This window comes from Nicotiana tomentosiformis, chromosome 3 (genome assembly GCF_000390325.3).
Source record: "Nicotiana tomentosiformis chromosome 3, ASM39032v3, whole genome shotgun sequence".
Classification (NCBI taxonomy): Eukaryota; Viridiplantae; Streptophyta; class Magnoliopsida; order Solanales; family Solanaceae; genus Nicotiana; species Nicotiana tomentosiformis.
Window position 1 is genome coordinate 22,714,042 of NC_090814.1, and position 72,089 is coordinate 22,786,130.

At 40.4% G+C, this 72,089-nt stretch overlaps 2 protein-coding genes and 2 long non-coding RNA genes across 4 annotated transcripts; 2 read left to right on the plus strand and 2 right to left on the minus strand.

Moving 5' to 3' along the window:
- Positions 1-10,403: 10,403 nt before the first annotated feature.
- On the minus strand, positions 10,404-11,753 carry LOC138907489 (uncharacterized). The gene is made up of 2 exons (XM_070198088.1): positions 11,414-11,753; positions 10,404-10,723 (listed from the first exon to the last, which is right to left on the minus strand). The coding sequence occupies exons 1-2, from the start codon at positions 11,751-11,753 to the stop codon at positions 10,404-10,406; spliced, it is 660 nt and encodes a 219-aa protein (XP_070054189.1).
- Positions 11,754-18,308: 6,555 nt separating this feature from the next.
- LOC138907490 (uncharacterized) lies at positions 18,309-19,097 on the minus strand. The gene has a single exon (XM_070198089.1). It carries the CDS (start codon positions 19,095-19,097, stop codon positions 18,309-18,311), a length of 789 nt encoding a protein of 262 aa, XP_070054190.1.
- A 10,034-nt stretch (positions 19,098-29,131) lies between these two features.
- On the plus strand, positions 29,132-31,610 carry LOC104086968 (uncharacterized). Its single transcript, XR_684203.4, has 3 exons — positions 29,132-29,387; positions 31,107-31,178; positions 31,414-31,610. It is a non-coding gene; the product is annotated as an uncharacterized lncRNA (long non-coding RNA).
- Positions 31,611-39,528: 7,918 nt separating this feature from the next.
- On the plus strand, positions 39,529-50,730 carry LOC138906986 (uncharacterized). Its single transcript, XR_011414627.1, has 2 exons — positions 39,529-39,608; positions 50,487-50,730. It is a non-coding gene; the product is annotated as an uncharacterized lncRNA (long non-coding RNA).
- The last annotated feature ends 21,359 nt before the right edge of the window (positions 50,731-72,089 follow it).

The window sequence follows — 72,089 nt, forward strand, 5'->3', positions numbered from 1 at the left end:
CATTGCCACGTATTGATGACCTATTTGATCAACTTCAGGGTGCTAGAGTGTTCTCAAAGATCGACTTGCGTTCAGGCTATCATCAGTTAAATATTCGGGAGCCAGATATGCTGAATACTGCTTTCAGGACTTGGTATGGTCATTACGAGTTCCTTGTGATGTCTTTTGGGTTGACCAATGCCCCAACAACATTCATGCACTTGATGAACAGTGTATTTCAGCCCTATCTTGATTCTTTCATCATTATGTTTATTGATGACATTCTGGTGTACTCCCGGAGTCGGGAGGATCAAGAGAAGCACCTGAGGACTGTGCTTCAGACTTTGAAGGAAAAAATGTTATATGCAAAAATTTCGAAGTGTGAATTCTATCTAGATTCAGTGGCATTTTTCGGTCATGTAGTATCGAGTGAGGGGATAAAGGTAGATCCGAAGAAGATTGAAGTAGTGCAGAGTTGGCCCAGACCGTCCTCAGCTACGGAGATCCGGAGTTTTCTTGGCTTAGAGGGGTATTACCGTCGATTTGTAGAGGGTTTCTCTCTATTGCTGCACCTATGACTACATTGACCCAGAAGGGTGCTCCGTTCAGGTGGACCGAGGAGTGTGAGGGGAGCTTTTAAAAGCTCAAGACTTCTTTGACTACAGCCCAAATGTTGGTGTTGCCTACTGGTTCAGGGTCCTATACATTGTATTGTAATGTGTCGCGCATTGGTCTCGGTGCAGTATTGATGCAGGATGCTAGGGTGATTGCCTACGCGTCTAGACAGCTGAAGGTACATGAGAAGAACTATCCTGTCCACGACCTCGAGTTAGCAACTATTGCTCATGCCTTGAAGATCTAGCGGCACTATTTGTATGGTGTCCCTTGTGAGGTATTCACTGATCACCGGAGTCTACAACATCTGTTTAAACATAAGGATCTTAACTTGTGGCAGCAGAGATGGTTGGAGTTGCTTAAGTATTATAACATCACCATTCTCTATCATCCCGAGAAGGCCAATATAGTGGTCGATGCCTTGAGTCACAAGGCAGAGAGTTTGGGCAATTTAGCATATCTACCAGTAGGAGAGAGGCCTGTAGCCTTGGATATTCAGACCTTGGCCAACCAGTTTGTCAGATTGGATATTTCTGAGCCGAGCAGAGTTTTGGCTTGTGTGGTTTCTCATTCTTCTCTTTATGATCGTATCAGGGAGCGTCAGTATGATGACCCCTATCTGCTTGTCCTTAAGGACACGGTTCATCACAGTGATGCCAAGGAAGTCATTATTGGAGATGATGGTGTATTACGGATGCATGGCAGGCTATGTGTGCCTAAGGTAGATGGTTCGCGGTACTTTATTCATCCAGGTGCCACGAAGATGTATCAGGACCTGAGGCAACACTATTGGTGGAGGCGAATGAAGAAGGACATAGTGGAATATGCAGCTCGGTGTCAAAATTGTCAGCAGGTGAAGCATGATCATCAGCGACCGGGGAAATTACTTCAAAAGCTAGAGATTCTGGAGTGGAAATGGGAGTAGATCACTATGGATTTCGTTTTTGGGCTCCCACGGACTCAGAGGAAGTTCGATGCAGTTTGGGTGATTGTGGATAGATTGACCAAGTCAGCTCATTTCATTCCTGTGGTTACTACTTACTCTTCGGAGCAGCTGGCTCAGGTTTACATTCGCGAGATTCTCAAACTTCATGGCGTGCCGGTATCTATCATCTCTGATCGAGGTAAGAAGTTTATATCGCAGTTCTGGAGGGCCGTACAACGTAAGTTAGGTATTCAATTGGATTTGAGTACATCATTTCACCCTCAAACGGACGGACAGTCCGAGTGCACTATTCAGATATTGGACGATATGCTCCGTGCGTGTGTGATGGATTTTGGGGGTGCTTGGGATCTGTTCTTGCCACTTGCGGAGTTTGACTACAACAACAGCTATCAGGAGAGCATTCAGATGGCCCCGTATGAGGCTTTGTATGGTAGACGGTGCCGGTCTCCAGTGGGTTGGTTCGAGTCGGGCGAGGCTAGGCTATTGGGTACATACTTGGTTCAGGATACTTTGGAAAAGGTTAAATTGATTTAGGATCTACTTCGTATAGCCAAGTCCAGGAAAAAGAGTTATGTGGATCGGAAGGTTCGCGACGTTGCATTCATGGTTGGAGAGTGGGTCTTGCTCCGGGTTTCACCCATGAAGGGTGCTATGAGGTTCGTAAAGAAGGGCATGTTGAGCCCTAGGTATATTGGTCCTTTTGAGATTCTTGAGAGGGTTGGAGAGGTGGCTTACAGACTTGCACTGCCACCTAGTCTCTCAATAGTTCATCCAGTGTTCCATGTTTCCATGCTACGAAGGTATCACGACAATCCATCTCATGTGTTAGACTTCAGCTCAGTCCAGTTAGATGAGGATCTATCTTATGTTGAGGAGCCGGTGGCCATCTAGGATAGGTAGGTCCAAAAGTTGAGGTTAAAAAACATCGAGTCAGTGAAGGTGCAGTGGAGAGGTCTTCCGGTCGAGGAGGCGACCTGGGAGACCGAGCATGATATGCGCAGCCGTTATCCTCATCTATTTACCACTTCAGGTATGTATCTATACTCGCTCGAGGATGAACGTTTATTTTAAGAGGTGGAGGATGTAACAACCCAGTCGGTCATTTTGAGAGTATTATCCCCGAATCGGGAGTGGACTTTTTGATATCGGAGTCAGATTTCGATTCCAGAAGTTGGAGTAAGTCCGTAATGTCAATTATGACATATGCGCAAAATTTGAGGTCAATCGGACTTGGTTTGTTAGGTTTCGGCAACGGATGTAGAAGTTTAAAGTTTTAAAGTTCATTAGACTTAAATCGATGCAAAATTCATGTTTTAGCGTTGTTGATGTGATTTAGGGGCTCGACTAAGTTCCTATGATGTTTTAGGACTTGTAGGTATATATGGTTGAGGTCCCGGGGGCCTCGGTTGAGTTTTGGATGGTTAACGGATCAAAATTGGACTTAGGAAAAAATCTGGAAAATTTTGCCTTCTAGTGCAATCACACCTGCAAAAATTTGCTCGTAGGTGTGAGCTTGCAGAAGCGAGATGGGCATCACAGAAGCGGCCTGGAGAGGGGCTGGGTAGTACACGCAGGTGCAGAGCTTTTGCCGTATCTGCGAAGCCGCAAAAGCGGCTTGTTTATTGCAGAAGCGGAATGCGGAGGGGCGAGCTGCTTCACAGAAGCGGACAACTTCTTCGCATAAGCGAGTCCGCAGAAGTGGACATTTGTTCGTAGAAGCATGAGATGTCGCAGAAACGGAGACAATCCTTGCATCTATGCGACCGTAGATGTGGCCAAGTGAGCCGCAGATGCGAAAACCCTGGGTAGAATAAAATCGGAGGGGTTGCAGGATTTTGGCATTTTTGGACATTTCCAACAGGGTTGAGGCGAATTTTCAGAGGGATTTCACAGGAAAACTTGAGGTAAGTCACTTACGATCATTTCTAGTCAATAATATTGAATTATCATTGAGTATTTTGAATAGATTATGTATTTTTGAGGTGAAATTCGAGGATTTGGGCATACGGATTTGAAAATAAGATTTGAGGATTTGAAGGTCGTGTTGATGTCGGAATTTGGTAATTTTGGTATAGGTGAACTCGATATCGAATGGGTGTTCATATTTTGTGAATTTTACCCGATTCCGAGACGTGGGCCCAAGTCAACGGTTTGGGGTGATTTTTTGATTCTTTTCTATAGTCATAGATTTATTATTTAAATTAGTTTATTGTAGTTGTATTTATAGTATGTAACTGGTTCTGGCTAGATTTGGGCCGTTTCGGAGTCAGAAAGTCGAGGGAAAGGCATTCTTATTGACTGATTGAGCGAGATTTGAGGTAAGTGACTTGTCTAACCTTGGGTAGGGTAACCGCCCCTTAGGTTTTGCTACTATTATGATATTTGCAATACGTGAATGCCGTGTACGCGAGGTCATGAGTGCGTACTTGGGTTAAATGTTGAAAGAAATTTGGTTCTTGCTGAGTAGTTTTCTTTTAATTCCTTAACTGAGTTGCTCTAGGTTGTGTGGCCATCATGTTTAGCGTAATGTCGCATGCCTACGTGTCTTAATTCTTACTTGCAACTTGTGCAACATGCTTAGTTGAATTACCTGCATCCTTGATCTTGAATTCAGTCTTTAACTATATGATTCCTTGCAATAAATTTGTTGTTCCATAGGTCATGAGTTGTGTACTTACTTTTGGGACTACGAGGCGGTACCTCGGGAGCGCCCCTGTTGCATATTTACTTTTGGGACTACGAGGCGGTACCTTGGGAGCGCCCCTATTGCATATTTACTTTTGTTACTACGAGGCGGTACCTCGGGAGTGTCCCTGTTGCATATTTACTTCTTGGAATACGAGGCAGTACCACATGAGCTCCCCTGTTGTGTATTTACTTTTGGGACTACGAGGCGGTACCTCGGGAACGCCCCATGTTATCTACCTCTATTTGCTGTGTTGTACCTTTCTGTAATTTTCATTGTGCAAATTCTCAGTTATTTCATTTTATTAGTATATCTTCTGCCTTGTTTCCTTTTTATTCCAGTAGGTCCCTGACTTGACCTCGTCACTACTCTATCGAGGTTAGGCTTGGCACTTACTGGGTACCATTATGGTGTACTCACGCTACTCTTCTGCACATCCTTTTGTGCAGATCTAGGATCTTCTTACCGGGCCAGATACCAATGAGATAGCCTGTACGTGGAGACTTCAAGGTACATCTGCCAGCATCCGCAGACCTTGGAGTCCCCCTCTATCCTTATTATGCTATTTTTCCTTATTCTCTTTAGACTCTGATGTATAGAGACACTTAGTATTTCTTTTAGAAGCTTGTGACTTATTTCTATTGGGTTTTGGGAATAGTAATTAATTGAATCACAGTTCTTGTTTATATTTCGTGTGTTGAGATTTGAGTTCAATTTATATTCAGTTATTCCGCAAATTATTAGGCTTACCTAGTCATAGAGACTAGGTGTCATCACGACATCTTACAGAGGGAAATTTTTGTCGTGAAAATAGGTGCATTTGGTCGATTGGAACTTGTGTGCAAGCATGTGGTTGCGATCTGAGTTGGTTAGGCGTGGATCACACGCTTGGTTGGAAGCTTAAAAGCTTATGAACATAAGAGAAGTTTAATTTGTGATTTGAACGCCGATTCGTGGATGTGATTATTTCATATGTGTTTGGAGGCTTTGGATAGATCCGAATAGTGTTTACAAACTTGTTGGTATGATTTGATGGGGTCCCAGGTGGCTCGGGTGAGTCTCGGAGCATTCAGAGCTTGTTTGATGTTGCAGATTACAACTGGTGTCTTGTATGCTTCACGATCACAGAGGGTTATTTTGAGGAAGCTAAGATTTGTTCTTCGCATTTGCATTCTTAGGATCGAGTTTTCGATGGTTGTGGCAATTGGTCTTAGTGTTTGCAAAGGCCTGGGGCATTTGTGCATCGCGTTCGCGAGGGGACTACCGTGTACGCATAGGGTCTTTTTGAGGCTGTGACTATTTGTGCTCATGAACATAAGGCAGTGAATGTGTTCACGAAGGGTATTGCTGGGCAGAACACTTAAATGTTATATTTCGGTATTTTAGCCCATTCTCTCATATTTTGAACCCTAAACTTGGATAAGGACGATATTTGAAGCGGATGTTTACACAAGGCAAGAGGGTAAGTGATTTTCACTTGATTTTGATAATATATCTTGTTTTCCCACGAATTATTACACATAGATTGTGGGATTTGAAAGAGAAATTTGAGGGTTTTAACCACAATTTTGGAGAGTGTAAATTGGGAATTTGAGAGTCGATTTGGACTTGGTTTTAGAATCTAATCACATATTTGGACTCGTGGGATTATAGGTAGTTGGGATCTACCCCTTAACTCAGGTTTTGGCCATATGGGCCCGGGTTAACTTTTAGAAAATTAAATTAAGAACAAGGTTTTATTGTTTGGAGTTGATTCCTATAGCCCTGTTTGACGTTATTGAGTTGTTTTTGGCTAGATTTGACGCGTTTGGAGGCTGATTTGAGAGGCAAAAGATTTTTAGATTATTGATTCTCGCTCGTTCGAGGTAAGTATCTTGCCTAAACTTGGCTTGAGGGTATTTCCCCGTAGACTATGGTGTTTTCTATATATTGGGGGTGACGCATATGTAGGGTAACAAGAACATATGCGTGTACCTTTGTTATTCATGATCCAGGTAGACTATTGGCTATTATATGCCTTGTTTTGGTATCATGCTCCGGGTCCAAGGGTAGATTTCGACTACCCATAACCCCCACGAGTTCATATATGTGATTAGTGTTAAAATCCGAGTCCAAATCGACTCTCAAAACTCAAATTCTTATTTTTCAAAAACTTGACAAAGTTTCACAAATTTTCACCTTGATTCACATGATTTTTGATGTTAAATCTAAGAGATATTGATGAAATATAAATATAAATGGATTAGAATCACTTACCCACTATTTGTAGTTGAACACCCCCTCTCCAAATCGCCTCCTACCGAGTCTAGGGGTCTAAAATGAGAGAATATGTTGAAAATTCCCGTCTCCCAGCCCTATTGTCCAGCTGCAGATGTCGCATTTGCGACACATGGTTCGTATTTGCAAAACCTTGCAATTGTGGACCAGAGATTGCATTTATGAATACTAACAACCTTAATAGTTATCGCAATTGCGACAAGGGCTTCGCAATTGCGAAGGTGGACTCCTTCGCAAAAGCGAACAATTGTTCGCAAAAGCGACCCAAACCTCATGCCTGCTGACTTGGGAATTGCGAAGGGGTCAGTCACAATTGCGACATCAGAGCCCCCACAGTCACCTTCATAATTGCAAGGCTGGTGCTTGCAATTGCGATAATAGAGCACCAGCAACACCAACGATTCAGTTTTAGTTCAATTCATTCTGAAACATGTCTGAAACTCATCCGAGCCCCCGAGGCTCTAAACTAAACATTCACACAAGTCTAAAACCACCATACAAACTCGCTCGCGCGATAAAAACACAAAATATAACATCAAGAACTACGAATTGAGCACTAAAATGCATGAATTTCATCGTAAATTTCAAGAATCTCTAGAATCGTAACTAAACATCTGAATCCTATCAAATCCAAACGGTACCAAATTTTGCAGACAAGTTCTAAATAGCATAACAGACCTATTCTAAGTCCCAAAATCAAATTTCGAACTCGATAGGTAAAAGTCAACCTACGGTAAAACTTATCAACTTCAAATTGCCAAATTTCGGCAAAGCAATACAAATCAACCTACGGACTTCTGAATTCGATTCAGGGCGTACGCGCAAGTCCAAAATCACGATACAAAGCTATTAGAACCATCAAAATACCATTTTGGGGTCATTTTCACAAAAGTCAAAGTTTGGTCAACATTTCTAACTTAACCTTCTAAGTCATGAATCAAAGGGTCCAAATCAACCCGAAATCTTTCTGGAACGAAACTAATCAACCACGTAAGTCATAAAACCATAAACACACATGTGTGAAGTATCAAAAGGGGAAACAAGGTGCAATTACACAAAACATACCGGCCGGGTCGTTACATTCTCCCCTCTTAAAACAAACGTTCATCCTCGAACTTGAATAAGGACATACCCGAAGAGATGAATAAAAGAGGATAATGACTACGCATGTCGTGCTCGGTCTCCCATGTCGCCTCCTCGACCAGATGACCGCTCTACTGAACCTTCACTGAATCAATGTTCTTTGATCTCAACTTTTGGACCTGTCTGTTCAAGATAGCCACCGGCTCCTCAATATAAGTCAAATCCTTATTCAATTGGATTGTGCTGAAGTCTAACACATGAGACAGATCACCATAATGCTTCTGTAGCATAGAAACATGGAACACCGGATGGACCACAGATAAGCTAGGTAGCAATGAAAGCTTGTAGGCCACCTCACCAATCCTCTAAAAGATCTCAAAATGTCCGATATACCTAGGGCTCAACTTGCCCTTCTTCCCGAACCTCATCACACCCTTCATGGGTGAAACCCAGAGCAAAACCTTCTCTCCAACCATGAATGCAATATCACAAACTCTCAGATCGGCATAACTATTCTATCTAGACTAGGCTGTACGAAGCCGATCCTGAATCAACTTGAATTTCTCCAATGCATCCCGAACCAAATCCGTGCCCAAACACTTAGTCTCTCCCGGCTCAAACCAACTAACTGGAGAACGACACCATATCTGATATAGGGCTTCGTAAGGAGCCATATAAATACTCGATTGGTAGCTGTTGTTGTAGGCAAACTCTACAAGTGGCAAAACTGATCCCAAAACCCCCGAAATCCATAATACATGCACAAAGCATATCCTTTAATATCTGAATGGTGCACTCGGACTGTCTGTCTGTATGGGGGTGAAATGATGTACTCAACACAACCTGTGTGCCTAACTTACGCTGCATAGCTCTCCAAAAATGTGATGTACACACTGTGCCCCAGTCAAGATGATGGATACCGGCATGCCATGAAGCTAGACAATCTCGCGGATATAGATCTAAGCCAGCTACTCTCAAGAATAGGTAGTCACTACCAAAATGAAATGGGCCGACTTGGTTAACCTATCCACAATCACCCAAACAACGTTAAATTTCTTCCGAGTCCATGGGAGCCCAATAACGAAATCCATGGTGACAGATCCCACTTCTACTCGGGAATCTCAAGTCTCTATAGCAAACCACATGGCCTTTGATGCTCATACTTCAGTTGCTGACAATTTAGGAAGCGAGCTACATACTCCACTATGTCTTTCTTCATTCTCCTTCACCAATAGTGATGTCTCAGATCCTCATATATCTTAGCGGCACCCGGATGAATTGAATACCGCAAACTGTGGGCCTTCTCAAGGATCATCTCACGCAACCCGTCCATATTGGGCACATATAATCGGCCCTGCATCCGCAACCCCCCGTCATCTACAATAAAAACCTCCTTGGCATCGACGTGCTGTACCGTGTCCTTGACGATAAGCAAATGGGCGTCATCATACTAACACTCTCTGATGCGATCATATAAAGAAGACAAAGAAACCATGCAAGCAAGAACTCTATTGGGCTCCAAAACATCCAATCTAACAAACTGGTTGGCCAAGGCCCGAACATCCATGGCTAGTGGCATCTCTACTGTCGGTAGATATGCTAAACTGCCCAAGCTCTCCGCCTTTTGACTCAAGGCATCAACCACCACATTGGCCTTCCCAGGATGATATAGAATAGTGATATCATAGTCTTCAAGCAACTCTAACCATCTCCGCTGCCGCAAGTTAAGATATTTCTGTTTGAACAGATGTTGTAGACTCCGATGGTCGGTATAGACCTCACACGGGACACCGTACAGATAATGCCGCTAGATCTTCAATGGATGGACAATAGATGCCAATTCATAGTCGTAGACTGGATAATTCTTCTCATAGGTCTTCAACTGCCGAGACGCGTAGGCAATCACCCTACCATCTTGCATTAATACCGCACCAAGCCCAACACGTGAGCATCACAATACACAGTATAAGACCCCGAACCCGTAGGCAACACCAACACTGGGGTTGTAATAGAAGCAGTCTTGAGCTTTTGAAAGCTCGCCTCACATTCTTCGGACCATCTGAAAGGAGTACTCTTCTAGGTTAACTTGGTCATAGGTACGACAATGGATGAGAAACCCTCTATGAAACAACGATAATACCCGGCCAAACCAAGGAAACTCCGGATCTGAGTAGTTGAAGATGGTCTGGGCCAACTTTGAACTGCTTTAATCTTCTTCAGATCTACCTTGATCCCCTTACACGACACCAAATGACCCAAAAACGCCACCGAATCAAGCCAGAAATCACACTTTGAGAATATTGCATATAACTTCTTCTCTCTCAAGGTCTGAGGCACGATCCTCAGGTGCTGCTCATGATCTTCCCGGCTGCGAGAGTACAACAAGATGTCATCAATAAACATACTGATGAATGAATCGAGATATGGTCGGAATACACTGTTCATTAGGTGCATAAATATTGCTGGGGCATTGGTCAGCCCAAATGACATTAAAAGGAACTTGTAGTGACCATACCGAGTGTTAAAGGCAGTTTTAGGAATAATTGGATCCTGAATCTTCATATGATGCTACCCTTATCGTAAATCAATCTTTGAGAACACTCTAGCACCTTGTAGCTGATCAAATAAGTCATCAATGCACGACAATGAATACTTGTTCTTCACTGTAACCTTGTTCAACTGCCGATAATCAATACACATGCGCACAAAACCATCCTTCTTCTTCACAAACAAATCTGGAGCACTCCAAGGCGACACACTAGGCCGAATGAAACCCTTATCAAGCAACTCTTGTAATTGCTCTTTTAACTCCTTCAACTACGCTGGGGCTATACGATATAGTGGAATAGAAATGGGCTGAGTGCCTGGCAACAAGTCAATACCAAAATCGATATCTCTATCAGGTGGCATGCCCGATAGATCTGCTGAAAATACATCTGGAAAGTCTCTCACTACCGAAACTGACTCAATGGTAGGAGTATCAGCATTGACATCTAGATATGCATCACACCCCTTCTTAACCATCCACTGAGACTTTAGAAATGACACAACCCTGCTCGGAATATAATCCAATACACCCCTCCACTCTAACCATGGAAAACCTGGCATAGCCAATGCCACAGTCTTGGCGTGATAATCTAGAATAGCATGATAGGATGAAAACCAGTCCATACCCAAGATCACATCAAATTCTACCATACTGAGTAATAATAGATCAACTCTGGTCTCAAAACCACCAATAACAACTAAACATGACCGACACACATGATCCACAATAATAAAATCTCCCATATACGTGGACACATAAATAGGAGGACTCAAAGAGTCACAAGATATAACCAAATACAGAGCAAAGTAAGATGAAACACATGAATAAGTGGATTGTGAATCAAATAAGACCTTTGCATCTTTATGGCAAACCGGAACCATATCTTTAATGACTGCCTCTGTCCTACCCAAAAAAGCATAGAATCTATCCCGGCCTCCCCTTCTAGGGCGACCTCTACCCGCTCGTTCCCCACCCCTAGCAGGCTATGCGGGTGGAGTGGCAACTCGAGCAATAACCATGGCCTGTGAAGTTTGTGGACCTGACTGAATTCGGGGAGCCTGAGGAGTCTGTGGAGGTGCACCCTTCCTGAGTTTGGGGCAGTCTCTAACCATATAGCGGGTATCACCTCACTCAAAATAAGCTCTCAGTGGGTGTGGCTGCTGGTACTACCTCAGGCTTGGTCGGTTGGACTGACCGTTGAAGGTACCACGTGCAGGAGGCGCACTAGAAAATGGCTAAGCAAAATGCGCAACTTGAGACCCCGGGATAGCCGGAGTACCACTAGAAGCTGGAAGTGCTGAATGAACTGGACGACTCACATAGCATCTGCCATGACGGGCTGTAACTATAGCGTGGCCACCACTAAATCCTCCCGTACCTCGAGGCCTTTTGGCCTCCCTGTCCTCTCTCTCACGGCCCTGTATACCCTCCAACCTTTGTGCCATCTCTACCACCTGCTGATATGGGGTATCTATCTCAAACTCTCTAGCCATGTTGAACCTAATACCATCGTTGAGCCCCTCGATGAATCGGCAGATTCGCTCCCTAACTGTAGAAACTAAAGTAGGTGCATGTCTGGACAAATCATTGAAGGTGACAGCATACTCTGACACAGACATAGTAACCTAGCGTAGCTGATCAAACTCCACGCGCCATGCATCTCGAAGGGTTTGGGGAACTCTCCCTCTCAAGAACTTCTCTGAAAATCGAGTCCATGTAAGTGAAGTTGCATCGGCTGGGCTACCTTCCTTATAAACCTGCCACCACTGATATGCTGCTCCCGACAATTGGAATGTAGTGAAAGTAACTCCGCTCGTTTCCACAATACCCATGGTGCAGAGAATACGATGGAACATCTCTAGAAAATCTTGAGCATGCTCTGAAGCTAAGACACTGAAGGCAGGAAGGTGATACTTCTTGAACCTCTCAAGTCTAAGCTCCTCCTCCTTAGGTACCCCTGCCCTTACCTCGGGCTTAACCGGAACAACAAGTTGCATTGGCATAACCATGGGGACCTGATCAGCATGGACCCGCTGCACTGGAGTACTAGCCATGAGAATCTGAGCTCGTCCCTGATCCTGAGATTTGGCTGGTGCAAGTTGAATCAACCTCGCATGAGCTAGCGTACCGAACATGCTCAAGAAATGTGCGAGGGTCTCCTGAAGTGTAGGGGTGGCAATAGGAGCCTCGAGTGCCTGTTCCGCAACTGGAGCTACTGGTGGCTCCTCTGTCACAACTCAGGCAGGTGCTCTAATTGCACCACGTGCCCTTCATCGGCCTCTGTCCCGGCCCTATCCTCTTATGGATCTAGCAAGGGGCGTGGGTGTCTGATCGTCGGATCCAACAGTGCGTGTCCTCACCATCTGTGAGAGCATAAGGAGTCAAAGATTTAAATTTTGAAGTCAACCAATTTGCATGACAAGGAATCAAAGAAGTGGAGTTTTCCTAATAGTTCTGTAGCCTCTCGAAGATAAGTACAGACGTCTCCGAACCGATTCGTAAGACTCTTCTAAACCTGCTTATGAATTGTAACACCTATAAACCTAGAGCTCTGATACTAACTTGTCACGATCCCAATTTTCCTCCTTAGGGTGTCGTGATGTCACCTTGTCTCTAAGACTATATAAGCCTAACAAATGAGATATTATGACAAAAATAAAAGCTAAGACATGATATAAACTAACATTTCTCATAAATATCTCTATAACTGAAACAAAACTACAATGCTCTCAAAACTCGGTGAGATTGAGTCATAAGCTCTACAGAATAACTAGAATGTCTACTACAATATTGTCTGAATGCGAAATACAACAAAAAAGAAAAATAAGGGATGGTCACTCTGAGGCCTGCGGATGCCGAGCAGGTATACCTTGAAGTCTTCGGGAAATCAGCTACCACCAATCACTAGCATCCAAAACGAGCAGACGTACCTAGATCTGCACATAACGATGTGCAGAAATATAGTATAAGTACACTATAATGGTACCCAGTAAGTATTAAGTCTAACCTCGGTAGAGTAGTGATGAGGCCAGGCCAAGACACCTACTAGAATATAAATAGCAGAATGAAAACATAATAACGAGAATTAAAGGTAGGCGAAGAAATAACTGATACGAAACAAGTTAATAACATAGACTCACGCCAGAATTGTAAGCACATAGATAACATAAAGGAAACAATTAAAGAGAACCACCACACTCAAATACATATCCAAACCGATAAGTCAAGGAAGAATAAAAGCAACAAGAAGTGTTTCACCAATAACGCGTACAACATGAGATAAACAACAGGAATCACAACCGAGGTACCGCTTCGTGTACCACAAGAATCACAACCGAGGTACTGCCTTGTATACAACAAGAATAACAAACGAGGTGCCATCTCGTACTCACATCTTTCAATTTAAATCACAATATTTTCTTATATCGCCGCGTGAGCCTTACATTTAAATGGTTTTTGAAATATTTTTTCCCGAAATAGCTACACGCACTTTATCCCACCATATGACGCCGCGTGGCATCAAGTAATCCCCTTACAAGCAGCACGTACATAAGTCCCACATTATGCCGTCACATGCACATTAACCCCTATCCTTATACCGCCACATGCTCATCAATTTCATATCACAAGCATCAATATCACATCACAATAATAACTCGCACCACAAGTGCCCATATGCCACAACTTGCCAACAATTAATAATATAAATAGTTTCACAATAATAGCCCATGGCTCAACCATAATATGTACAAAAATATCAACAATAACAATGAAAGTAAATCTCTCAACAAGAAGGATAACCCCAACAATTAACAATTTCGACTCAATGTGATAATGACTTTCACAACTTCAACAACAATAACTCAACAATGAGAGAGATAATGTATAACCACAATATTAAATCAGAATAACTCACAATGGAAGAGATAACATGTAACGATGACTTCAAATAAGGATAATCAACAATGGAAGAGATAATATGTAACAATGACTTCAAATAATGATAGTTCAACAATGGAGGAATAACATGTAACAATGACTTCAAATTAGGATAAATCAACAATGGAAGAGGTAATTGTTGACACTCAATTTTTACCCTCCGTATTTTAAAATTAACTTTTGTAGGCTTCCTAGTAAATAAATGACAAAAATATAATTTTTGCACATTATTTGGCTTTAATGCAATCCATTGATAATTACTCCTATTTTCACAAAATATAGGAATTTTTATAATTTTATTTCAATTAGTTAAATACTACTACTTTTGTGCATTTTTTAATAATTAAAATAATTTATTGATAATTATCCTATTTTTCAAATATTAGGATATTCTATCAATTTACTATATTTTCAAAAATAAGATAATAATTACTACGACACAATTGTAGTAGTTATATTTTGAAATAAATATTACAAGGTTTTTAATTAAAAAATCATTTTCTAATTTATAGTATTGTCTAGCCATTATATGGAAGCCGGTAGAATTAATTTTAAATATAAAATTTAATATCCCGTCAATGTCCGATGCGACGACGCATTTGATGTGACATTTGACATGACCTGACATGCGATGTGATAAGTCACATTTATGTGACAAGTCATATTGATGTGATATTTTATTCAATGGGTAAAGACCCACTTATTTTATTTTACTCTCAAATCTTAATTCCTAAGTCTCCCACCCATACACACTATAAATAATACACTACACACAACACATTTTTGGGGACCATCAAATACTTTAAGGGGCTGAAACCCTAATTTTCATTTCAATCTTTCGCTCTCAAACTTGAGAAATACCGGCCGCACAACCCCTAAGCTCTCCATTCTAGATACCGGATTTAGCCGCCGGCGATGGCTTGGAAATGGCATCTACCTCCCTCACCATATATCAAACCCCATTTCTCTTTGCCAAATGCCAGAATCCGGCGAGTCAGCAGCCACCGATGACTGTTTTTCCCTACCTCTGCTCTCATCTCCCGCTTCGCCCTTCCCCTCTTTCTTCCCTTCGCTACCCCATCAAATTTCTACTAGAATCACCGATGAGCTCACTGAAAACAGCGACAAGCAGTAGCAAGTGGCCAAAATGCGTCGTGGGTCTCAGATGTATTTGGAATCGCGATTTTCTGGCGACTCCTTGCGCTCGCCGTTTGGTGTCATTCTGGAAGCTGTTGTGGTAGTGATGCCGTCACCGGTGACCTTCTTTATGAATATTAAAAAAAATTGGTTTTTTTTAATACCAAATTATAAGTATCGACCGATAGAACAGTAATTGGAGTGAAAAGAGAAGAAGGAAAGGAAGAAGAAGAGAGGAAGCAGGGAATGAGAGAGGAAATAAGGAAATCCTTAGCATTCAAAACATATATTTTCCACTTACAATTCTTCTATTTATATATCTATTACAAGGAATTCAAATGAAATTCAAAGGAAGAGCAAAATAGCTGAAAATGCAATTAACTAACTTTCCCGCTATTATTGATTTTGAATTTTCGGCAATAATTGCATGGTAAGCCTAACTGCTGACCTAAATGGCATCTTAGCTGACATCTGAGCTGGCATTAAACCCCTTAGTAGCTGAAATATATGTATCAATACTCCTTCGATGTGTCCTCAAGGGTAAATTGTGAAAACCTGGTACGCAAATTTTAAGCAAACTCCCAAGTAGCTTGAGCTACATCTAAATCCTTCCATTTGATCAAACATTGGGCAACAACCTTGTTTCCCTTCTTTATAAGTCACCTTGCTAATACTGCTTCAGGAGAAGGGCATAAAGGACTAGCCAAGTCCAAAACAGGAGGATGAACAATAGTGGAAGGCAGGGCATAGTAGAACTTGAGTTGAGAAATATGAAACTTAGGGTGAAGTTGGACCTTAGCAGGGAAGAGAAGTTTATAGGCAACAAACCCCACCCTTTCTACAATAGGATATGGACCAAAATATTTGGATGTCAACTTGTGATAGGGAGATATGAAAAGTGTGGATTGTCTATAAGACTGGAGTTTAACAAATACCCAATTGCCCACCTTAAATTCTCGATCAGATCTATGACTATTATCATGTGCTTGCGTCCTTATTTGAGCTCTGCCTAAATGAAATTTGGCTAGTTGAAGTTTAAATTCCCTGACCAGCAGAATTTCTTCAACAGCATCAATGGAGGAATCACCAGGGAGGTAAGGTAAATGTAGAGGAGAAGGATATCCATATAAGAGTTCAAAAGGAGTGGTTTGAATAGCAGAGTGAGGGGTGGAATTGTACCACCATTCAGCTAAGGACAAGAAGGAGAACTAATCTGTAGGAGAATCAGTGCAAAAACATCTTAAGTAGGTTTCCAAACACATATTGAGCACCTCACTTTGACCATCAGTCTGTGGATGATAGGCTGTTGAAGTCTGTAGGGTGCCTCCTTGAACTGATAAAAATGCCTTCCAAAAGGAACTGATGAAGATAGGATCCCTGTCACTTGTGATAGAAGTTAGAAAACCATAAAGTTTAGAGATGGTGTCCATGAAAACAGGTGCAAGAGTTTGGGCAGTGTAAGGGTGAGCAAGGGCAACAAAATGTCCATACTTGGTGACCCCGACAACAATTACCCAAATGACAGTTTTACCTCTAGACTTAGGTAATCCCTCTATGAAGTCCATATTAATGTCAGTCCAAGGTGTAGCAGGTATGGGCAATGGTTGTAGGAACCTCGGATAGGCAGAAGTGTCATATTTGTTCCTTTGGCAAGTATCACAGCTATGTACAAAATCCAATGTCATTTCTAATCCCCTTCCAATAAAAGTAGGCCATCACCTTCCTGGTAGTAGCATAAACACCAGAATGGCCCCCAGAAGGAGTGGAGTACCATAAAGTTAAGATCTTCTTCCGTAGGATTTCATCATGCCCCACCACAAGCTTCCCTTTTCTCCTTAGTTGAGCATTGATCCAAGTAAAGTATTTTTTAGGTGTCTGTGCTAGAGATGCAATGAGAGCCTTAAGCTCAGGGTCAGTTTCCCAGCTATCTGAAATAGCTTGCCATAAGTCAGCCTGAACAGATAATACCATCGAGGCCATCAATTCAGCACCATCCACCCTTGAGAGTGAATCTGCAGCAACATTCTCCTTCCCCTTTTTGTACTGGATTTAGAAATCAAAAGGAAGTAACTTAGCAAACCATCTAAGTTGTGAATTAGTGTGTAACTTATGCTCCAGTAAGTACTTCAAGGCCTTTTGATCAGTCTTCACAATAAAGTGCTGGCCAAGCAACTAATGAGACCATTTAGTGACAACAAAAACTAAAGCAAGCAGTTCTCTTTCATAAACAGACAGGGAAATATGTCTGGGAACCAATCCCTTACTCATGAAGGCTATAGGATGACCAAGCTGTATCAAAATAACTCCAATGCCAGTACGACTAGCATCTGTCTCAACCACAAAGGGAATAGAATAATCAGGCAAAGCTAAGACAGGTGCAGTTGTGAGGGCCAACTTTAGTGCATCAAAGGCTTGAGCAGCAGCTACAGACCACTTGAAATTATCCTTCCTTAAGAGCTCAGTTAATGGTCGACTAATAAGATCATAACCTTTAATGAACTTCATGTAATAACCTGCATGCCCTAGGAAGCCCCTTAGTTATTTGATTGTAGTAGGAGTAGGCCATTGTTAAAATATAGTGATCTTCTTAGGATCTATAGAAACCCCTTCATTAGATATGAAGTTGCCCAGATACTCCACTTTAGATACTCCAAAAACACACTTAGAATGTTTGGCTAATAAACTGTTATGAACCATGATATCAAACACATGCTGTAAATGAGAAGCATGGTCCTGTAAAATCTTACTATATATTAAGATGTCATCAAAGAAAACTAAAATAAATTTTCTCAAAAATTGCTGGAATAAGTGGTTCATGAGACACTGGAAAGTAGAAGGAGCATTGGTTAAGCCCAATGGCATAACCAAATACTCATAATGGCCAATGTGAGTTTTGAAGGCTGTTTTAGGTATGTCAGCTAGTACCATTCTTATTTGATGATAGCCTGATCGAAGGTCAATTTTGAAAAATATCACGGCTCCTGCTAACTCATCTAATAGATCATCTATAATAGGAATAGGGAGCTTATCCTTGACAGTGCATTGATTCAATTCCTTGTAATCCACACATAACCTCTAGGTTCCATCCTTCTTGCCCACTAACACCACTGGGATGCAAAAGGACTGTAACTATACTGGATCACACCTTGCTGCAACATGTCTTTAACCAGTTTCTCAATAATGTCTTTCTTCAGAGAAGAGTACCTGTAAGGTCTAATGTTGATAGGTTTAGACCCAGGCTGTAAGGGAATACTATGATCAAATGTGCCTTTCTGTGAAGGTAAAGTTGTTGGCTCTGCAAACACCTGTTGGTACTGGTTGAGAAGGTCATCAATAATAGCAGGAACATGGATTTCCTTGGACAAATGTAATGCATTAAGCTGATCATCTGTTGTTGGCTTAGGTTCAACAACTAAGACTTGTAGCACAAAGAGCTGAACCTGCTCTCCATTCATTTTGCTAATAGCCTTGGTGCTAAAAAATTTGCATTCTTCATAGACACCCTTCAGCAGGTGGAACTTGCCTTGATAAGTAAAGGACATAGTTAAGTCAGTGTAGTCCTTGGTGACTGGTCCCAGTGTCTTCATCCACAAGGCTCCCAAAACTAAATCATACTTTCCAACTGGAAAGACTATAAGGTCTGAAGAGTAAGATGTACCAGGTAACATCCATTGGAAATTCCTTACTACTCCAGAGGTAGCCTCCATAGAATTGTTACCAAAACTAACATATCCAACCTTAGTAGGAGAGATCTGGCAACTAAGTCTCTTAGAAGATTTACAATCTATAAAGTTGTGAGTACTTTCCCCATCCAAAAGAATTTGTAATGGCCTTTTGTTACTGTACCCAGTCACATGTATGGTTTGGGCACCCTGTATTCCACTCATTGCACATAAAGAAATCATAGGAGGATCACTTTTAGTAACAGACTAGTCTTCATTAGTAGCATCACCTTCTGCCTTTGGTGTTGCTTCCTCTGAGCATTCATCATCTCCATAATCCAAATCCAATACAAACAATTGCTTTGGAAGTGCACATTTATGGCTAGGTGAATATTTCTCATCACAGAAGTAACATAAGCCCTGTGCTCTCTTAGCTTGCATTTCAGCAGGAGAGATTGTCCTCCTATTCTTAGGAACAACTGAAGCTCGGGGAGCAGGTAAAGCTAGCTTAGTTGTTGGAGCAGGACTGGTAAGGTGTGGTCTGGCTGGTGAAGAATCATAGGTAGGTCACCTTATGGCAAAGGAAGAATGTCCACCAGAATTGGACCTTTGTGCTCGAGCATTAGCAGCCAAAGTAGCCTCTGCTAACCTAGCTAGCCTATATGTTTTAGATAGAGTCTGAGGTTCATGCATCTTCACAGGATTCACTAATCCATCCTTGAGTCCTCCTAGGAAACAAGAGATAGCTTGGCTCACAGACAAATCGCATTGAGCTAAGAGTCGAGCAAAAGCAAACTGAAATTCCTTAACTGAACCAGTATGTCTCAATTGTTTGAGCTCTAACATTGGATCAGAAAACTCCTCACTAAATGTTTCAACCAAGGTAGCTAAGTATTCATCCAGTTAGGCAGTTCAGGTGATTCATAACATTTTATATAAGACTGGTGCCATTCTAGGGCCTCATTATCCAAGTTCATTGCAACTAAACTCTCTCTTTGATTGGGAGGAGTATTATCAACATAATAGTATTGTTCAATCCGATACAACCAACTTTTCAAATTTTTCCCATTAAAACGAGGGAAAAGAAAGTTATGGCTTCGATTTGTGTTAACACAATAAGGATTGGGACCTAAGATGCCTTGCCCTTATTGGAGCACCTTATCCGTAGCAGTCGAAGTAGATGCACTGTCCTTCGATTGCTGATTCAATTTCCAACCATCAAACGAGTTTTTGAGAGGACTTACCATCTGAAGCAACTCAGCATGTCGTTTGGCCATGTCAGCTCTAAATTCCTGCTGCGTCTGAGCCAATTCTTCCATGAGATCTAGCTGTTGTGCTGCCAGATCTTCATATTGCTCCTGCAAGTCATTGGGTTGAGTTCCTATCACCACATCGATAGCTCTACTCGGTCCCATTGTTTACGAGCTCTGATACCAATTGATACCAAATTATAGGTATGGACCAATATAATAGTAACTGGAGTGAAAAGAGAAGAAGGAAAGGAAGAAGAAGAGAGGAAACAAGGAATAAGAGAGGAAATCAGAAAATCCTTAGCATTCAAAACATGTGTTTCCCACTTACAATTCTCCTATTTATATATCTATTACAAGAAATTCAAAGAAAGAGCAAAATAGCTGAAAATGCAATTAACTAACTTTCCCGCCAGTATTGATTTTGAATTTTCGGCAACAATTGCATGCTAACCCTAACTGCTGGCCTACATGACATCTTAGCTGGCATCTGAGCTGGCATTAAACCCCTTAGTAGTTGAAATATGTGTATCAATTTTATGGGTGGAGCTTAGATCTGAGAAGATCTGGCCGGGTTCTTGAATTTTCCAGCAATTGTACGATTTCCGGCGACTCCTCGCTACTCCACTATTTATGCCATTTCCGGTGATCGCTTGATTATAGCCGAACCTCTATCTCCGGTGGCTTTTGATTGCCTTGTGTTCTTTGACATTGATACAAGCTTGAAAACTAGTCTATGGTGATTTTAAGCGCTGGTTTGAGGTTCCGATTCTTTGTGATGTTATTTGGCCCATAAGTTTAATGTTATACGTGATTTTAGCTTTTCTATTATCACTGATCCGTATGATTTTGCAGCAGCTAGTTGTTTCTTTGATAAGGTGATATGATATGGTTCTTGTGAGGAATCATCGTTTACTACGTTGGACCGGCTACTATAAAATAGAATTTTTGTTATTGGTTTTTACTGTTGCAACATTGTCTTGACAGATTGCTTTCCAATGTTGGTGTCGTTGTTATTTGAGTAAAATGCCATATTAAGGCTGGTGAGAATAAAATTTATGAGGCCTTGTGATGATTTTTGATTGATAAAGGACGAGATACTACACCGTCTCTAAGATCCGGAACAAAAAAACATATTTATGAGATGACGAAAGCTAAAGAAAAACAAAATACGAGAATGTGAATATCCGTACAAAACGGTTGCTCGCCGGAGTTACAACCAAGTCGGTATTCGCATACTAATGTCTTATTGCTATACGACATACGCCGTCTAAGACTCCAAAAATATTTTTAAATCATTTTTTTAAAACAATTTCCAAAAAAATATTTTAAATTATTTTCAAAAGGAAACAATCTTTTACAAAAGTATTTTCAAAGAAAATCATTATTAAATTAGTAATATTTAATTTTGTTTTACATTATATTATCTTACTAAAAAATTTTCTTCTCTTTTACGAGGTACATTCATAATAAGTCGCATTTGAAAGATGATGCCCGGGTCGACTTGATATCCCTGTCGAAACCCCGCTTCGTACTTCCCGTTCTTGGATGTATTCAAATGCAAATCATAGTAAAGTCGTAGATTGATATTATATTTGCTTTCTTGCTTTAATATTATCTATTTGTGAAACGCTTACAGAATTGTATCTAGTTAATAATCGGATTAATCCATAATATTATATGTTACGCGAGCTCATAAAATTTGTGCATATATGTTTGGCTGTTGAATTCATTCAAAATGTGGTTTGTGATTGATATACATCCGCTTAGTTAAATCAGATATACATAAAAATGAAAATATGCCATCTTTCAAAAAATAAAATAAATAATTTTGTCTTTGTCTTACAATTGTGTGAGCACCTTTTCGAATCACTTTATATGTAAATTGTTCTTTAATTGACACAATTAAAGAACAATTTGTGTGAGCACCTTTTCGAATCACCTATTCTTTGAGAAACTTAGGCCTTGTAGTCATATGAGCTTGACTCACACAATTTGTATTTCAAGACCATGACTTTAAAGATGGTCTTAGTTCCTTATTAAATGATGACTCATTTTTTTAGCGCATACATTTCTTCATATTGATACAATAGTTTTCTATCTCAAACATTTTGACACATTCTTCCTATACCACATTCATTCTTGAATCATCAAAATAATTCTTTCACTTTGCTCACTATACATTGGGATAATTCTTTCAAACTTGTAAATATCTACTCATGTGCAAATAAATACTCTTTCCCCTTTTTTTCTCAGTCCTTTAGTATAAGTTTCTTCTTGTTGTGGTCACCCATCTAAAAATTTAAGCTCTAATTATGAGTCCTTACTTAAACATGTGTTTTTTTTTTGAGGAACCTTTCAGTACCACATATATACATTTCAGGCCAAAACTGATATAACACATGACCCCCCAATCCATCCATTGATAGTGGACTCTCTCACTCCACGCGAAGTCATAGTTCACCACACCCGATGATCCATAATATTAACCTTCACAGCTCGTATAAATTAACCAGATGCCAAGGTCCGTTGCACCCCCCACATGATTCACTGGGTGGTCTCTCAATGCACTCGCATCTTCAGTGGGAAACACACGTTGAGGCAATGTTTGAGCATCTATGCCTCATATGTCTTCAGTGGGAAACATATATCTCGTAGTCCATCTGCGGCATCACGAACCGTTAACGCACAATTGATACCGAGTGCACAATGTCATACACGAGTGGATACAAAGGAATACGAGATATATGTTTCAAGATAAATCAATGTCGCACGATAAAGAATAAAAGAAGTGATATTGTTCCTAAACTTCATAGCCTCTTAGAGATAAGTACAGACTTCTCCGTACTGATCCTTCAGACTCTACTAAGCTTGCTCGTGACTAGTGAGACCTATGTAACCTAGTGCTCTGATACTAACTTGTCACGACCCAGAATTCCCACCGTCAGGACTGTGATGGAGCATAACATTTTACTTGTTAGGCAAGCCAACGTTAGAGAATTATTTAAACCAATTCTTTTTCTATTCAGTAAATAACAGCAATTAGCTAAGATGAATTATAGTGAGTGCGGAATAATATAATAAAACTACATTAATTACGACCACCCGGATCTGTAGTCACAATTCACGAGTATTCTAGAATTCACTACAAGAAATAGTCTGAAAGAAGCAGTAAAACAGAAAGGATAGACGGGGACTTCAAGGTCTGTGAACGCGGACATATCTACTTTGAGTCTCCGAATAGCGGGTCCAACAGCTAAAATCCCGATCAACCCGAGCCGGTACCAAAATCTGCACAGAAAGTGCAGAGTGCAGTATCAGTACAACCGACCCCATGTACTGGTAAGTGTCGAGCCTAACCTCGACGAAGTAGTGAAGAGGCAAAGGCAAGGCACTTACAAATCAACCTGTACAATTTAACAGTGCATATATAAATAACAGTAATGAAGAGCTAAACAGGACACATCGGGAGGGGGAAACATGCTGGGGGAAATATGAGATAAAGAACTACAGCAGAATGATAACTGAAACAACATATATATACTAAGAATCAATAGAAACAACGAATACAGTAAAGGAAAAATGCACTGAATCACCCTTCGTGCTTTTACTCTCAATCTCACCATAAAACAATAGAAACGACATGGCATCACCATTTATGCATTAACTCTCATCTCATGGCACGGCATCACCCTTCGTGCATTAACACTCACAATATGGTACGGCATCACCCTTCGTGCATTAACACTCACAATACGGCACGACATCGTGCATTAACACTCACAATATGGCACGATATCACCCTTCGTGCATTAACACTCACAATATGGCACGTCATCACCCTTCGTGCATTAACATTCTCCCTTACCGTAATGCAATACATAAATAACAACAGAGAGATAGAATAATGAGTACAAGCCTTACTTCAACATTTGGTTCCACAATATTAATCTCAACTTTGAAATAAATACTCAATTATCACCAGAGAATCCGTAATCATGATAAGAACGATCAATTTAACAACACTAGTCTAAACAAGTAACAATTAGGCATAGGAAAGAGACAATATAAGAAAAATGGGAGAAAACAGGGAAAATAGGTAAATTAGCAACGCATAAGTATTCGTCACCTCACATATACGCCGCTCACATAAGTTTCACATAGCAAATAATCTGAGGTTCCTAATTCCTTCAAGTCAGGGTTAGACACAATACTTACCTTGCTCCATATGCTACTAAATTCTCAATCACAACTTTTCCTCTAGAATTCACCTCCAAACCACTCGTATCTATTCAGAAATGACTCAATAATATCAAATATTGCTAAAGGAATCAATTATATTGCATAATTAAATTTCCCAAATTTTGCTTCCAAAAAAAAAGTCAAAAATCGATCTCGGGCCCGCTTGGTCAAAACTCGAGGTTCGGACCAAAATTCATTTACCCATTCACCCCCGAGCCCGAATATATAATTGGTTTTGGAATCCGGCATCAAATCGAGGCCTAAATCCCCAAATTTCCGAAATCCCTAGTTTCTACCCAAACCCCTAATTCTACCATGAAAACTCTAGATTTTAGGTTGCAAATTCATGAAAGTAATGGGTAATTGAAAAAAATAGTTTAGAATCACTTACCAATACTTTGGGGAAGAAATTAACTCTTGAAAATCGCCTCTAGCCCATTTGCGTTTTTATGAAAGTTGGAAAAATGGCTTATTCCCGTTCTTGATTCTGTTTTATGCACTGGGCGACAGTGTGCATCGCGTTCGCGAGGCCACTGTCGCGTTCGCGAAGAGTATCGGCTGCCAAGCCTTCGCGTTCGCAATGGTTACTCCCCCTGGCCTTCGCGTTCACGAGACATGGCTCGCGTTCGCGATGAAGGAGCGACCAACCCTCCCCCAGGTCCCCAAGTGCTTGGCGTTCGTGATGAGCCGGTTGCGTTCGTGAATGGTAAATCCCCCCATCACTTCGCGTTCGCGACCAGGCATTCGCAAAGAAGAAATTTCAGGCTCACCAGTTTACTCTTCGTGTTCGCGAGAGTACCTTCGCGAACGCGAAGAAGGACATGCCAGAACACCAAAATCTGTAGAAAACCAGATTTTCCCAAGTCCAAAACATCTCATGGCCTATACGAAACTCACCCGAGCCCTCGGGGCTACAAATCAAACATGTACACAAGTCTAAAAATATCATACGAACTTGCTCATGTAATCCAATCTCCAAAATAACACCTAGAACTACAAATTTAGCACCAAATCAAATAAAATTCTCAAGAACACTTTAAAATTTCTATTTTCTCAACTGGACGTCCGAATCACGTCAAACCAACTCCGTTTCTCACCAAATTTTACAGATAAGTTATAAATATTATATTGGACCTATACCGGACTCCGTAACTAAAATACGGATTCGGTATCAACAAGGCTTTACATCAACCAATTCTTAAAAATAATTAAATTTTCAGACTTTTAATTTTCATAAACAATTCATAACTCGAGCTAGGGACCTCCGAATTCGATTTCGGGTATATTTCCAGGTCCCATAATTCGATACGGACCCACCGGGATTATCAAAATATGGATCCGAGCCTGTTTACCAAAAATATTGACCGAAGTCAACTAAAATTAACTTTTAAGGCAAAAAAATTTATTTTCATCAATTTTCAACATAAAAGCTTTCCGGAAATACGCCCGGACTGCGCACGCAAATTTAGGAGGGTAAAAATAAAATTTTTAAGGCTTAAGAGCGCAGAATCGAGTTTTAAAATATAATATGACCTTTTGGGTCATCACATGCTACCTATGTATTTTCCACTTTATCATTACTATTATTGGTATTTCTTTCACCTGGTTGGTACTGTTATACGTATATTTGGTGAGGATGAGATAAATGAACGAAGGGTGTTTCCGTGCTATTTGATTTGATATCTTGATTAGATTTCTCACACAATTTAAGTTATGGATTTACTACCCTGGTTTGTTTGTTATCGCTCTAAGGAAAGGATTGGTCGTGATATTGAGAAACATTAATCGTGGTTTCTTCTAATAATCATTTATTGTTTCGCATAATTATTCCTTGTACTTTTTTCTATTATATTCTAGTATTGTTTTATTGCTAGTTTATTGTACAGGTTATATCAGTGAGTATCTTTTAACTAAAAATCCTCGTCACTACATCACCGACGTTAGTCAAGATACATATTGAGTACATCGGGTCGGTTGTACTCATATTATACTTCTGCATCTTCGCCTCCACTTTTATTTATTTTTTATTTTTGTCGCATCAGCTTCTAGGTGGTATTAAATTCACTTTAGACAAGAATAGGGTGGTAATAGGACACCCGTAATGATTAAGTGGGAAATTGATTTTTCCAGATAAGTACATGGTGCATCTTATATATTTTTCCTTTAACAAATACACACTTTGTTCAGAAAGTTTAATTAATACCCATTAATCAATAATTTCATACTACTTCTCAGCTTTTTCTTCTTCATTCTTCTAAAGTAAGTTAGCCAACCCACTGTTAGTTTAAATGTATGTTCGAGGAGTGATGTCGCATTGTGCGGGATGAAAGATCACCCCTGTAAGGAAGAGTTTGAACTCTTAATAGGATTCGAGCTACCCCGATATAAGGACGAAAAAACAAGAAGCTATCGTGAATCATGGAAAAGATCTACTGAAGAAGCTAACCAAAAATAGAAGGCTCTGATTTAAGGAACTGAAAACATAAGCATCTTGAAATTAATACAAATCTGATTAATACAAAATATAAATCTTGAAAACATTAGTAAATCACTATTATCGCAAAATAAATTTGTCAGATTTGTTGTTATTTTGATAAATTAATGATTGAGATTTATTTTTTATGATATTTGAAATTTATATTTTAAATTTAAGCTCATTTGAAGTAGATTGGGCATTGAATCGTGTGTTGGGTTGTTGAAATTTGAAGAGCAAGTTAATGTTTCAGAACATAAGATTAAATTTCTAAAGTTTTATTGAAGAGATATAACTACTTAAGATTTGAATTTCTGAAGTTACATTTGAAATATAGAAGAACTTAAGATTTGATTTTTGAAGTTGCATTGAAGGAATACAACTATTTAAGATTCGAATTTCTAAAGTTGAATTTTAAAAATAGAAGAACTCAAACTTTATTTTTGGAAGTTGCATCGAAAAGATAGAAGTACTTAAGATTTGAATTTTCTGAAGTTGCATTTGAAAGATAGAAGAACTTAAGATTTGATTTCTAAAGTTGCATTGAAGAGATAAAACAACTTAAAATTTGAATTTTCTAAAGTTGCATTTGAAAGATAGAAGAACTTAATATTTGATTTTTGAAGATGAATTGAATAGGTATTACTACTTCAGATCACAGTGAGTAAATTTTACAAATTTTTGCACAATACGAAAATAACTTTGGCCAAGCTTTTGGAAGATAAAAAAGTGCATTTGAGGAGAAGCAGAAGCAATTTAGGAGAAGGAGAAAAACGTAACTTCTCTTCAAAACCATTTTTTTGAAAAGCACTTTTGAGAAAAATATACTTAGAAGCAGTTTTTTCAAAACTTGGCCAAACACTAATTGCTTCTCCGAAGTACTTTTAAAATTAATTAGCGAAACACAAACTGCTTCTTATCAAAAGTACTTTCGAAAAAAGTACTTTTGAGAAAAAGCACTTTTCAAAATAAACTAATTTTTGTAGCTTGACCAAACAGGCTACTAGTCTGTTAGCATTGTCCATATGTACTGCCTTGTTCGTTATTGCTACCTGTGTATTTTTCACTTTGTCATTACTGTTATTGGCATTTCTTTCACCTGGTTGGTACTGTTATACGTATATTTGGTGAGGATGAGATAAATACACGAAGGGTGTTGTCGTTCCATTTAATTTGATATATTGAGTACATTTCTCATACTATGAAATTTTTGAATTTACTACCATGGTTTGTTGTTTATCGCTCTAAGAAAAGTATTGGTTGTGATATTGAGGAACATTAATCATGGTTTCTTCTAGTAATCATTTACTGCTTCGCATATTTGTTTCTTGTACTCTTTTCTGTTATGTTCTATTGCTAGTCTACTGCACAGGTTATATCAGTGAGTATCTTTTAACTAAAAATCCTCGTCACTACTTCATCGAGATTAATCAAGATATTTATTGAGTACATAGGGTCGGTTGTACTCATACTATACTTCTGCACCTTGCGTTTAGATCTTGGAGCGGAGTTGCGGTGGATGATGGGAGATGACTCTAAAGATGTTCGTGCCTTTCGGGGGTATTTTTAGAGTTGAATTCTATTTATGTACATTTCAAACAGAAGTTGTATTTATTTCATATCAGGGTTTTTTCAATAATCTAATCTTAGTAACTCATGACTTGCACTACCAGTCTTTATGGAATCCAGATATATCATTTGTTGGTCAACTTTATTTTATTAGAATTGTGTTAACTGTTAATTGGCTGACCTAACGGGTTGAGTTAGGTGCCATAACGACTAGTGGATTTTGGGTAGTGACATGTTGGTATCAGAGCACTAGGTTCGTAGGCTCTACGAGTCATAAACAAGATTCTAGTAGAGTCTTGCGGATCCGTATGATGACATCCATACCTATCTTCGAGAGGTTACAGGGAATTTAGGAAAATTTCCTTCCGTCTTTCCTTATTTTGCGGCCTTGTTTCAGCTTGTAACCTACGATTTTGATTCTTCCTATTCGTTCATATGCGATGTTGTGCACTCGGTATTCGCTATGCGTCGACGATTTGTGATGCTACGGATGTATTACGAAAGGCTCACTACAAGAAATGAGACTTCTTGTGGTAATATTTAGTGGCGACTTGATTTATTGCAACAAAATCTAGACTTTTTGTGGCGACTATAATTATCGCAACAGAAGGTAAACTTTTAGTGGCGAGTTTTCAAAGGTTACTCCTAATACGTTCAGCTGAACACTGAATTTTTCTTTCCTGCTAAGACCGAAATTTTGTCTTGAGAGTTTTGTAGCGACTTTTATACAGTTGCCTCTAAAGGCCTATTTGTGGCGACTCAGTCTCCTCTAACACTAATAAAAGTTTATAAGAAAAACCACTCTTATTAAATGAAAAAAGAAGATGTAGGTATTCTTCTTCGTGCTCGTCTCTCTAGAGAAAATTATCCCACTCAATTTCCTCTCTGTTCAAATCTCTTGATTCTAACTGCTCAAATCACAAATTGTGACCCATCTGATAGAAACACAAAAGCCCTAATCAGAAATCGTGACTTCATCATGTACGTGCTCTAATTTCAAACTCAAATCCCTTTTCTGTGGTATATACAGTTAGCGAGAATGATAGTTTCAATGATTTCACAAATTTTATCTATAATTTTTGTGACTCAGTTGAAAATCTATAGGAATAAAAAGAAATTCATACAGTAATAGTCTGTGGTGAGGAGTCAGTGGGGGTTCCGGGTTTTCAGTGACGTTGAATTTCTCTCGGCCTCCGAAAAATTTAGTAAGCTATTTTTTATATTCGTGGTCTTGACAGCATTTAGTCTCTCACAATCTCTTTCTCTAGAAAAATCGAGTAGTAATTTTGTGTTAATTATAAAAGTTGGGTTGTTCTTTTCTTAGTAGCAGATGCACGAACTTTCATAGTTTTTGGGTATTTATTTATTTTTTATTTGTGGGTTATTATTATTTTGTTGGTACAGTTTATTTTTTTAGTAGAGAAAGGCATTGGGGGTACTTGTATTGGCGGAAAAAGGAGGAATTGATTTGAGAGCATATATCAAATAAGTAATTTTGTTCTTGACATGAAGGACAAATGTGGTGTTGGAGGTGTTGAGGTTTATGTGTTTAGAAGATAGAGATACTAAAGATTAGCCTATCTCCCCATAGACCTTTACTGTTGCTAGGTAATCCAAACTATTTGTTGGCTAATTCTTCGATTGTCTAGCTTTTTCTTAACATTGCTATGGATTGTGTTAACATTTCCTGCTATACCCCCAAAGAATATTATAGTGCTTCATGTTTAATCGTGCAATTCTTAGTTATCTGTAAACTAAAATAGTGGGATCTAATGTGTAGTTGGACATAGTGCATGTTACTATCTTCTTTTTCTTTAGATTAAGTTCTATTCAGTTAGTTTCCTGCTCCTGGAGAAACTATTTAGTTATTACCGATTTCTTCGACTAGATTTATTAATTAATGGGTGTTTGGTTGTGAAAATAATTAATATGGTTTATGTAAAGTTGTCAACTATACGATAATTAGTCCTTCTCGGCAGTCATCTTTATAGAGTTGTATGTATATCGCTTGTTATGGGATTCACACTATGACAAAGGACTTGCCTTCACTGTGGTGGAGAGAGATGTTATCACACGGCCTTCTACCTCATGTTGTTTCAAGCCAAGAACTTCAGGTCATTTGATAATTTATTGACTTATAACCTTGAGTTCGTTCTTCCATCTCCACTCATAGTTAGATTGGTAACATTTTTCATCAAATATCAGGAGAAGAAATTAATGCACAATCTTTTCCAATATTAAGTTTTCTCGCGAGGATACATGGCTATGATGATTCTTTAGTAGTCTTACCTCTCACTATGGCAGTGAAAATTTCACATCAGGTTCATTATATGAACTTAAATGGAGTTGGTAGGAGGTTAGAGATAGCCTGGTTATATGGTCCAATAGGTTAATAGAATTACCATGTAGCATGGCTATATGGTCTAACATATGTTTAGTTTTCTCGTTCTCCTTTTTATTTTATCATTTGTTTCTCCTTTTGTGTCCTCTGGAACAAATGCTTTAAGCTCCCATTTTTGTCATTGTACATTTAAAATCATTTGACAGTAAGTCTAAGGGAATATAATCCCATTAAAATACTACTTGACTATTCTAAGTTATTTCAAGAAAGAAAAAAAGGTTATTTTATAAGCTTCTCATCAATAATATTGAAGAACTACTTTCATCTTATAAGCTTCTCATCGATTATTCCATGTACAGGAACTTTGTATCTAAGTTGTTAATGTTACTGATGGAGAGAGAATATTAGGACTTGGTAATCTTGGCTATCAGGTAAATCTTTTAAATTATACTGGCTATTAGATTACTGTCTAATAGTGTGTTATTTGAACAATTGGATGAAACTAATTGAACGAAATATAATTGACCAAAAGTTCCAAAATAGTTTCAGGAATTGATATTCCGGTCGGAAAGCTCTCTTTTTATAGTGCTTTTGGAGGTATTCATCCCTCATTCCGGATATAAGAATTTTCAAAGTGATTTCTTATTTTTTTTTCCTTAATATCAGGGATGAGATTCATAATCAATCACAAATGTCGTCGACCATGGAGGAGTTTGAAGGCCCTAAATCTTAGTTTTTATTTTTCTTATCATATTTATATGGATACATTGATAATGAATGATGAATTATTGTGTAGTACATATTAATTGACATTTTGGTAATGGAAGTATCTATAATATTCAGTTTGAGAAATATTTTTGGTATTTGTTGTCAAATGGTAGAAAAATACATGTATATTAATCTTATAAATTAGGGTGCTACTGAAAACGATAGGATTTTGAAAAATATAGTTGTTGAAAAAACAGGTATTAATGGCGACCAAACGTTGTCAAAAAATAATTAGTAACTGTAGCGACCAAGGTTGCCACTAAACCTTAGGATATTGTGGCGACAAGAGTTGCCACTGAAGATATAGGGGTTTTATTGGCGACTATAGTCGCTACTGCAAGTCATTCTTTAGTGCCGACTCACTTTAAATCTATATTGTGGAACCTTTTTTGCGATGTACATGTCTTCTTTTAATGGCGAGTATAGTCGCCACAAATGGTTCTTTTTGTGGCGACCCCAAGGAGTCGTAACAAAAAATATTCAATAACGTAGTTACTTGCAGCAGCATTAATCTCGCTACTAAAAACTTTTACTGGCGACATTGTGTGCTTTTTTAGTGACAAACGGACAAATTCATGTATTTGGTTGGTAATCACGGACTTGGGAAGACGGGCTGGTGACCTAGTTATTGTGATTATGGTGGGTTCATGGTAAGGTATTGATTTGAGTATGGAGGGGGGTTATCTCTTGTGTGATGAGTTTGGATCTTGTGTTTCGTATGAAGTTTCCATTCTGTGGAATACATATTATTATCTCAGAGCATTTGGGGGAAGTTTGATTGACTATTGCAAGGATTGGGCATGCGCTTGGTAGAGTATTCGTAGTGTTCTGCGACCAGTATTACCTAAGCTTATGAAGTATTCAACTAATTTGTAGTACGTGATCGGGGCAGCTATGAATATAAGCTACTATGGATTACCGATGATGTGCTGAATGACTTTGGGCTAAGTGGGAGAGTCTATTAATAACGATTGGATTGTAGGATCATGCGTTGTGTCAGTTTCTGGGCCGAGGAATTGCTTGGTTATTTCTTTGAATAGTCATGTACTGGTGAAACGTGAGTTGATCGGTGCGTATTAGCTGTGTATTGAAGATCAGAGTAAGGTGAGTGATTATCAAGAAGGTTCTGATGAGTTCTAGATCATATGTAGCATTTAAGGACCTCTGAATTTGTGTATGGGTAGGGCTTGAGATCAGTAGGGAATGGTAATCGGATTTGCGGTATTACTATGTTAGGAATGATTCTATATGGAAATAATGGAGAGATGCAAGAAACGACTTCAAATTCGCAGAAGGTTCCTCCAGAGCAAGCATATCAGATTGAGTTACTTTCGGGTTGGAAGTCTGTGTGACTTAGTTGAGTTAGAGGCGATCAATTCTGATGACACGATTATGTGTTAATGAGTTTCGAAGAATTCACCATGGTTATGGCCAAGGATGGAGGTTATGTTTGCTACAGGTATAGAAGCTATATTGCGTGTGGTGATGCTCTCTTGGATTGAGTTAAATGAAAGGTTTGTGGTTGATAAGGTATTCAATTTGCTTATGGTTCAGAGTTGATTATGAGATTTTCATAGTGTCACGAGTTATCATGTTAGAGGCGGTGCACCGTGTGGGGTTGAAAGTTGCAAGTACAAGGTTGCGGTTTAGTTGTGGAGGGAAGGATATAAGTTCTTGATGAAACAGATGATTCCATATGTTTAAGAGGATGTGGGCACTATTTGATATCGCCGGTGGAGAGTGCGCATGTTGGCAGGTGCATTGTTTTGACTTGTGGGTATTTTTTGTAAAATGATGGAACACATCATCCATTTGAGTAGCGGTGTTGAGATCGGGTATGAAGATTCTGGTATTCGTGAGGTTCAGAGACTGATGTTCTCATTGGGAGACTATTTCTTTATTGCGAATTGTGAAGAAATATTGAGGATTGGATGATTGATGGTAGGTGTTATAGAAATGTTTCTATGGACTTTTGGAAGGTTATTTTCCTTTTTGGGGATGATCGAAATTTGGTTTGGGGATTATTTGTGAGCCTAATGAGAATGTGTATTCTATATCGGATCGAATTTTCTTGCTCTTACGCCGTTATTACCACATGTATATCATCGGACGGAATGGATGTTATTCATGCCTTGGTCTATGTTATGTGTTTCTCTCGTTTGCTATGACGGTTGGTGAAGGTTACATGATTTTTCGTACACATATTGTAAATCCGTTTAGGCCTTATGGTATTTTGGGCGAGGTGGACCTCGTGATGTTGACTTGGTTATTGCACCATAGTTGTATTTGTCTTTCTCAGTATTGTTTATGCCTAATCTTCTTCCCATAATTATATTTAGTGCACTCTATCGTGCTTGATGTGACGCACATGTGATCAGTGTGCCCGAGCATTATAGCTCGATGGGTACCCCTAAGTGGATTGATATGATTGGATTGGGTTGTGTACCGCAGCGGTAATGTGATGAGATGTAATTCCTTATGCTTATTTCGTGTATTTTTCTTTCACTTTGTTGAAAATAATTCATAGGAAAATGTTAAAATTACCTTGCCTGCTTAACTTGCTTAGTAGCCTTCTTATTTAACTTTTTTACTATTATCTATTCTATTTGAATTATTACTTATTTGGTGTACGGACCACATTGTGTGGGACTCTTTATGGCTTCTGGTGTTACTTGTCTGTTGGGCTGCTTGTATTGGCGTATATGAGATTTCTAGACCTGAGATTTGCACTATCGTATTGGGATAAGGAATATTTGGAAGAAAGACGCCATATTTCCGCTAAGAATTTGGGCAATGGCCCTGGTCGGATGAGTGAGCTTCTTGGCTTATTGATCAGAAGAAAGGTTAAGAGATTCTACTTGTTTCTTTCATCATCGGCAGTGTACAAAGGTTGTAAACGAGATTTTATTTGATATGAGGTTTATTACCGGTACCAGATTTGCTTTAGGGCAACTATAGTGGTCAGCAACTATTGTTGTGAGTATCCGAGTGATGTGGTATATCACGTGATTACATCTTGGGCCATGGTTATGGCTTGAAACAACATGATCAGACTTATACAGTGTGTAGATACGAGATTCAGGTATTTTAATGAATTCAGGGTGTTGGAAATTGGGTTCTAAGGTTTACAGACTAAGTTGGAAGTAAGGATCTCCAGTGATGTTGTGTTGGTAGGCTTATATGGAGCAGGTTGATACGGGATCAACCCTGGGCATGTGATAACAACACGATAGGGGTCCAAAAACGACTAAGGAAAATCAAGAAACACGCAGAAGCTAAAAGAACATTAAAAAAACAAAAAAGAAGGCAAAAATTAAAGATAGATTGAATTCAAGAAATAGTTTCTTGAATTCAAGAAGTCTATTCTTGAAGTTGAATCCTAACAACAACAATTAGCTAACGAAGAACTAATCGCCTTTGATAGAGAATTAAAAACAAGAGATAGATTGTGAAACCCGACCCTTTAGAATAACAAAAATAATAATAAGCCTAAACTTATCACCTTTCTTGAATACCTAAAAGTGATCCAAGATTTTGAAGAATTCATCTTACCACCTTAAGTTGAGTCTTGAAGGTTGAAGAATAAATCCAAGAGTAGCCACACATAAGAGTGCAAGAAAAATCTCAAAATATTTATTGATAATAGTCTAACTCTAAAAGCAAACAAGATACCCCTTTATATAGAGAGGGAGTCATAAAATTCTACCTAAAAAATAAGAAAATAAAGTCCTAAACCACTCTGGACAACAAGTCCAACTACCATAGGAAAAGGTAAAACTCTAGGAAATAAAAACTAAGTCAATCTTGAAAATTAATTCCAATAATCTTAGAAAAATAAAAACAAAACCTTAACTACCTACGAAAGTATCAAATATATCCTAACAAACTAGGAAACAAAATAAAGAACTTTGAGTCTTTCTCCTATGTCTTGGCCGTCCCTCCTTGAGCTGACTTGGCACCAAGTTACCTCCTTTGTGGGTTGATTTAGGTGCCTAATTTAGGCCCTCCTTGGCTGGTGCTTAGACACAAATACCTCCTCTTGGACTTGGACTTGGACCATGAAATGAGTGTAGCATTTAGCTAAATCCTCTCCATAATTCTTGAGCTCTTCTTCCACCATTAGCGCCTTCTTGATCTCCCATTGAAGCCCAACAACCTTTTCTTGCTTCTCCTTAACTTGAGACCTTGTGAATGGATTTCTTGGTACTTCTAAAGCTTTATCCTTGTCCGTAGAGCTATCATTCCCCTCCTCTTGGAAAGAATTCGTCTTCGAATTTGAACCTACATCAAACAAGGATAAGTCAGCAACATTAAAAGTAGCACTTACTTGAAACTCACCAAGAAGGTCCAATTTGTAACCATTATCTCCAATCCTTTCAAATACTTTAAATGGACCATCTCCTCTAGGGTGCAATTTTATCTTCCTTTTTGAAGGAAATCTCTCCTTCCTCATATAAACCCAAACCAAATCACCAGGCTCGAAGATAACTGATTTTCGACCTTTATTTCTTCGTAAAGTTGTTTGCTCATTCTTTCTCTCAATTGCAAGTCTCGTATGCTCATGAATATTCTTCATCAAATCAGCTTTCTTTTTTCCATCATAACTAACCATCTCATTAGTAGGCAAAGTCTATAAGTCGAGGGGTGTAAGAGGGTTAGAGCCATAAACAACTTCAAAAGGAGAATAACCAGTAGATGAATGAACAGTTCGATTGTAAGCAAATTCTACCATAGGCAAGTGATTCTCCCAAGAAGTTAATTTTCCTTTTAGAATAGCCCTTTACATATTTTCTAAGGTTCTATTTACTACCTCTGTTTGCCCATCCGTTTGTGGATGACAAGAAGTAGAAAACAACAATTTTGTTCTCAATTTTCCCTAAAGCACACGCCGAAAGTGGCTTAAAAACTTAGCATCCCTATCAATAACAATAGTTCGAGGTATACCATTCAATTTAACAACTTCTCTAACAAATAAATAGGCAACATGAGAAGCATCATTAGTCTTTAGACAAGGAATAAAATGAGCCATCTTTGAGAACCTATCTACCACAACAAAGATGCTATCCTTACCATACCTTGTTCTAGGTAGTCCTAAAACAAAGTCCATAGAAATATCAATCCAAGATGAAATAGGCACAGGTAATGGCGTGTATAAACCATGTGGCAACACTTTAGATTTAGCTTGTTTGCATTCAAGGCATTGAGCACAAAATCTTTCTACATCTTTTCTCATATTAGGCCAAAAAAAATTTTCAGCAAGGATGTCAAGTGTTTTAGGCACACCAAAGTGTCCCATAATCCGCCCACAATGTGCTTCCCTCACAAAAACATATCGCAAATAAAAATTAGGGACACAAAGCGTATTCTCTTTAAAAAGAAACCCATCTTTTAGATTATACTTCTCAAAAGGCCAATTTAAACATGTCGAAAATGCTACATCAAAATCAGAATCATCAACATATAAACCCTAACATGATCAAATCCCATCAATTTAGAAGTAAGAGTAGAAACAAGAGCGTACCTTTTTGAAAGTGCATTCGGCAACTATATTTTCTTTACCTTGCTTGTAGCTAATCACATAAGGAAATGTCTTAATGAATTCAACCCATTTGGAATGTCTTCTACTCAATTTACCTTGGATTTTCAATAATCTTAAAGACTCATGGTCAGTTTTTATCACAAACTCCTTAGGTCACAAATAATACTGCCATGTAGCAAGAGCCCTTACCAAGGCATACAATTCTTTATCATAAGTAGAATATTTCAATGCATCTCCATTTAACTTCTCACTAAAATAAGTGATTGGTTTAGAATCTTGCATTTAAATAGCCTCAATACCTCTACGAGATGCATCACATTCAATTTCAAAGGACTTATTAAAATTAGGTAATTGTAACAAAGGTTCATAACACAACTTATCCTTCAAAATATTAAATGCATGCTCTTGTTATTTTTCCCCATTAAAGACCTTATCATTATTAATGACTTCAGTTAAAGGTGCAGCAATTGAACTAAAATCTCTAATAAATCTCCTATAAAAGCTTGCAAGTTCATGAAAACTTCTAACTTCAGTAATTCTCTTAGGTGTAGGTCAATCTTTAATCGCTTTTATTTTATCTTCATCTACCTTAACACCTCTAGAACTCACAACAAAACCCAAAAAGACTACCATATCTACACAAAAGGTGCACTTGGATTAGATTTGCATACAATTGTTGTTCCCTAAGCACATTACAAACTTATTTCAAATGTTCGACATGCTCTTCTAAAGATTTAGAAAAGATCAGAATATCATTAAAATAAACGACTACAAATTTTCCATGAAAATCCTTAAAGATATGGTTCATTAACCTCATAAATGTACTAGGTGCATTAGTTAGACCAAACGGCATCACTAACCATTCATACAATCCATATTTAGTTTTAAAGGCAGTTTTCCATTCATCTACAGGCGTGATAACCCGATAGGTCATCTCATATTTTGAAACCTAATTCTGTGATCCGAAGCCTTAAAAATCATGTTTTAGCCTTCTTCGATTTACATTCGCAGTCTGGGCATTTTTTCGGAAAGCTTTTATGTTAAAAATAAATAAATTGACAAAATATGAAATTTTTGCCTTAAAATCTATTGGAGTTGACTTCGATCAATATTTTGAGCAAACGGACCCGAATTCATGTTTTGATAGTCCCGGTGGGTCCGTATCGTAATTTGGGACTTGAGCATATACCCGGAATAAAATTCAGAAGTCCCTAGCTCGAGTTATCGCACTTTGTTTAAATTTTAAAGTTAAAGGCTTAATAGCTTTAAAATGTTTGACCAATGTTGGACTTTTTGGATATCGGGTCCGTATTTTGGTTCTGAAACCCGGTATAGGTCCAATACTATATTTATAACTTGTCTGTCAAATTTGGTGAGAAACGGAGTTGGTTTGATGTGATTCAGACGTCCAGTTGTGAAATTAGAAGTTCATGAGTTTTCTTGAAGATTTCCTTTGATTTGATGCTCTATTCGTAGTTCTAGGTGTTATATTGGTATTTGATCGCGCAAGCAAGTTCATATGATATTTTTAGACTTGTGTGCATAATTGGTTTAGAGCCCCGAGGGCTCGAGTGAGTTTCGGATAGGCTATGGAGTGAATTGGACTTAGAACATATGCTGGTGTCTGCAATTTCTGGGAAATGGCCCCTGATCTCGCAAATGCGAGATCAAAGTTCACATTTGCGAACATTGCCAACTTTTTTCAGGCTCGCATTTGCGATCCATCCCTTCGCATTTGCGAAGAGTGCCTGGGTAAGCCTAGGTTCGCTTTTGCGATCATGTGGTCGCATTTGCGGAAGGCCAGTGTCCGCATTTGCGAGCAAAGCTTCGCATTTGCGATGGGAGCTGGGGAGGGAGATTCTTGGCATTTGCGATCATTGGGTTGCCTTTGCGAGCAAGTCAGTGTTCGCATTTGCGAACTTTTCATCGGAAATATGATGATTGTAGAGGTGTGAGGGTCTTCACAAATGCGATGGATTTCTCGCATTTGCGGGCTTTGCATTTGCGATGCGATGCCCAGGTCGCAAATGCGACATCTGCAGCTGAACAAAATATGACTTATACGGGATTTTTGGTCCATTCTTCAAATTTTCAAAACCTAGAACCTTAGAGGCAATTTTTCTAAGACTTCTTCCCCAAATTATTGGTAAGTGATTCTAATCTATTTCCTTTCAATCTTTCACTACATTTCACAAGTTTGCAACCTAAAATCTAGAGTTTTCATGGTGGAATTGGGGGGTTTTGGGTAGAAATTATAGATTTGGTAAATTGGGGATTTAGACCTCAAATTGAGGTCGGATACCAAAACAAATCACATAACCGGGCTCGGGGGTGAATGGGTAATCGGATTTTGGTCTGAATTTTGGGTTTGGACCAAGCGGGCCCGGGTGTTGACTTTTTCAATAATTGCCAAATTGAATTCTTTACAATCGTAGGTAGTTCCTAAGGTCTAATTTGAATTGTTTGGTTGGTAAATTTCTAGATTCTATTAGTTCGGAGGCTTGTTTGAAAGGAAAAGCCATGCTTGAGCTTTGAGTTTGGTCTTCGGAACGAGGTAAGTATCGTGGTTAACCTTGATTTAAAAAAATAAGACTTGTTTGTCTATTTGCTACATGTTTAAATATTGGGGAACAACGTATATGTGAGGTGACGAGTACTTATGCATTGTAGTCGGGTTAAAGTATGCGGGAGGGGCTTGGTTTCTTGCAATTATACCTTCATTTGTTCATGTTATACATGTTTAGACTAGTATTGTTAAATTGATCGTTCTTATCATGTTTGCGGATCTTCTAGTGATAATGAGTATTGATTTCGAAGTTGAGGTTGATATTGTGGAACCAAATGTTGAAGTAAGGCTTGTACTTGTTATTCTATCTCCCTGTTGTTATTTGTTCATTACATTATGGTAAGGGAGGGTGTTAATGCACGAAGGCTGATGTCATACCATATTGTGAGTGTTAATGCACGAAGGGTGATGCCGTGCCATATTGTGAGTGTTAATGCACGAAGGGTGATGCCGTGCCATATTGTGAGTGTTACCACAAAGGGCGATGTCGTGCCATGTTATGAGAGTTAATGCACGAAAGGTGATGCCGTGCCGTTTCTATTGATTTTATGGTGAGGTTGAGAGTAAAAGCACGAAGGGTGATTGTCATGACCCAAAATCCGACAAGTCATGATGGCACCTAACCCAACCCTCTAGGTAAGCCAATTAACCACTAACCAATTCCAATAACAATTTATAAAGCAATTAAGTAATGAAATATCTTAATCTTATACATTCCCCAAGAACTAGTAGTACAAGTCATGAGCTTTTAAGAATAGAGTTTACAAAGCGGAAATGAAATAAATAGTCTGTTTAAATAGTACATAAACAGAGTTCTACAGATCTAAAGCTACCACGAACAAGAGGCAGCTATAGCTGGGACGCAGGTACATCTTCAATCTAGCTCTCATTGAACACAGCAACAACATCAACCAACATGTGCACGCAAGGTGCAAAACTGTAGTACGAGTATAACCGACCCCATGTACTCAATAAGTAACAAACCTAACCTTAGGTTGAAAGTAGTGGCGAGCTTCTACCAAGGTCGGGTCCCAACTTCAATAACTAACAATAGTTCATAACAACACAAAACAAGTAATACCAGAAGTAACTCAACAATCAAATGTTCAACAAAATATGATTTTTGAAAATAGTTCCGCCTTACGAGTACTTCAATGAAAACCCAAATCTTTTATGAGAGTTACCAAAAATATGAATAAGTTTGAAGCAATAATTTTCCCAAAATCCTATCCATAATAAATAAGATGTTTCATTTTTCTTTCCCGATAACCAGTGTAAAACAAATGCATCACTATGCCCATCTGTCAACATGTGTGAGAAATCATGAATGATGTGATGCCGTACAGCATGAGGAAAATACATCTCTATGCTTGTATGTCATGTATGCATGTCAATTCAATGCATCTCAGATATGAACTCATGCTCACACTCTCAGAGTACTCAATCTCACTGTCTCGCATTCTCTCTTACTATGCTCAAGGCTCAGCACACTCAATCACTCTGCGCTGTAAAATACCCGTTGCGGCGTGCAGCCCGATCCACATATATATAGTCAACTGCGCTCACTGGGAGTGTGCAGACTCTGAAGGGGCTTCTTCAGCCCAAGCGCTATATTGCTGCGGCGTGCAACCCGATCCAATATTATTGCAGTGTGAAACTCGATCCAATATTATTGCGGCGTGCAACCCGATCCATATAAAATATAATCAATATCATATGCTGCGGCGTGCAGCCCAATCCCAGTCTCGCTCACGGGCTCACAATGCCATGAAACTAGCCTGACAACAATGATATGATGTATCAATAAACAACAACTTAGACTGAGATACGATATGAATGCATGAATATGACTGAGTACAATATATCAATGAAATCAGTAAGATGACAACAAGAAACGACCATTATGGGTCCTTACAATATCAGCATAAAGCCTAAACATGATATTTAATATGATTGATAACTTAACTACTGTATCACATAGTGATAACACAGTTATCAACAAAATAGGGCCACTATACAGTGCCATAGAAACAACGGAATCACAATTCACAATGTGCACGCCCACACGCCCGTCACCTAGCATGTGCGTCACCTCAATACCAATCACATAACATGTATTTCGGGGTTTCATACCCTCAGCACTAAGATTAGAAAAGTTACTTACCTCATCAAGCCAATTCCAACACTGAACAAGCCAAGCGATGCTCCAAAATACCATCCCGCGCGTTCCGACCTCCAAATAGCCCGAAACTAACCAAAAATAACTCAAATACATCAAACAATTGTAAAGGAACCCATCCCGATCGAAAAGATCAAATCTTGAATCAAAAGCCCAAAATCGGCCAAAAGCCCAACACGGGCCCGTACTTCAAAACCCGACAAAAATTATAAAATCCAACAACCGATTCAATTATGAGTCCAACCATACTAGTTTTACTCAAATCCGACTCCAATTCGATGTTCATAAATCAAAAATTCATATTATGAAACCTTAGGCCAAAACTCCCTAATTTCCTCTTTAAAATTCTCAATCCAATTACCAAAAACGAAGGTAGATTCATGAAATATAACCAAAACCAAGCAGAGAACACTTACCCCAATTCATATGGTGAAAATTGCTTCAAGAATCGTCTCAATCCGAGCTCCATAGCTCCTAAAATGCAAAAACGTCTGAAACCTTCGAAATATAGTACTTTATAATATGCCCAGGCATCCTCTTTCGCGAACGCGAGTAAACCATCGCGTTCGCGATGAACAAAATGCAGACTGCCACAAAAAACTCTATGCGTTCACGATTCAACCCATGCGAACGCGATGAACACTGCTGCCAAAGCTTCACGAACGCGACTAACCTTACGCGATCGCATAGAAGAACGCTCAAATTCCCAGCTGCCAACCTCAACACTACGCAAACGCGATCCTCCATACGCAAACGCGAAGAGGACTTGCCCCAACTCTGCGCGAATGCGAAACATACTTCGCGATCGCGAAGAACAATTTGCTCTCGCGACACTTACCACACGAACGCGATGAATAACCGAGATACCAGAAAACAACAGAACACAACAGTACCAAAAATGAAGAAAAATGATCTGAAATCAATCTGAACCATGCCCGAGCCCTTCGGGACCCCGTCCAAACATACCGAAAAGTCCCACAACATCACACGGACCTACTCGAGGCCTCAAAACACACAAAACAACATCAAACTGACGAATCACACCTCAATTCGGATTCAGTGAGCTTTGAAACTTCAACTTCCACAATCGATGCCGAAACCTATCAAATCATGTCCGATTGACCTCAAATTTTGCACACAAGTCACATTCGATATTACGGACCTGCTCCAACTTCCGGAATCTGAATCCAACACTGATATCAAAAATTTCACTCCCGGTCAAACTTTCCAAAATTTCAATTTTCGCCATTTTGAGCCAAATTCAACCACAAACCTCCAAATCACAATCCGGACATGCTCCTAAGTCCAAAATCACCCAACGGAGCTAACAGAACCATCAAAATTCCAATCTGAGGTCAAATGCTAAAAAGTCAAACTTGGTGAACTCTCCCAATTTAAAGCTTCAACAATAAAATCCATTCTTCCAATTCGATTCTAAAATACCTGAAAACCAAAACTGACGCTTCACACAAGTCAAAATACATCATACAGAGCTACTTAATCCCATAAACTATCGAGCAAAGTGCAAATGCTCAAAACGGTCGGTTGGGTCGTTACATCCTCCCCCACTTAAACATATTTTCGTCCTCGAACGTGTCCAGAGTTTTTCTCAAAGCCATCAAATCGCCGTATAACCTTACCATGCACATACCCGGGGGCAATCTCACGTCACTCTATCCCATATAGGCCCGACAACGCAACATAACTGTAATTCCTTAATTCAACCTAGCCCATAAACCTTAGAATCCAATTTTCAACATCCACAATTTCTATAAGATCAGAATCTCACATCTACACACTCTATAAGCCTGAACGAGCTGTACCAAGCCGAAACCATAACCCACGATACAATCGCATGATATACCACATAACTCAAATACTCGAAGCAATGATTTCTAATCATAGTAGCAGCTCAAACAACCCAACTCCGGTAATAAACCTCATGTCAAACCAAACCTCATCCTAAAACCTTCGTACACTGTCGATGATGAAAGAAACACGCCTAAACTCATAACCATTCATCAGACCAACAAGTCATAGAGCTCCATCTCCTTTTACAAGAATTATAGCCAATTTCTAAGCCGACTTCCGATATTATCCTTCCAAATATATCACAATCAAATCCGATAGCATCCATTCTAGGTCCAGTGACCTTATCTCATCCAACAACGACTACTCTGGTGACATGACGCACCCATACAATCTAACGCCACAACCTGTGCACCAATAAGCAACATTCCAAATGTACTCAATCATGGAAAAATAACTCAAACAAGAGAACCGTCCCGCAAGCTCATCAAGTACCACCACCACGAAATGCTTAAACCCATCATACATTATAGAATCATAACACACGAGTCTAACACAAAAGATCATATTTCCACATAACTCTGCTGCAATGCGCAACCCTATCCAAATACTGGTCTATATGAAATATCTCAAGCAAATCAATAACCATGCACAATTCGACATTAAGTACTCAAAGTGCATTACCATAACCACGGAGAAACAAATGACACCATGCCCTACCAAACCCTAAAGAACATAACCAATACGCCATCAACCAAGCAATATCCAATACACTTCTCGCTCAAATTCCACTTTAAGGCCACAATAGAATCGCACCATATGTGCATATAGCCAATGAATCACAACCCCTCGTAGCATAGTAGACTGACACACAGAACCTATCAGAACACGAATAAGCTCAACACCAACCAAATCGTACATCCCTCAACAATGCCAGTATGGAGCCAACCAATCCAGCTCGGTGTAGCTTACATATCCTAATTGGGCCTACCAATGGACCCCCAAACCAACTACGGACACCCACAATTAGATAATTAAACCTCCGAAAGCCCGTAATGACTGAATCATAACACATACTATCACCTGGCTAGCTTCGGCCATGACTTCACACTCTACAACCATGAAACAATCCGCTCCTTATAACTTCCAGTCTCCAAATCCATAGAACACACGAATCACTATAGGTTATCCCAACTCCAATGCCAGAATGTCTAACACATCTCTCATACACGATCATCCCACGAGGAATACTTCTAAAATTCTTCCGTGCCACATAGCAAAATTTGAATATCAGCAGTCGATTAACCGGAAGAGTGCCGCAATACCAGTGAAGTACCCATAAATCAAAACACATTGCCCCTTCTGAAATGTACACTCTCATCAAGCCATACCAAATAATAATATGATTTACCTAGTCATCTGAAATTGTCCATGCTGCTTAAGAATTTTATGACCTTCCCTTCAAAACTGAATTGTGACCTCGCTCAGGCAAATCTCAATTCCACACAACAAACTGCATTTACCATGCCATCATGCGAAGAGTATACGAATATCATAATCAACTCTGAGTCACAAACATAATACATACCCGATCAGTTAGAAACCTTCCATTGATCTCATCTCGGAGAAAATTCCAATACGCAACATATTCCTCACGCCGGTAGAAAATATACCACTCGAACCATGGTAAAAGCCATTGAGAACTCTTCGAAACCCATTTGCACATAACCAATCTATCTGAACCAAATCTCTCTAACTCAACCCAGCCACGCAGGTTGCCAAAACCTAAGAGCATTGCCACGAAACACCTGTGGAGACTAGCCACATCATAAGCACCCACGGAACCGATTATATCCAATACTGTGCTAACCCAACCTACTACCAAGTTGTCCTATTTCTCCAGGTCCTTTCCAAATTGCCTTTAAATTGATACTTCACCTTGCTAGAACACCATGATCCTTAACCAAAATTTACCACACAAGAGGCCCTAGTATAAAACCACAATGCTCTAAGGCCCATAAGCCGCTTACTCTTCTCTTAAGCTCCCAAAGTGCCACAACCGCGGCACCCACTCTAAAGAGACCTTATGTGAACCTAAAACTATTTCCTTCACCTTTTTGATACTGAATTGAATAATCCACAATGGTATAAAAATGCCACAAGTCTCGACACCATCCCATGCAAATATCAGATCCTAGCCATATACCAATGCAAAATTCTCAGTTTTTACATATAATTCTTGAATCCATTAGAACCATTCTCGAGAGCCATCCACTCTACTCAAATATCAATTAAACTAACCAAACGGGCCGAACGACCTATGCCCCATTAGCACACCAACACCCAAGGGAATAAAGAGTAACCCACACTCTTAAGCAATCGAGCAAATTCCTACTCCATGTACACTACATCCTTTGCAAATAACCACTCAATTATTTTTATAATTCCCATATACCCATAGAGTGCAATACAACCTGTATCCAGAAATTCCTTTATCCGAGTCATCCTCGATCTCAACCCCTGTAGTCATAGCTGATTCACCAGTATACCCCGAACCAAAACTAATATCACGCACATCTATGCAATCAACTCGTCGATAGCAGACTCCCCCACTTGGCTCAAAGCCATGGAATAAAACATCTGACTACTTACAATAATCATACCCCATTACTACCATAATACCATAGTGAGATTCTACTGAATCCTTCATCTGCTCATGCAACACAAAACATCTAGTACCTCAGATCATCTACAAATCTCGCGTTCATTATCGTGATGGGTAAGCCAAATTCCATAGGCGATCCAAACTCAAATTGCAACATATATCATTCACTGGTAAAAGAGAACTCTCTACAAAACTTCATAAGGACCACACAACCTCGGGACACCTCGTAAGAGATAACCTACCTGCTCTGCCTCAAACTGACATCTCTCTATACCCTTCCACAGTCACGACTACTACGCAATCACTTAATCTTCTTGATTCTGAACTCATTAACAAAACATGAGAATCTACTTTTCTCCACAACTAAACAACATGAGAGATCCCTCAAAACACCCATAACTCGAGACCATATGCTAAATCAAGACAGAAATCAAACACCCCTTAGTCCTTTCTACCTCTCAAGTAAACTCTTCTCATCACATTCAAATGATCCAAACATATCTCGCAGTCACATCATACTCACAACATAGCCATTTCACCGCTCATCGAGCCACAAATTCCTCTTGTTGGCACATTACCGGACATATGAATCCAAATGTACAACTTACCACTGAAGCTACCGAGCTCAAGCTGCGGTCTAACCAAGGCCTCAAGTCCTCCAGACTGGCCCATCACCAAAACACAGAATACACATCTCGAACCTCGTTCATAGAATCACAAGCCGGCGATGCACACCTGATACCGAGCTCTCATGTGCACATACGAATGCGTGGAAGGAATTCAAAGAGTTACGCTTCAAGTTGAATCAGTGCCGCACGATAAGGAAACAAAGATGGGAAATATATCCTAAATGTCCTGTAGCCTCTCAAAGATAGGTATGGACGTCATCATACCAATCCGCAAGACTCTACTAGACACTTGCTCATGACTTGTAGAACCTATGAACCTAGAGCTCTGATACCACCTTGTCACGACCCAAAATCCGACTAGTCATGATGGCACCTAACCTAACCCGCTAGGTAAGCCAATTAACCACTAACCAATTTCAACAATAATTTATAAAGCAATTAAGTAATGAAATATCTTAATCTTATACATTCCCCAAGAACTAGTAGTACAAGTCATGAGCTTCTAAGAATAGAGTTTACAAAGCAGAAAATGAAATAAATACATAGTCTGTTAGAATACTACATAAAGCGAGTTTTACAGATCTAAAGCTACCACGAACAAGAGGCAGCTACAGCCGGGACACAGGTACATCTTCACACCAGCTCCCATCGAACACAGTAACAACCAACCCCATGTACTCAATAAGTAACAAACCTAACCTTATGTTGAAAGTAGTGACGAGCTTGTACTAAGGTCGGGTCCCAACTTCAATAACCAACAATAGTTCATAACAACATAAAACAAGTAATACCATAAGTAACTCAACAATCAAATGTTCAACAAAACATGATTTCTGAAAATGGTTCCGCCTTTCTAGTACTTCAATGAAAACCCAAATCGTTTACCAGAGTTACCAAAAATATGAATAAGTTTGAAGACAATAATTTTCCCAAAATCCTTTCCATAATAAATAAGATGTTTCAGTTTTCTTTCCAGATAACCAGTGTAAAACAAATGCATCACTATGCCCATCTGTCAACATGTATGAGAAATCATGAATGATGTGATACCGTACAGCATGAGAAAATACATCTCTATGCTTGTATGTCATGTGTGCATGTCAATGCAATGCATCTCAGAGATGAACTCATGTACTCACACTCTCAGAGTACTCAATCTCAGTGTCTCGCATTCTCTCTCACTATGCTTAAGGCTCAGCACACTCAATCACTCAGCGCTGTGTAATACCCGTTGCGGCGTGCAGCCCGATCAACATATATATAGTCGACTGCGCTCACTAGGAGTGTGCAGACTCTGGAGGGGCTCCTTCTGCCCAAGCGTTATATTGCTGCGGTGTGCAGCCCGTTCCAATATTATTGCGGTGTGCAACTCGATCCAATATTATTACGGCGTGCAACCCGATCCATATAAAATATAATCAATATCATATGCTGCGGCGTGCAGCCCGATCTGAGAATGTCACTCTCACTCAGGCCCTCGGCCTCATTCAGTCATCAATCTCTCCAGTCTCACTCACGGGCTCACAATGCCATGAAACTAGCCCGACAACAATGATATGATGTATCAATAAACAACAACTGAGACTGAGATATAATATGAATGCATGAATATGACTGAGTACAATATATCAATGAAATCAGTGAGATGATAGCAAGAAATGACCACTATGGGTACTAACAATATCAGCATAAAGCCTAAACACGATATTTAGCATGATTGACAGTTTAGCTATTTTATCACATGGTGATAACACAGATATCAATAAAATAGGGCCACTATACAGTGCCATGGAAACAATGGAATCACAATTCACAAGGTGCACGCCCACATGCCCGTCACCTAGCATGTGCGTCACCTCAATATCAATTACATAACACGTATTTCGGGGTTCCATACCCTCAGTACTAGGAATAGAAGAGTCACTTACCTCGAACAAGCTAATTCCAACACCGAGCAAGCCAAGCGATGCTCCAAAATGCCATCCCATGCGTTCCAACCTCCGAACGGCCCGAAACTAACCAAAAACAACTTAAATACACCAAACAATGCTAAAGGAACCAATCCCGATCGAAAAGATCAAATCTTGAATCAAAAGCCCAAAATCAGCCCAAAGCCCAACCCGAGCAGAGAACACTTACCCAATTCATATGGTGAAAATTGCTTCAAGAATCGTCTCAATCCGAGCTCCTTAGTTCCCAAAATGCAAAAATGTTTGAAACCTTCGAAATAGAGTACTTTATAATCTGCCCAGGCCTCTTCTTTCGCGAACGCGAGTAAACCATCGCATTCGCGATGAACAAAATACACACAGCCACAAAACACTCTATGCGTTCGCGATTCAACCCATGCGAATGAGATGAACACTGCTGCCAAAGCTTCACAAATGCGACTAACCTTATGCGATCGCATAAAAGAATGCTCAAATTCCCAGCTGCCAACATCAACACTACGTGTACGCAAACGTGAAGAGGACTAGCCCCAACTCTACGCGAACGCGCGACATACTTCGTGATCGCGAAGAACAATTTTCTGCTGCCGTCCAAATGCACTACGCGTTCGCGATACTTGCCACGCAAACGCGATGAAGAACCGAGATACCAAAAAATAGCAGAACACATCAGTACCAAAAATGAAGAAAAATGATCTGAAATCAATCCGAACCATGTCCGCGCCCCTCGGGACCCCGTCCAAATATACCAACAAGTCTCACAACATCACACGGACCTACTCGAGGCCTCAAACACACACAAAATAACATCGAAATGATGAATCACACCTCAATTCGGATTCAATGAACTTTGAAACTTCAACTTTCACAACCGATGACGAAACCTATCAAATCATGTTCAATTGACCTCAAATGTTGCACACAAGTCACATTCGACATTACAGACCTGATCCAACTTCAAAAAACGGAATCCGACCCCGATATCAAAAAGTCCACTCCCGGTCAAACTTTCCAAAATTTCAACTTTCGCCATTTCGAGCCAAATTCAACCACGAACCTCCAAATCACAATTCGGGCACGCTCTTAAGTCCAAAATCACCCAACGGAGCTAATGGAACCATAAAAATTCCAATCTGAGGTCAAATGCTAAAAAGTCAAACTTGGTCAACTCTCCCAATTTAAAGCTTTGACAATGAAATCCATTCTTCCAATTCGATTCCGAAATACCTGAAAACCAAAACCGGCGATTCACACAAGTAAAAATACATCATATGGAGCTACTCACACCCTAAACTACCGAACGAAGTGTAAATGCTCTAAACGACTGGTTGGGTCGTTACAGTGATGTCGTGCATTTTTCCTTAACTATGTTTAATTGTTCTTGTTGGTTCATAGTATATTGGCTGTTGAAGTTACCATTCTGCTATAGTTCTCTATCTCGTATTCCCCTCAGCATGTTTCCCCTCCCAATAGTACATGTTTAGTTGTTATTTGTACATATGCTGTTAAATTGCACAGGTTTGTTACGTAGGTATCTTGTCATAGCCTTGTCACTACTTCGTCGAGGTTAGGATCGATACTTACTAGTACATGGGGTCAATTGTACTGATACTGCACTTTGCACTTCTTGTGCAGATTTTGCTATTGGTCTCAACTGATCGAGAGATGTAGCAGCTTGGACTAGTTCATCGGAGACTCATGGTAGATCTGTTGGCGTTCGCAGATCTTGAAGTCCCCGTCTATCTTTTCAGTTTGTTTTGCTGTTTCTTTCGTTTAAACAGTTGTATTTCTTTTACATTTTTACTTGTAGTAAATCCTAGAAGTTCATGAATTGTGACTCCAGATCCGAGTGGTAGTAATTAATGAAGTTTTTATATTATTCCGCACTCGTTGTATTTCATTTTAGCTTATTTTCTGTTATTTTATGAATTGAATAAAGATTAGCTTAATAATTCTCTAACATCGGCTTGCCTAGCAAGTGGAATGTTAGGTTCCATCATGGTCCCGACAGTGGAAATTTCGGGTCGTGACAAGTTGGTATCAGAGCACTAGGTTGCCTAGGTCTCACGATTCACAAAAAGGCTTAGTAAAGTCTGGAGGATCGGTACAGAGACGTCTGTACTTATATTTCAGAGGCTACAGAGTTTAGGAATAATTTCATTTCTATTTTTCTCTATCGTACGATTTTGTTCTCTCATTGCTAATCGAACTCTTCTACTCTTGTTCTCTTGCAGACGGCGAGAAAATATACTGCATCCTCAGCTGAGCAGTAGCCAGTGCCCCCAGTGGAAGCTCCTACGAGGGGCAGAAGTCGAGGCCGAGGCCGTGCTAGGGGCCAAGGCAGGGGCAGGACTCAGCCCAGAGCTCGAGTAGCAGAACTAGGAATAGAGCCTCGGGCGGAGTTTGATGAGGAGGCTCCAGCCCATACTGTTCCAGCAGGACCAGCTCAGGTCCCGGAGGGGTTCATCGCCACCCCAGTGCTTCAAGATGCTTTGGTTTGTTTGGTGGGCCTTAATGAGAGTGTGGCCCAGACTGGCGCATTTCCCATGGCACCAGCCATCTCTCAGGCTGGGGGAGGAGCACATACTCCCACTACTCCTGTTCCGGAGAAGATGGCTCGCCAGTATTAGGCTCCAGCATCCCCGAAGTTGGAGTAGTTCAGCCGGTTGTTGCGGCACAGGCTGGTAATGGACCAGTTATGTCTTCTGAGGGCTTATTGAGGTTGGACAAGTTCACCAATCTCTTTCCAGTTCACTTCAGTGGTGCATCTTTGAAGGATCCACAGGATTATCTTGACCACTACTATGAGGTATTGCGGAACATGGGTATATGACGGATTTTGCCAAGAGATGGTGGAAGGATTTTGTATTGACCAGACCAGCGGGGTCGCCTACTCTTACTTGGGACCAGTTCTCTCAGATATTTCTTGAGAAGTTCCTTCCTATCACACTGAGAGAGGATTTTCGCAGGCAGTTCGAGCATCTCCAGCACGGCAGTATGTCCGTCACTTAGTGTGAGACCCATTTTATAGATTTGGCCTGTCATGCTATTCTTCTGCTTCCTATCGAGAGAGAGAGAGAGAGGGTGAGGAGGTCTACAGATGGACAAGGAGACCGGAAGGGAGATTTCCTTTCAGGCGGCTACTAATGTTGCGAGAAGGATCGAGATTGTTCTTGCACAGAGGGGGAGGTCTGGGGTCTGACAAGAGGCCTCATCATTCCGGTGGGTTTAGCGGTGCCTCGTCTGGAGGAAGGGTTACTTTTGGTAGAGGCCATCCTCCTAGGCCGTTTCATTTAGCACACCAGGCATCCCACGGTGCTTCAGGTGGATGTGGCCCTCATATGCCTTATTCCGACCAGCTAGCCTACAATGCACCACCGGCTCCTATTAGTGCACCTCCGCTCTAGAGTTTTCAGGGTGGTTACTCAGGTCGACAGGGTCAGGTCTGCTCGCTTAGCCAGCTAAGGTAGGGGCCAGGCCGTCAGAGGTGGTGGTGAGGCCGTTAGAGGTGGAGGTCAGGCCGCTAGGTGGAGGCCAGCCAGTTATGGGTCGTCTTAGAGATGTAGTCTAGAGTGGTGGGGCCCAGCCCCGATGCTATGCTTTTCTAGCCAGGCCCGAGGTTGAGTCATCTGGCTCTATTATCAGAGGTACTATTTCAGTTTGCAGTAGAGATGCTTCAGTTCTATTTGATCCGGCTTCTACTTACTCATATGTGTCATCCTATTTTGCTTCATATTTGGTTGTGCCTCGTGATTCTTTTAGTGCTCTTGTGTATGTGTCCATACATGTGGGAGATTCTATCATTGTAGACCGCATTTATCATTCGTGTGTGGTCACCATTGGGAATCTTGATACTAGTGTTGATCTTCTACTTCTTGATATGGTAAATTTCGATGTTATCTTGGGTATGGATTGGTTGTCACCTTATCACGCTATATTGGATTGTCATGAAAAAACAGTGACCTTAGCCTTGCCGGGGTTGCCTCAATTAGAGTGGAGAGGGACTCCTGGCCATTCTACCAGCAGGGTTATCTTTTGAAGGCTAGGCGTATGGTCGAGAAGGGGTGTCTAGCTTAGTTGGCTTATGTCCGCGATTCTAGTACGAAGGTTCCTACCATGGATTCAGTACCAGTTTTCCATGAGTGTCCAGAGGTATTTCCTGCAGACCTGCCGGAGATGCAACCCGATAGGGATATCGACTTCTATATTGACTTGGTTCCAGGCACTCATCCCAGTTCTATTCCGCCATATCATATGGCCCCGCAAGAGTTGAAAGAATTGAAGGAGCAGTTATAAGATTTGCTTCATAAGGGATTCATTAGACCTAGTGTCTCGCCCTGTGGTGCGCCCGTGTTATTTGTAAAGAATAAAGATAGATCAATGAGAATGTGCATAGATTATCGACAGTTGAACAAAGTCACCATCAAGAACAAGTATCCATTGCCGGGGATTGATGACCTATTTGATCAGCTTCAGGGTGCCAAGGTGTTTTCGAAGATTTATTTGAGGTCAGGCTACCATAAGTTGAGGATTAGGGAGGATTAGGGCATCCAATGTACCTAAGACAACTTTTCGGACTCGGTACGGGCATTATAAGTTTCTAGTGATGTCCTTTAGGTTGAGAAATGTCCCAGCAGCATTTATGGATTTGATGAACCGAGTGTTCAAGCCCTACTTGGACTCCTCTGTGATTGTGTTTATTGATGATATCTTGATCTACCCCGCAGTCGATGGGAGTACGAACAACATCTTCGGATTGTACTTCAGACTCTAAGAGACAGCCAATTATATGCTAAGTTTTCAAAGTGCAAGTTTTGGTTGGATTCGGTCGCTTCTTGGGTCACACTGTATCAACAGAGGGCATTCAGGTAGACCCTAAGAAGATTGAGGCAGTTCAGAACTGGCGTAGACCCACTTCAGCCACAGAGATCCAGAGTTTCTTGGGATTGGCGGGTTATTACCGTCGGTTTGTAGAGGAGTTCTCATCTATAGCAGCCCCGTTGACCAGGTTAACCCAGAAAGGTGACCCGTTCAGATGGTCAGACGAGTGTGAGGCGAGCTTTTAGAAGCTCAAGACTGCTTTGACTACAATGTCGGTGTTGGTGTGGCCCACAGGTTTAGGATCTTATATGGTATATTGTGATGCATCCCGTATTGGGCTCGGTGTTATATTGATGCAGGATGGCAGGGTGATTGCATATGTGTCACGGCAGTTGAAGGTTCATGAGAAGAATTACCCTGTCCATGACTTAGAGTTGGCAGCCATTGTTCATACGCTAAAGATTTGGAGGCACTATCTTTACGGCGTGGCGTGTGAGGTTTTCACAGATCATCGGAGCCTACAGTATTTGTTCAAGCAAAATGAGCTCAATTTGAGGCAGAAAAGGTGGTTGGAGCTATTGAAAGACTATGATATCACCATCTTGTACCATCCCGGGAAGGCCAATGTGGTGGCCGATGCCTTAAGTAGAAAGTCAGTGAGTATGGGCAGCCTTGCATACATTCCAGTCGGTGAGAGACCGCTTACATTAGATGTTCAGGCCTTGGCCAATCAGTTCGTGAGATTGGATGTTTTTGAGCTCAGTCGTGTTCTAGCTTGTACAGTCGCTCGGTCTTCCTTGTTTGAGCGCATCAGGGAGTGGCAGTATGACAACCCTCATTTGCTTATCCTTAAAGACACAGTGCGGCACAATAGTGCCAAGTAGGTTACTGTTGGAGATGATGGAATTTTGAGGATGCAGGGTCGTGTTTGTGTGCCTAATGTGGATGGACTTCGTGAGTTGATCTTGAGGAGGCCCATAGTTCCCGGTATTCTATTTGTCCGGGTGCCACCAAGATGTATCAAGACTTACGGTAGCATTATTGGTGGTGGAGGATGAAGAATTACATAGTTGCATATGTAGCTCGGTGTCTAAATTGTCAGTAGGTAAAGTGTGAGCATCAGAGACCTGGTGGTTTCCTTCAAAAGTTAGAGATTCCTGAGTGGAAGTGGGAGCCTATCACTATGGATTTCGTTATTGGACTCCCACAGACTCAGAGGAAGTTCGATGCAGTTTGGGTCATTGTGGACAGGCTGACCAAGTCAGCGCACTTTATCCCTATGGCGGTTACCTATTCTTCAGAGTGGTTGGCAGAGATTTACATCCGCGAGATCGTCCGTCTTCATGATGTGCCCGTGTCTATCATTTTTGATCGAGGTACACAGTTCACCTAGCACTTTGGGAGGGAAGTACAGCGTGAGTTAGGCACGCAGGTGGAGCTGAGCACAACATTTCATCGTGATGTTGCATTCATGGTCAGAGAGAGAGTGTTGCTCCGTGTATCACCCATGAAGGGTGCGATGAGGTTCGAAAAGAAGGAAAAGTTGAGCCCTAGGTATATCGGGCCTTTTGAGATTCTTGAGAGAGTGGGAGAGGTGGCTTACAGGCTTGCGTTGCCACCGGGTTTATCAGCAGTTCATCCGGTTTTCCATGTGTCCATGCTCCGAAAGTATCACAGCGATCCGTCCCACGTGTTAGATTTCAGCTCTATCCAGTTGGACAAGGATTTGACTTATGAGGAGGAGTCGGTGGCTATTCTAGCCCGACAGGTCCGTCAGTTGAGATCGAAGAGTTATCCTTCAGTTCGAGTGCATTGGAGAGGTCAGCCCGTTGAGGCAGCTACCTGGGAGTCCAAGTCGTATATGCGGAGTAGATATCCCCACCTTTTCACCAGTCCAGGTACTTTTCTATGTCTGTTCGAGGACGAACGGGTGTTTTAGAGGTGGAGAATGTCATGACTCGATAAGTCATCTCATGTTTTGAAACCTAATTCTGTGATCCGAAGCCTTAAAAATCATGTTTTAGCCTTCCTCGATTTACATTCGCAGTCTGGGAATTTTTTTGAAAAGCTTTTATGTTAAAATAAAATGAATTGAGAAAATATGAAATTTTTGCCTTAAAATCTATTGGAGTTGACTTCGGTCAATATTTTGAGCAAACGGACCCGGATTCATATTTTGACAGTTCCGGTGGGTCCGTATCGTGATTTGGGACTTGGGCGTATACCCAGAATAAAATTCAGAAGTCCCTAGCTCGAGTTGTGACTGTCAAATTTGGTGAGAAAGGGAGTTGGTTTGACGTGATTCAGACGTCCAGTTGTGAAATTAGAAGTTCATGAGTTTTCTTGAAGTTTCCATTTGATTTGATGCTCAATTCGTAGTTCTAGGTGTTATATTGGCGATTTGATCGCGCGAGCAAGTTCATATGATATTTTTAGACTTGAGTGCATAATTGGTTTAGAGACCCGAGGGCTCGGGTGAGTTTTAGATAGGCTACAGAGTAAATTGGACTTAGAACATATGCTGGTGTCTGCAATTTCTGGGAACTGGCTTGTGATCTCACAAATGCGAGATCAAATTTCGCATTTGTGAACACTTCCAACTTCTGTCAGGCTCGCATTTGCGAGCCATTCCTTCGCATTTGCGAAGAGTGCCTTGGTTAGCCTAGGTTCGCATTTGTGATCATGTTGTCGCAATTGCGGAAGGCCAGTGTCCGCATTTGCGAGCAAAGCTTTACATTTGCGATGGGAGCTGGGGAGGGAGATTCTTGGCATTTGCAATCATTGCGTCGCCTTTGCGGTCAAGTCAGTGTTCGCATTTGCGAACCTTTCATCGCAAATGCGATGATTGCATAGGTGTGAGTCGCAAATATGATGGATTTCTCACATTTGCGAAGCCTAGGTCGCAAATGCGACATCTGCATCTGAACAAAATATGACTTAAACGGGATTTTTGGTCCATTCTTCAAATTTTCAAAACCTAGAACCTTATAGGCGATTTTTCTAATATTCCTTCTTCCCCAAATCGTTTGTAAGTGATTCTAACCTATTTCCTTTCAATCTTTCACTACATTTCACAAGTTTTCGACCTAAAATCTAGAGTTTTCATAGTGAAATTGGGGGATTTTGGGTAGAAATTAGGGATTTGGTAAATTGGGGATTTAGGATTCCAAAACAAATCACATAACCGGGCTTGTGGGTGAATGGGTAATCGGGTTTTGGTCCGAATTTCGGGTTTGGACCAAGCGAGTCCGGGTGTTGACTTTTGTTAACTTTTTCAATAATGGCCTAATTTGAATTCTTTACAATCGTGGGTAGTTCTTAAGGCTTAATTTGAATCGTTTGGTTGGTAAATTGCTAGATTCTATTGGTACGGAGGTTTGTTTGAAAGTAAATGTCGTGGTTGAGCTTTGAGTTTGGTCTTCGGAGCGAGGTAAGTGTCGTGGTTAACCTTTACTTGAGGAAATAGGACTTGTTTGTCTATTTTCTACATGTTTAAATGTTGAGGAACAACGTATATATGGGGTGACGAGTATTTATGCATTGTAGTCGGGTTAAAGTATGCGGGCGGCGCTTGGTTTCTTGCAATTATAGCTTCCTTTGTTCATGTTATCCATGTTTAGACTAGTATTGTTAAATTGATCGTTCTTATCATGTTTACGGATCTTCTAGTGATAATTGAGTATTGATTCCGAAGTTGAGGTTGATATTATGGAACCAAATATTGAAGTAAGGCTTATACTTATTATTCTATCTCCCTGTTGTTATTTGTTCATTGCATTATGGTAAGGGAGAGTGTTAATGCACGAAGGGTGATGTCGTGCCATATTGTGAGTGTTAATGCACGAAGGGTGATGCCGTGCCATATTGTGAGTGTTAATGCACAAAGGGTGACGCCGTGCCATATTGTGAGTGTTAATGCACAAAGGGTGATGATGTGCCATGTTATGAGAGTTAATGCACGAAGGGTGATGCCGTGCCATTTCTATTGATTTTATGGTGAGGTTGAAAGTAAAAGCACGAAGGGTGATGCCGTGCATTTTTCCTTTACTGTGTTTACTTGTTCTTATTGGTTCATAGTATATTGGATGTTCAAGTTACCATTCTATTGTAGTTCTCTATCCCGTATTCTCCTCAGCATGTTCCCCGTCCCAATAGTACATGTTGAACTGTTATTTGTACATATACTGTTAAATTGCACAGGTTTGTAATGTAGGTGTCCTGTTAGGACAAGACCGTCATGTTGCTCATTCTCCCTACACAATCAATCGAATAATTAATATTTTGTACATCTCAAAATAATATATTAACTTTAATGCTTAAACATATCATTCATAATTTGTAAATAGCCAATGATGCACATTATTAAATTGCTTATGACTTGAGGATGAACCAGCATGATCCATCCCTCCAAAGGTAGGTAGATTCTCACTATTAGTCGGTTCATAACAAGTAAAATTCACATCTGGCCAGTAACCCCTATGAAAAAATACAAGTTATTACTATTATACACATAAAACAAATAGTTATACTACAATAAGGTAATTTGCAATTTACCACTCGGCCTGTGAATTCTGTAAACTTGGCCACTGTCCATGCTGCTATGTCGGCGAGAAATTGTATTCTCGCTCCTTGTTGAACCGTGGTGATAAGTTTAGATTAGGCCAGACTCTTTCATACAGAACCTATTCAGATAAAACATCTCTAAAAATACCTCCAGATAGTTGAGTGTTAACCGTAGTTGGCGGAACATCAATCCTGTTTATGTCTTCGGACTTTATGTACATTTTCTAACAACATCGTTGTGTTCATCTGAAGTCCTCAAAATATCTTGCAGAGTTTCATTTCCATCGATGTTAAACTCGACATAAGAAGCTACATCTTGTGGAGTAAGTGAATACAAATATCTTCCAGTTACCTTAAGATTAACCAAATGTTTACTCATACTCATTCTTTAACAAATTAGTGCTACCAATGTGTGGTATTCCAATATGAGTGGCAACTTAACAATTGTAATGACCCGGCCGATCGTTTTAAGAGTTGTGGCCCCGTTCCCCCCTTTACTACTCATTTTATGCTTAATAGTTACTATGTGACTTGTCGGGATAGTTGGTTCGATTTTGAGGATGTTTCGGAATGTGATGGTACTTAGTCTCAAGGGTTGAAAGCTTAAGTTGAAAAGGTTAAACGAATGTGAATTATGTGTAAATGGATCCAGAATGGAGTTTTAATGGTTCCATTAGCTTTTTTGGGTGATATTTGACTTAGGAGCATGTCCGGATAGTGATTTGGAGGTTCGTAGTTGAATTAGGCTTGAAATGGCGAAAGTTAAAAAATTAGAAGCTTTGGAAATTTAGAAGTTTGACCGAGATTTGACTTTGTGGTTACCGAGCTCGGATTGGGGTTTCGAGAATTGGAGTAGGTCCGATGTGTCATTTGTGACTTGTGTGCAAAATTTGAGATCAATCGGACTTGATTTGATAGGTTTCGGCATCGAATGTAGAAGTTGGAAGTTCATAAGTCCATTAGGCTTGAATCGATGCGCGATTCATGGTTTTAGCGTTGTTTGATGTGATTTAAAGGCTCAACTAAGTTCATATCGTATTTTAGGACTTGTGGGCACATTTGATTGAGGTCCCGGGGGGTCTCGGGTGAGTTTCGGATGGTTAACGGATCAATTTTTGAACTTGGAGAATTGCTGAAGTTTTCAGGTGTCTCTGATCTGGTTTCATTATACACGATCGTGTGGACAGGTGCGAGATCGCGTAGGCTTAATTGGATAGTGGAGGACTTTTCTCTATGCGTTTGCATGAAGAGGGCTGCGATCGCATAGCTTAGAGAAGTTGTGCATCACGAACGCGTGGGCTAGGCCGCGTTCGCGAAGAGGAAATGAGGTAGGAGCTGAGTCACGCGTTTGTTCTTCGCGATCGCGTGAAGAGGGTCGTGATCGCGTAGGTCTGAGGAAGAAGTGGTTCGCGTTCACAGGTGTAGTGTCGCATTCGCATAAGGTGAATTTTCTAGGGAGCTGAGTTGTGCTTCGCGACCACGAAGCATTTTTCGCGATCGCGATGAAGGGTCATCTAGGTAGAACATAAATATTTCAAAACGAGGGTTTGAGTTCATATCACAAATTTGATTTTGGGAGCTTGGTTGGAGGCGATTCTTGGTGAGTTTTTCAAGGGAGTGATTGGGGTAAGTGATTCTTACTTATTTTTGGTTAAATTCCATTTTTATGTCTTTGATTTCATCATTTAATTAGTTATTTGGGTTGGAAAATTGGGGGAAAATAGAGGAAAGTTCATAGGCCGAATTTTGGGGATTTGATCGAGATTTTGGTTTCGGATTTGAGTAATTTTGGTATGGGTGGACTCGTAGTTGAATGGGTGTTCGGATTTTGTGACTTTTATCGGATTCCACGACGTGGGTCCAGGGGTTGACTTTTGAGTTGACTTTTTGACTTTTGATTAAAAATTTAATACTTTCTTATGGAATTGATTCCTTTAGTTCGTGTTGATTGTATCGAACTGTTTGTCGCTAGATTCGAGGTAATCAGAGGCCGTTTCGCGAGGCAAGGGCTTGTTGGAGTAGGGATTTGCACAGTTTGAAGTAAGTAACACTTTAAACTTGGTTCTGAGGGTATAAAACCCCGAATTACGTGTTATATGATTGTTGTTGAGGTGACACACATGCTAGGTGATGGGCGTGTGGGCGTGCACCGTAAGAATTATGACTTGGTTGATTCCATGGCACTATATAGTTGAAAAGTCTTGCTGTTACCCGTATTTTCACCATGTGTTTGAGCAATTGAGCTACCAGTCATGTTAGAAATCATGCATAGGCTCCATGTTGGTACTGTTGGGACCCACAGAGGTTGTGTTACATGTTGAATTATTTGCCTAATTTGTCATTTGTACTCAATCACAGCTAATATTTGCATAATATGTCTTAGCCTATGTTGTCCTTTATTGATATCATATCATCATTGTTTGGGCTAATTATAATGATTCTTGTGAGCCCAAGAGGCTGGAGAGATTAATGACTGAGTAAGGCTGAGAGTCCATTATGAGTGATATTCATGGGATCGGGCTGCACGCTGCAGCAGAGTTATTGATTCATGCCAGGATTTGGCTTATTATAGTGCTTGGGCTGGATTGTCCCCTCCGAAGTCTGCACATCCACAGTAGGCGCAATGCTAGCAGTTATTTATACTTGGGCTGGATTTGCCCTGGTTTATTTGCATTTGGGATGGATCTACCCTGTTATGTGTAAAGTTTTATTGCAAGAACCTGAAAGCATATCTAAATTATTGTACCCTTGTAGATTATGAATTACTGAGATATCACTATCATATTTTTCGTAATTTCCGTACTGTTAATACTGCATGTGAACTGTAAAACTTTAACTCATCACCGCTTTCAGTTTAAAAGTTAGATTTGTTACTTATTGAGTTGGTTGTACTCACGTTACACCCTACACCTCGTGTGCAGATCCAAGTATTTTCGATCACGGCGGGTGTTGATTCACAGAGTTCAGACATTCGGAGATCATCGAGGTAGCTGCTTGGAGTCCGCATGCCTTGACTTTTCTCCCTTATCTTTTAGTTATTCATTCAGTTCTACTTTCTAGACAGTGTACTAGACTATGTCATTATGTAGATATTCATGTACTCAGTAACACCCCGATTTTGGAAAAACTTATGTATTGAGTTATGATATTCTATCCTGTTTTATGAGATTTTTATTTATTTAAACTATTTTAGTATATTTCAGAGATTAACAGTGTTAGAAATGTCTGAGTAGTCGGCTTGCCTAGTACCATGATAGGAGCCATCATGACAGGTTGCGTTTTGGGTCGTGACAATAATACACTATGGAGAACAACTATAATGCACTAAGTTATTCTCCACCATAGTCTTGCCGCCCCAATATAATACAACCTTAACTCTTCGCTCATCATACATCGTAGAAAGATTCAGATAAAACTTTGTATAAATTGATGAAGATAAAAAGATGTATAAAGGATGCTGAAGAACAAAGGTAAATTATTTCAAATTCACTCAACAATGATTTTTTCAAGAATGAACATTTGGCCTTAAGTAAGCAACTATAAGTGCCTTGGGCACCTGAAATGCCCATATAACTCATGTATACACACAGCTCATTTAATACATGCGCTATACACATATCTCATTTATTACATGCACTATATTTTTAATTATCATGACATTCATTATATGCAAAAATGAAGTGTATAGCATATGTATTACATGCGCTATACGTTAACGGGGTAATTGACTATTAACGAATAGCGCATGTGACATGCACTATGTATAAGATGGTATTTAATTTTTTTATAGCAGCTATTTTGGTCTATTGAGTCCAAAAAGCTTCTACTTTGGTTCCTGACTCTTCTGTTTCGTTCCTTTTGCAAAAAATGATACTTGTCGTTGCCGTCCAAATATAAGCAGAAAGCCATATTGGCTTCTTATTTTCTTATCACAATGATCTTCTTCCTTTTTTCCATTCTATTTTACTCACTTTCTTTTTCTTTCTTTAATGGAATTGATTAATGGAGTTCTTTTTTTAAGAAAAATATTTGTTTTGGGGTTTAGTGAAATTCTCCGAAAGCTGAAAAATGATAAAAGTTTTGTGAAAAGGAAAAATAGTAAGATTTCCGTGAAAAGGAAAGATTTGATGATAAAAAGGAGTCGGAGAGGTAGTGATAGTACTGTTGGTTTTTCGGTGGTGATGGTGGGTGAAATTCCTGATTGAGATCTGGTTATATTAAGGTAGAAAAAATAAAAAAAGAAGTTGGAGGCATCGACAGAGTTGGTGGTGGCGTAAGGAAGGAAAAATAGAGTTTATGACTAAAATATAATGTTGTGCCCTTATAGAGAAGGTGGCGGCAGAGATATGGTAGTTGACGACAACAATGTGGGTCAAAGAAGTCTGATTGGGTGGTGGAAGATGGGTAGAAGCTTCTAGTGGTAGTGGAGGAGGCGATGGCAATGGTGAAAAAAGCTATTTTCCGGCAGTCTGAAAATCCGGCGAGCTGTTCAAAGAGAAGTAAAAAGAAGAGAAGGAAAATGAAAAAGAAAAAGAAAAAGAAAAAGAAAGGAAAGAAAAAAGATAAAAAAAAAATCAGAAAAATTAATATTTTAACAATTGTTTTTTAATTCTCACTCTCTCATTACACATTCTTTACACCTCAACACTTAAGGGTCGTTTGGTACATGGGATAAGAATAATAAGTTTGGGATTAACTTTATCCCATGTTCTATTTAGTGTATTAGTTAATCCTGGGATAAGTTTTACATTAAGGGGTCATTTGGCATGCAGACTAAATTATCCCAGAATTATAGTCCTAGAACTATAATCCCTAGACTAATTTATCCCATCTGAGAGGTGGGATAAAATAATGCCATGTTTGAGGAGATAAGGTGGGATAAGATGAGATATCCAGAATTAAGTCTGTGTCATGATCCAAAAATTCAACCAGTCGTGATGGCACCTAACAAACTTGTTAGGCAAGCCTGACATAACAATAAAGAACCATAATAACAGAATTTACAGAAATAACATAAGGCTGAAACCTTAATATAACATAATAATGCCCATACATGATAAATTCTCCGGAACTAGTAAATACAGAGTCATGAGCTCTACAACGGAATACAAGTCTGAAAAAGCTAAATAATAATACTTACTGAACTAAAGACAACAGTACATAAGAAAAGAGCCGCCAAGACTGCGGTCGAGAATGCAGTTCTATCTCGTCTCTCAGTGATCAGATCTTCCACAAGCCTTGGCTACTGATGACTGGATCTTGCACCTGGATCTGCATAATTAAGTGCAGAGTTTAGCATGAGTACAATCGACCTAATGTACTCAGCAAGTATCATAACTATCCTCAGTGAGATAAAAGAAGCAAGAATTATAAATGATACTTGCTATAACATGTACAGTTTCATAAACTCAACAAGTACAAAACAATAATATGATCAAAATATAAAGCACAGAAAGAACCATCTGGGTGTGCATAATTACTCAAGTTCTCTGCTCAGTCAATGATACAACATATAAAGATGATATGCAAATTAATCAGGTAATTAATCACGAAAATTACAAGTAAAGATGAAATGCAAAATCCAAATCAAACACTGGTAAGATTTTCCTCAATATTTCCATATCCGTACCAAACCACTGATTAGTGTCTTCAAATCCGCATATACACCATCAAGAAGGCACATGATAGGGTGACCCTAGGGGGATGGATCCATGTCCACACGCAGCACTACCAATTCAACATGCTATCATCCCGGTGTGGTCACATGCTCAATATCAAAATCCGATCGGCATGGTCACATGCATAACAACACAATCTGATAGGCATGGTCACAGGTTCAATATCAAAATCCACCCGGCATGGTCACATGCATAACAACACAATCTGCCCGGTGTGATCACAGGCTCAATATCAAAATCCACCCGGTGTGGTCACATGCATAACAACACAATCTGGTCAGCGTGGTCACATGTATAACAGCACAATCCGCCCGGAGTGGTCACATACATCCAGTCTAAATTATATCACACAAAAGCAAATATACAATAATACATGTATATGATGAATGAAAATCAGGTTTTATGCTCCTGGACCGGTATAACGACATGCTAAAGTGTAGGCATGTGTACGTAAGCTATCATAGCTCAAATCGTCAATTTCATTAGAGAGTTATCAAGTTCATTTAGGGAATTAGGCTCTATGTAACTTCAAACATGGATCAGATAGTTCACAACAAGGTTACAAATATGAAAAACATCACAACTTAAAGCTTAACAATCAATACAAGACATGTCATAGCTTAAGCACTATCCAGAACATGGATAAACACCCCGGTGCTCATACATGGGCTCAAACCCCACACATATGCGCACCCACAACACGTATCTATCATAAATAACTCAGGCAACTAGTGCCTCAACCATGTTTAGGTAAGATACTTACCTCAAGCAAGCCAAATCACTCCTCTAACAAGACCTCACCGCGTGTATCAACCTCCGGACGGCTCGAATCTAGCCAAAATAACTTAATACCATCAATAATAATGATAGGAAACAATTCCAAATGATAAAGCTAATGTCTTGAATCAAATATGCAAAGTCAACCCCGAGCTTGCATCTTGGAACCCGATAAAATTCATAAAATCTGAACACTCATTCAATTACGAGTCGAACCACACTAATTTCATCCAATTCCATCCACAAATCGACCCTCAAATCCTCAAATCTCACTCTCCAATAACATAGTCCAAAAACCCACAAATCCCACCTTAGATTCGTGAAATTTAGGTGTAATAATCAATGGGTAATCAATACCTAGCACCAAAATTGAGTAAAAGTCACTTACCTCTTCAATTATGGAGAAAAACACTCCTAAAATCACCCTAGACCAAGCTCAAAAATCTCAAAAAAATGAGAAGAAAAGACCAAACCCTCAATATAAACTTATATCCAGCAAATCCGCATCTGCAGTACAAAACTTTGCAACTGCGATACCGCATTTGCGGTCAGATTCTCGCATCTGCTATATCCACTAAAATCCCGAGTATGCGCACCTGCGGTTACCTTTTCGCTCGTATGGAATTGCTTCTGCGCTCCAAAGTCTGTATCTGTGGACACCCAGGACTCCGTCCATACTTCGCTTCTGCGCTCACTTGCCCGCATATGCGGGCTTGCAGATGCATAAAATGCCTCGTACCTGCGCTCTTCCCCATCTCCAGCCAAACTCTGCTCCTGCGAACCCTCACTCACAGAAGAGCATCCGCTTCTGCGGAAACCTTTGCGTATCTGCGACCATTCCCCCAGCCAATCCAACCTCGCATCTGCACACAAGAGGCCACACCTGCAACTCCGCATATGCGGCCAATCCCACCACATATGCGAAAACACCAGAAGATGAATTTCCTTTAGCAACTCCGCTAAGTCAAAAATGAATCCGAACTCAATCCGGATCACACCTGAAGTCCCCGAGACTCTATCCAAACATACCAACAAGTTCTAAAACATAACACACACTTACTTGAAGCCTCAAATCACATCAAACAACATTAAAATTATAAATCGCACCCCAAGTCAAGCCTAATAAAATAATGTCGCGTCCAAAAACTATCCTGTCATGATGGCGCCTAACATGGTACTAGGCAAGCCGACATTATGAAATAATTCCAACACTTTTAACAGAAAAATAAATTAAAGCAGTTTAAATAATAAAAGTTCTCATAAACAAGGATAGAAACCCAAAACCTAATGCGGAAGTTCCCAACTATCAGGGTGTCACAGAGTACCTGAGAATTTACATAAAAACACACTCTAACACACCATCTAGAAAATAACAACTGATACATAAAATGGAAGATAAGGAGGGAGAGTCAAGGTTCGCGAAATCCAAGCAGCTACCTCGATAGTCTGCGAAAATTCGGACTCCACAACTAAATAACCGCTGTGACCGGAAGCACCTGGATCTGCATACGAGGTGCAGGGTGTAGCGTGAGTACATCCAACTTAATAAGTAACAAATCTAACCTTTAGGCTGAAAGGTAGTGATGAACTCAGCATGTACACTTCAATATAGAAATAACAGTACAGGAATGTAGGCATGCTTTCAAGTATGACAGTTAAACTCAATTCAAGTAAAATAGATCAAACTATGAATGATATGAGGAGCATGACCTCTCTACATCTACATGCCAATGCACATGCTGTATGCGATGCACCACACTTAAAGTTTCATGTACTCACACTCTCAGAATACTCAATTGCTCAGTACTGTATATGGCCAATCCAGCCCAGGAAAGATCCATCCCATATGTATATATACCTCGACTGACAGTCAATCACTCAGTACTGTATAAGGCCAACCCAACCCAGGGGAATATCCATCCCCAATTATAAATGATTCAGACAAGATCCATATCCAGGGAAGTTCTATCCCTCAATATAATCAACTGCACTCACTGGGGGTATTTATAGACTCCGGAGGGGCTCCTTCGGCCCAAGCGCTATAATAAGCGAGATCCAGGTATAAATCAATAAATATGTTGTGGCGTGCAGCCCGATCCTATAACTGTCACTCTCAATCAGGCCCCCGGCCTCACTCAGTCATCAATCTATCCACTAGGCCGAATAACCCCTTATCAAGGAGTTCCTGAAGCTGCTCTTTCAAGTCCTTCAACTCAGCTAGTGCCATACGATACGGAGGAACAGAAATGGGTTGAGTGCCCGGTACCAAGTCAATACCGTAATCAATATCCCTATCGGGTGGCATGCCCGACAGGTTTGCAGGAAATATATCCGAAAAGTGTCGCACCACTGGAACAGAATCAATAGAAGGAGTATTTGCACTAACATCCCTCACAAAGGCCACATAAGATAAACAACCCTTCCCAATGATCCGTTGGGCCTTCAAATATGAAATCACTCTACGGGGAACATAGTCTAGAGAACCTCTCCACTCAATCCTTGGCAACCCCGGCATTGCCAACGTCACGGTCTTAGCATGACAATCCAGAATAGCATGACTTGGAGACAACCAATCCATACCCAAGATCATGTTAAAATCAACCATACTAAGCAATAAGAGATCAACTCTAGTCTCCAATCCCCCAATAGTCACTATACACGATCAATATACATGGTCTGCAACAATAGTATCGCCCACCGGTGTAGATACATGAACAAATAAAACTAAGGACTCACGGGGCATATCTAAATAATGAGCAAAATACGATGATACATATGAATAAGTGGAACCAGGGTCAAATAATACAAAGGCATCACTGTGGCATACTAAGACAATACCTATGACCACTACATCTGAAGCAACAATATTTGGTCTGGCAGGAATAGCATAGAATTGGGCCTGGCCGCCACCTGATCGGCCTCCCCCTCTTGGGTGACCACTAGCTGACTGAGCCCCACCCCGAGCTGGCTGGGCAGGTGGTGAAGTAACTGGGGCTGAAGTCATAATCTGACTCCTTTGCTGAGATGGACCTCTAGAAATGGCGGTGAGTATTGAGGCGGACCCCAAGAGCCAGAATAACTATCAGAAAGACCTGGTACAGATGAACCCTATGTTGATGATGCACGAGATAAACTCTGAGCTGGAAGGGCATTAAGAGATGACTAACCTTGATGAGTATTGTATCAACCATGGCTGGAATGATGCACCACGGTGAACCGGATGAGCCGTCTGGGCGTGGCTATAAGGACGTCCCCTGTCGTGGTAGAACTAACCCCCAGAAGGAGCACCGCTGAAACCACCCAAGCTACGAGTCCTCTTGGCCTCCCTCTCTCTGCGCTCCTGACTGCGGACTATCTCTATCTGCCGAGCAACATCGACCACCTCGTCGAAGGTAGCACCAGATACCCTCTCCCTAGTCATAAGCAACTGCAGCTGATACATGAGGCCATCAATGAACCTCCTAATCCTCTCCCTATCAGTGGGAACCAACCAAACTGCTTGACGAGCCAACTTCGAAAGCCTCATCTCGTACTGGGTCACAGACATGCCATCTTGACAAAACTGCTCAAACTGTCTGTGCAGCTCTTCCCTGCGAGACTTTGGCACGAACTTCTCCAAGAAGAGAACGGAGAACTCATGCCATGTAAGTGGTGTTGCACCGACTGGCTTGCACCTCTCATAGGCCTCTCACCATCTGAAAGCAACCCCAGTAAACTGAAAAGTAGTGAATGAGACCCCACTGGTCTTTAGAATACCTGTCGTGCGAAGAATTCGCTGGCACCTGTCCAAAAAGTCCTAGGCATCCTCAAACTCAGCCCTACTGAATGATGGAGGCTGGAGCCTCCCAAACCTCTCAAGTGTCATCTGCCCATCATCAGTCATAACGAGACCCACCTAGGCCTGAGTGACTCCAATCGGCTGGGCTGGTAGTACCCCCGGTGTCTGAAGTCCCTGCATCACCTACTCTAGAATACGGGCGGCGGGGGTATGAGTACCTCCCCTGGCCTAAGAAGTGCTTGGTGCGGCCTGAGCCGAAACCACCCGAGCAAGGCCAGTGCAAATAGTCAATATCTTGGCCAAAGCCTCCAGAAGGCTAGGAATCATAATGGGCACAACTGGTGCCTGAGCTGGCCCCACTAGCTCAGCCACATATGGAACCTGCACCTGATCTAGAGCAACTGGTAGATCTGTATGTGCTGCTCTAGCTATTGTACGAGCTGCACCTCTGCCCCTGCCGCGGCCCCTACCGCGACCTCAGCCTCTCGTGGCCCTAGCTGGTGGTACTGGTGGCTGGCCGTCCTGTCCAGTAGCACGTGTCCTCATCATCTATGAGAGAATAGAACAAAAGAAATTTAGTGACTGGAATCTACAAATTCGTAAGAAAGGAATACAAGAATGTGAAGTTTTCTAAGCGTTCGGCACCCTCTCAAAGATAGGTACAGACGTCTCTGCACTGATCCGCAAAACTCTACTAAACCTGCTCATGACTCGTGGGACCTATGTAACCTAGGCTCTGATACCAACTTGTCATGACCCAAAACCGTCTGGCCGTGACCGCGCCTAACGTGGTACTAGGCAAGCCGACATTATGAAATAATTCCAACACTTTTAACAGAAAATGAATTAAAGCAGTTTAAATAATAAAAGTTCTTATAAACATGGATAGAAACCCAAAACTCGACGCAGAAGTTCCCAATTATCGGGGTGTCACATAATACATGAGCATCTATATAAAAATACAGTCTAATACACCATCTAGGAAATAACAACTGAAACATAAAATGGGAGATAAGGAGGGAGAGTCAAGGTCCGCGAACGCCAAGCAGCTACCTCGATAGTCTTCACAACTCAGCAACCGTCATGACCGGAATTACCTGGATCTGCACACGAGGTGTAGGGTGTAGCGTGAGTACAACTAACTCAATAAGTAACAAATCTAACCTTTGGACTGAAAGGTAGTGATGAACTCAGGAATGTAGAATTAACAGCACAGGAATGTAGGCATCCTTTCAAGTTTGACAGTTAAATTCAATTCAAGTAAAATAGATCAAACTCTAAATGATATGAGGAGCATGGCCTCTCTACATCTATATGCCAATGCACATGCTGTATGCGATGCACCATACTGAAAGTCTCGTGTACTCACACTCTCAGAATACTCAATTGCTCAGTACTGTATATGGCCAATGCAGCCCAGGGAAGATCCATCCTATATATATATATATATACACATACATAAATCAGGAATGTAGAAATAACATATATATATTATATATGCCAATGCACATGTTGTATGCGATGCACCACACTGAATGTCTCGTGTACTCACACTCTCAGAATACTCAATTGCTCAGTACTGTATATGGCCAATGCAGCCCAGGGAAGATCCATCCTATATATATATATATATACACATACATAAATCAGGAATGTAGAAATAACAGTACAGGAATGTAGGCATCCTTTCAAGTTCGACAATTAAATTCAATTCAAGTAAAATAGATCAAACTCTAAATGATATGAGGAGCATGGCCTCTCTACATCTATATGCCAATGCACATGCTGTATGCGATGCACCACACTGAAAGTCTCATGTACTCACACTCTCAGAATACTCAATTGCTCAGTACTGTATATGGCCAATGCAGCCCAGGGAAGATCCATCCTTTATATATATATATATATATATATATATATATATATATATATATATATATATATATATATAAATATATATATACACACACACACATGCTGTATCCGATGCACCACACTGAAAGTCTCGTGTACTCACACTCTCAGAATACTCAATTGCTCAGTACTGTATATGGCCAATGCAGCCCAGGGAAGATCCATCCTCTATATATATATACTGACAGTCAGTCACGCAGTACTGTATAAGGCCAATCCAGCTCAGGGAAAGATCCATTCCCAATTATAAATGATTCAAACAAGATCCATGTCCAGGGAAGATCCATCCCTCAATATAATCAACTGCGCTCACTGGGGGTAGGTACAGACTCCGAAGGGGCTCCTTCATCCCAAGCGCTATAGTAATCCAGATCCAGGCATAAATCAATAAACATGCTGCAATGTGCAGTCCGATCCCATAACTATCACTCTCAATCAGGCCCCCGACCTCACTCAGTCATCAATCTATCCAGTCTCTCTCTCTAGGGCTCATAATGTCGTGAAACTAGCCCTTAAATGATGATATGATACATTAATAAATAGCAACGGAGACTGAAATATGATATGAAATGAATAAATATAACTGAGTACGAAATTTCAATGTAACCAATAAGTCAACAGCAAGGAAACGACTATTATGGGTCTCAACAGTACCAGCAATAGCCTAAACATGATTTCTAGCATGATTGGCAGCTCAATTACTTATCACATGATGAAAACACAAATATCAACAAGATAAATCCACTATACAGTTTCATGGAATCGACTAGGTCACAGTTCTTATGGTGCACGCCCACACACTCGTCACTAGGCATGTGCGTCACCTCAACACCAATCATATAACACATAATTCGGGGTTTCGAACCCTCAGGGCCAAGTTTAGAAGTGTTACTTACCTCAATCCGAGCGAATCTCTACTCCAACACACTCTTGCCTCGCGAAATGGCCTTCGAATGCCTTGAATCTAGCCATAAATAATTCGATATAATTAATACGGGCAAAAGGAATAAATTTCAGAAGAAAAATACTAACTTATTAATCAAAAGTCAAAAATCGATTCAAAAGGTGGCCCTCAGGCCCACATCTCGAAATTCGATAAAAGTCACAAAATCCGAAAGCCATTCAACCACGAGTCCAACCATACCAAATTTGCCAAAATCCGACACCAAATCGTCACCCAAATTCCCAAATCAAACTCTCTAAATTCCTAGCCTCAAACTCCCAATTTACACCTTAAATACACACCAACTAGGTGTAAAAATCAATGGGAAAACAAGATTATTGAACAAAAATGAGCACAAGGGACTTACCTCAAGAAACCCCTCAAAATTTCTCTCAAGAATCGCTAAACCCGAGCTTAAAATGTTTGAAATGAAGCAAAATCGCGAACCCTTGCTTTTAAATGTTTTGCCCAGCACTTCCGCTTCTGCGAAAACTTACCCGCTTCTGCGGCTTCCTCCGCTCCTGCTGTCCCTTACCCCGCTCTTTCGGACACGGTTTTGCGAGCCTCCACGCTGCTTCTGCGGACCCAGCTCCCATGCTTATTTCTGCTTCTGCGGCCACGCAGGTGCGGCAATTCCATCGCACCTGTGGCCACCTGCACACTCCTCTCCAAACTCGTATCTGCGCAACCCAGCCCGCAACTGCGAGCTCGCACCTGCGATCAAAGCTCCGCAGGTTCCGTTACAGCAGCAGCCTCCAGCTTCA

What these genes read in the sequence shown, in the direction of transcription:
- LOC138907490 (XM_070198089.1), bottom strand. Translation starts at nt 19,097, where the DNA reads ATGAGTGGAATACAGGGTGCCCAAACCATACATGTGACTGGGTACAGT.
- LOC138907489 (XM_070198088.1), bottom strand. Translation starts at nt 11,753, where the DNA reads ATGTCTGTGTCAGAGTATGCTGTCACCTTCAATGATTTGTCCAGACAT. An exon ending in AGCACTTCCAGCTTCTAGTG is followed by an intron (nt 10,724 to 11,413) that starts GTACTCCGGCTA and finishes ATGCTATTCTAG; the next exon opens with ATTATCACGCCAAGACTGTG.